The 66236-nt window shown below is 65.9% G+C and overlaps 1 protein-coding gene across 1 annotated transcript; it reads left to right on the plus strand.

Annotated features, from left to right (window-relative positions):
- Positions 1-19278: 19278 nt before the first annotated feature.
- Positions 19279-59137, plus strand: LOC104302079 (USP6 N-terminal-like protein). Its single transcript, XM_054171982.1, has 14 exons — positions 19279-19357; positions 29433-29508; positions 30436-30521; positions 33097-33136; positions 34087-34167; positions 38049-38156; positions 44216-44325; positions 46524-46572; positions 47688-47808; positions 49500-49594; positions 53492-53557; positions 54772-54871; positions 56635-56787; positions 58015-59137. The coding sequence occupies exons 2-14, from the start codon at positions 29443-29445 to the stop codon at positions 59121-59123; spliced, it is 2184 nt and encodes a 727-aa protein (XP_054027957.1). The 5' UTR covers positions 19279-19357; positions 29433-29442; the 3' UTR covers positions 59124-59137.
- The last annotated feature ends 7099 nt before the right edge of the window (positions 59138-66236 follow it).

The raw sequence follows: 66236 nt of genomic DNA on the forward strand, positions 1-66236 counted from the left end.
CCCATGCATGCTGCCCATGGAGCAGGTTGTTGGCAGTGCTGGCTGGGATGGGGGTCAGCCCAGGGGGGGTTCCAGCTCTGGTGGTTGTTGTCCTGACCTCCTTCCCACCTTCTCCACCTCCATACTCTGCAGGCAGCATCCAGACACAAAACCAAACCCACCCTGCACAAACACTGCAGCTCCCCAGGGGCTGCCAGCAGCTTTGCTTGTCTTCTGAAGGTCCTCTTGCAGCCTCAGGTGGTGCTGGAAGCAGACAGAGCTTTGCAGGAGCCAGCTTCAGGCAGGATCTAACCATCAGGTGGCAGCCAGAAGTGGGAGCTTTGAGGCAGCAAGCAAGGTCTTGGCCCCAGAAGCTGCTCCCCACATGATGCAAAGAACCACAGAGTGGCTCAGGGTGCAAGGGACCTCAGAGGTCACAGGATCACAGAGGGTTAGAGGGTGGAAGGGACCTTGAAAGCTCATCCAGTCCTACCCCCTGCCAGAGCAGGGCACCCAGAACACATCCAAGGGGATTTGAATATCTCCAGAGAGGAAGACTCCACAGCCCCCCTGGGCAGCCTGCTCCAACCTGCTGCATCTGCTCCAACCCCCTGCCTACACCTCTCAGCTAGACACAGCTGCCCAAGGCCTGGCCTTGAGCACCCCCAGGCAGGAGGCAGCCACAGCCTCCCTGGGCAGCCTGTGCCAGAGTCTCCCCAGCCTCACACTGAACAACTTCCTCAGCTCCACTCTGCCCCTGCTCTGCCTCAGCTCCAAACCATTCCCCCTGGGCCTGGCTCCAGACCCCCTCAGCCAAAGTCTCTCTGCAGCCTTCCTGCAGGATCCCTTCAGCTCCTGGCAGCAGCTCTGAGGTGCCCCTGGAGCCTTCTCTGCAGGCTGCACAGCCCCAGCTCCCTCAGCCTGTGCTCCCAGCTGAGGCCTTCTCTCCATGGCTCCTGCTGTGTTGTGGGCAGTGTTCAGAGCAGCATCTGAGAACCCAGAGGGCCTTGGTGTTCCCACTGGGAAGTGACATTGCTGGTGGCTGCTCTCAGCAGGGCTGTGGAGCTCAGGCAGGTTTAGCTGCAGCTGCTCTCCAGGTGTGGTTCTTTGGTGACCTTCTCTTAGGGGCAGGCTCCTCTAAGGCTTTGCTGACAGGTTTGGAGTGGCAAAAGCTGCTTCAGCCAAAGGCACATTGCTGGCAGGGAGGGGAGAGGGGAGAGCAGCCCAGAGGCAGGAGCAGCATTGAACCCTGTGTGCTGGTGGGCTTTGGGGCCTCAGGGGGCATGGGGTTGGGGACATCTTGGGGGCTGGCTTGGTCTTCCAAACCCACCTGGACCTGTTCCTGTGCAGCCTGCTCAAGCTGCCCCTGCTCTGGCAGGGGGCTGGGAGAGGATGAGCCCCAGAGGTGCCTTCCAACCCCTGCCCCACTGGGATTCCTCAGCCCCTGGCCCTGCTGCAGCAGCTCTGAGGTTGCCACTGCCTGCTTCGGGAAAGAGCTGAGAATGGGATCAAAAAGTGGAGAGTGGACAGGAGTTTGAAAGGCTGGGAGAGGAGAGGGTGGGCAGGGGGCAGGGACTGCTGGTGGAGGTGCAGGGATCCCAGGGGAGGGGGAGCACGAGGAGTGGAAATCCAGCTCTGTGCTGGGGGTTTGGGCTGGCTCTGGCTGGAGACTCTTGGGGTTTGCCTGCAAATGTGGTTGTCCCTGAACCCCAGCCTGGAGGGGTTGGAAGGGACCCCTGGAGCTCACCCAGCCCACCCCTGCCCCAGCAGGGCACCCCCAGCAGGGCACCCCCAGCACCCTGCCCAGCAGCACAGTGCCCAGGGGGGGTTGGAAGCTCTCCACCCCAGGAGACTCCACAACCTCTCTGGGCAGCCTGCTCCAGGCCTCCAGCAGCCTCACACCAAACAACTTTCTCCTCCTGCTCAGCTCCAACCTCCTGGCTGCCACTCTGTGCCCCTTGCTGTCCCTTGGTCTGTCCCTGGGCACCACTGAGCAGAGCCTGGCCCCAGCCTCTTGCCCCCCACAGCTCCTTCAGCTCTTGCTGAGCATTGCTCAGCTGCCCTCTGGGGCTGCTCTTCTGTAGGCTCCCAGCCCCAGGGCTCTCAGCCTTTGCTCCCCTGCAACCATGGCACTTTGGGACAGGATTTAAGGCCATGGTGGTGTCAGGTCATGGCTGGAGAGGATCTTGAAAGGCTTTTCCAACCTAAACAATTCCCTGCTCCAGTTCCCCCTTTGTTCTCCTAGCCTGCAGGGGCCTCTGCAGCAGCTCCCTGCCTCTCTCAGACAATACCTGGAGGGTTCCCAGTCCCCTTTAGGTACTGATAAGCTTTTTGAAATCTCTGAGCTGATAAGAGAACAACCAAACTCCCATCTGAGACCTGAAGCTCATCTTCCTCAGCCTCAGGCTGCTGGGCTTCTCCTCACTTGCTGCCTGTGGCCTGGGAAGCCAGCACGGATCCCAGGGGTCAGAGCAGCTGCTCCTGGGCTGTGGCAGGCACCAAAGTGACCATGGGAAGCTTCTCCAAGGGCAGAAGTGTAGAAGGCAGCAGAGGAGAAGTGTTTTCAGGTCAGGTTGCCAATGTTGTGTCCCTTGTTAGTTACCAGCTGGGGTGGTCTGGGTGCCCTCAGTGCAGGCAGCTGCTCCTCCATGCCTGCCTCCAGTGAGGCTGGGGGAGGAAAGCCCTGAGCTGAGTGCAAGGAGCAAGTAGCTGCCAGATGAACACAGGCAGGAGGGAGGATGGAATGGCTCAGGTTGGAGGGGAGCTCAGAGATCCTCTGCTCCAAGCCCTGCCAGGGGCAGGGACACCTCCCAGCCAGGCTCAGCTGCTCAGGGCCTCATCCAGCCTGGCCTTCAGCACCCCCAGGTAGGAGGCAGCCACAGCCTCCCTGGGCAGCCTGGGCCAGACTCTCCCCAGCCTCACACTGAACAACTTCTTCCTCAGCTCCACTCTAACCCTGCCCTGCCTCAGCTCCAAACTATTGCCCCTGGGCCTGGCTCCAGACCCCCTCAGCCAAAGTCTCTCTGCAGCCTTCCTGCAGGATCCCTTCAGCTCCTGGCAGCAGCTCTGAGGTGCCCCTGGAGCCTTCTCCTCTGCAGGCTGCACAGCCCCAGCTCCCTCAGCCTGTGCTCCCAGCAGAGCTGCTCCAGCCCTGGCAGCATCTCTGTGGCCTCCTCTGGCCTCCCTGCAGCAGCTCTGAGTCCTTCTGCTGCTGGGGACAGCAGAGCTGGGGGCAGGCCTGGAGGGAGGGCAGCCTGTGCCTGGCCTGCATCCACAGCACAGCACTGCTCCTTGGTGGACACAGAGGAGGCTGTGGCCATAGTGGGGCTGGGGAGGTGTCTGGCTGAGGGCTGAGCATGGGGAAGGGCCAGGGAAGGTGTTTCAGGGGCTGCTGACTTGCTCATAGCTGTAATCATCCTCTGAATCCCAGTCAGTGCTGAGGGCTTTCTGCTGATGGCAACAACTGAAGTGGCAGAAGCCTTGCCCCAGCTGGGACTGCCTTGCTTGGTGCTGTGGTGCTTTGGCCACCAGCACCCTCAGCAGTGACAGCCCAGCCCCAGCAAGGTGCTGACACCACAGGCAGGCCTCAGCCTCAGCCCAAAGCACTGAGCCCACATCCTGCAGCTGCTGGCAGGGCAGAGCAGGGCTGCAGCTGCAGCTGGGGAGAGGCTGTGGGGCTCCTCACACCAGAGACCTCCTGGCACCAGGCAGGCTGCAGAAGGTCATGGAGTCAACCTCCACCCAGCTCCCACCACCCTGGATCCTGGGGCACCACATCCACAGCTTCTGCAGCCCCTCCAGCCATGGGGATGCACCACCCCCTGGGCAGCCTCTGCCAGGCCCTGACCACTCTGCCACCAAAGACATTTTCCCTCCTCTCCAACCCAAGCCTCCCCTGGCACAACTGCAGCCCACTGCCACCTGGCCCCAGTGCCCTTTCCCCCCTGCCCTGTCTCTTGCAGCAAGGAGTTGCTGATTTATTTTGAACCTCATGAGGCTGAGGGAGACCTCATTGCTCTCTGCAGCTCCTGAGAGGAGGCTGCAGGGAGCTGGGCTTGGGCTCTGCTCCCCAGGCTCAGGGGATAAAAGGAGAGGAACTGGCCTGGAATTGTGCCAGGGGAGGCTTGGGTTGGAGAGGAGGGAAAATGTCTCTGCTGTGATTCTCTATTTTTTGTGGCCAAGAAGGCCAAGGGCAGCCTGGGCTGCAGCAGAAGGGCTGTGGGGAGGAGGTCAGGGAGCTTCTGCTGCCCCTCTGCTCTGCCCTGCTGAGGCCACATCTGCAGTGCTGTGTCCAGCTCTGGGCCCCTCAGTTCCAGAAGGACCTCAGGGAACTGCTTGAGAGAGTCCAGCCCAGAGGCACAGAGCTGCTGCAGGCAGTGGAACCTCTCCTGTGAGGCCAGGCTGAGGCAGCTGGGGCTGGGAGCTGGGAGCAGAGCAGCCTGAGGGCTGCCCTCAGTGCTGGGGATCAAGATGTGCAGGGCTGGAGCCAGGCTCTGCTCAGGGCTGGCCAAGCACAGCACAAGGGGCACTGGGGGCAAGCTGGAGCAGAGGAGCTGCCAGGGGAACAGGAGGGAAACCTTTGTCCCTGGGAGGCTGCCAGAGCCTGGAGCAGGCTGCCCAGAGAGGTTGTGGAGTCTGCTCTGGAGCCTTTCCAACCCCCCTGGATGTGTCCTGGGGGCCCTGCCCTGGGTGCCCTGCCCTGGGGGCCCTGCCCTGGTGCCGTGCCCTGGGGGCCCTGCCCTGGGTGCCCTGCTCTGGTGCCCTGCCCTGGGGGCCCTGCCCTGGGTGCCCTGCCCTGGGGGCCCTGCCCTGGTGCCCTGCCCTGGCAGGGCTTGGATGGATGATCCCCAGAGGGCCCTTGCAGCACTCTGATGCTGTGGTCTGGTTCCAGTCACCAGGTGCTGGCCTGGGGTGTGGTGGCTGGGTGCTGTGTCCCCTGCAGGGCTCTGGGTGCTCTTCAGGAGGGAATAACCCAGAGTCAGAGGTGCCCTGGTGTGTGCACCCAGGCAGAGCTGTGCTGGGGGCTGGGCCTGGCATCCCCCTTGCCCCTGACACCTCGGTTGGATTCTGCAGGGCTCCTTGGCAGGAGCACCAGGGCACCCTTGGGCACCGAGTCCAGGAGCAGCAGCAGCAAGGGTGGAGGCTTCCTCTGGGTGCTTTGGGGGTGAGCCTCTGGCACAGGCTGCCCAGGGAGGCTGTGGGTCCATGTGCAAGGGACAAATGAGCCCCTGGGGGCTGTGGGGTGCATGAGGGGCTGCTGGAGCAGGAGCAAGACTCATCTGACCCCCCCAGGCCCACAGCACAGGGACCCAGGGAGGCTGTGGCTGCCTCCTGCCTGGAGGTGCTCAGGGCCAGGCTGGATGAGGCCCTGAGCAGCCTGTGCTGGGGGGAGGGGTCCCTGCCCAGGGCAGGGGGCTGCAGCAGATGATCTCTGAGGTCCCTGCTAAGCTGAGCCCTTGTGAGGTGCTGTGGTTCTCTGAAGGTGGAGCTGAGTGAGCCTGCAGGAAGGAAGTGCAGGGCTAGGTGAGAAGGAGCAGCCACAGACACTGAGTGGTGCAGCAGGTAAACAGAGGGGCAGAGACCTCCTGGAGAGACCTGCAGGGGGAACACAGGCAGCCACCTGAAGCCAGGTCAGGGGGGCAGAGCTGGGTGCAGGCCATGACACCTCCACAGGACCCATGAGGTGCTGCTGGATGTGCTCCCACCAGGGGTGGAAGGGCAGAACCAGGCTGGATCTGCTGGGTGGATGCTGAAGGGCCTCTGCCCAGAGTCACCCCTGCTGCTTTCACAGCTTCACAGATTGAATCCTGCTGGGAGGAGGCCTCCAAGGGCATCCTGTGCCACCCCTGCAGCCAGAGCAGGCTGCCCAGGGGCACAGCCAGGCTGAGCCTGAATGGCTCCAGGGATGGAGCCTCCAGCACCTCCCTGGGCAGCCTGTGCCAGAGTCTCCCCAGCCTCCCTGGGCACAACTCCCTCCTGGTGTCCAACCTGACTCTGCCCTGCTCCAGTGCCAAACCCTTGCCCCTTGGCCTATCCCCACAGCCCCTCCTGAGCAGTCCCTCCCCAGCTGCCTGCAGCTCCCCTGCAGATACTGAACTGCAGCTCTGAGCTCTCCCTGCAGCCTTCTCCTCTCCAGGCTGCACAGCCCCAGTCTCCCAGCCTGGCCCCACAGGGGAGGCTGCCCAGGGCCATGTGAAGGCTGATGTTGGATGTCTGGGGGAGCCCTGGCTCTGGTAAGGCTGAGCAGCAGCTGAGCAGCTGCCTGTCAGTGGGAGGAAGTGGGGCAGGCAGGGCAGGGCTGCAGGGCAGCTCAGGGCTTCTGCTGCTGAGGAGCTGCAGTGCTGCTGTGCTGCCTCCCAGCAGAGGCTCTGCTGGGCACATGGCTGAGGAGAGGAGAGGCTGCCTGGGGCAGGGGCAGAAGTGCTGCTGCTGTGGGGCTGCAGCAGGCTCTGCAGGGGCAGGGAGCTGAGGGGGGAGCCCAGGGCCAGGCTGATCTGGCAGCTGAGCTCCTGGGATTGTACCCAGCCAGAAGGCTCAGCTCAAGGTGGGCTCAGAGGCTCCTGGTGATTAGGGACTGAACCTGCTCTGACCTCTCCTGCCTGGAAAAACCCTTCCTGCTGAGGGAGGCTCAGCCCCAGCCTGGCCTGGGCTGAGCCAGCAGTGTGGGCAGCAGGGGCAGGAGGGGATTCTGCCCAGACCCCCCTGCAGTGCTGGGGCAGCTCTGGAGCCCTCAGCACAGCCAGGAGCTGCTGGAGCAGGGCCAGAGGAGGCCACAGCAGTGCTGGCAGGGCTGGAAGCCCTCTGCTGGGAGGCTCCAGGCTGAGAGAGTTGGCCTTGGGCAGCCTGCAGAGGAGAAGGCTGCAGGAGACCTCCTGGTGGCCTTGCAGTGCTCCAAGGGCTGAGCAGAGAGCTGGGGACAGAGTCTGGAGCAGGGCCTGTGGGGCCAGGCCAAGGGGGGAGGGTTGGAACTGCAAGAGGGAGATTGAGAGTGGAGAGAAGGAGAAATGTTTGGTGCTGAGGCTGGGGAGAGCCTGGCCCAGGCTGCCCAGAGAGGTGGAGCTGCCCCATGGCTGGCAGCAGTGCAGGGCAGGCTGTGTGGGGCTGGGAGCAGCCTACTGGGGTTGGGGATGCCCCTGGGGGCTGCAGGGGCTGGGCTGGGGGAGCCTGAGAGGTCCCTTCCAGCCCAAGGCAGCCTGGGGCTCCTGGGGCTGTGAAGGGTTTGACACTTGCCAGCAGCCAAGGGCCAGAGGAGCTCTGCAGCCTCTGCTCTCAGCTCCTCTCTGCAGGGCTGCATGCAGCCTCCTGCTCCAGCCAGCATCCTTCTGCTCTCCTTGGCCTCTCTTTCTAGGGGAGAGCAGTGATGGCTTTGTGCCTCCCTGTCCAGGCATCCTCCCCTGCCCTCAGCTGCTTCTGTGCTGGTAATTCCTCTTCTCCAAGGGCTCCTGCCCAGGACCAAGCTGCAGCAGGACACATCCAGCACTCCCAGGCTTGAATCTAGGGACAGGAAGGTTCCCCTTGTGTGGGACAGGTTCCCAGCAGGGCTGGGCTGGGAGGGAGCTCAGAGATCATCTGCTCCAGCCCCTGCCATGGGCAGGGACCCCTCCCCCCAGCACAGGCTGCTCAGGGCCTCATCCAGCCTGGTCCTGAACACCTCCAGGCAGGAAGCAGCCACAGCCTCCCTGGGCAGCCTGTGCCAGAGTCTATCCAGCCTCACTCAACAATTTCTTCCTCCTCTCCACCCTCAGTCTCCTCTTTCCCAGCCCAAAGCCATTGTCCCTCAGCCTGCAAGGCCTCTGAGGTCACCCAGTCCAACCCTGGCCATTAACCCCTGGCCCCAAGGGCCATGGCCACAGCCCCTGCCCCAGGCTGTGAGGAGATCCTCACCTGGCTCACAGGATGTGTCTGGCTGTGCCCTGCCTGAGCAGTCTGCTGCTGCCCCTAGCAGCAACCTCAGTCACAGAGTGGTAGGGCTTGGAAGGGAGCTCTGGAGATCATCCAGTCCCAGCCCCCTGCCAGGGCAGGGCACCCAGGGCAGGGCACCCAGGGCAGGGCACCCAGGGCGGGGCACCCAGGGCAGGGCACCCAGAGCAGGGCACCCAGGGCAGGGCACCCAGGGCAGGGCACCCAGAGCAGGGCAGGCAGGGCAGGGCACCCAGGGCAGGGCACCCAGAGCAGGGCAGCCAGGGCAGGGCAGCCAGGGCAGGGCACCCAGAGCAGGGCAGGCAGGGCAGGGCACCCAGGGCAGGGCACCCAGAGCAGGGCAGCCAGGGCAGGGCAGCCAGGGCAGGGCACCCAGGGCAGGGCAGCCAGGGCAGGGCACCCAGGGCAGGGCACCCAGAGCAGGGCAGCCAGGGCAGGGCACCCAGAGCAGGGCAGCCAGGGCAGGGCACCCAGGGCAGGGCAGCCAGAGCAGGGCACCCAGGGCAGGGCAGCCAGGGCAGGGCAGCCAGGGCAGGGCACCCAGGGCAGGGCAGCCAGGGCAGGGCACCCAGGGCAGGGCACCCAGAGCAGGGCAGCCAGGGCAGGGCACCCAGAGCAGGGCAGCCAGGGCAGGGCACCCAGGGCAGGGCAGCCAGAGCAGGGCACCCAAGGGCAGGGCAGCCAGAGCAGGGCAGGCAGGGCAGGGCACCCAGAGCAGGGCACCCAGGGCAGGGCACCCAGAGCAGGGCAGCCAGGGCAGGGCACCCAGGGGTGCCCAGCAGTGTGCCCTGTGGCCAAGGAGCCAGTGGTGTCCTGGGCTGCATCAGAGTGTGGCCAGCAGGGAGGCTCTGCTGCCCCTCTGCTCTGCCCTGCTGAGGCCACAGCTGGAGCACTGTGCCCAGCTCTGGGCTCCCCAGCTCAGGAGGGACAGGGAACTGCTGGAGAGAGTCCAGGGCAGGCTGTGAGGATGCTGCAGGGCCTGGAGCAGCTGTGTGAGGAGGGAAGGCTGAGAGCCCTGGGGCTGAGAGCCTGCAGAGGAGAAGGCTGAGAGGGAGCTGAGCAATGTCTGTAAATACCTGAGGGGTGGGGGGCAGGAAGGGGCCAGGCTCTGCTCAGTGGGGCCCAGGGACAGGACAGGAGGCAGTGGACACAAAGTGGAGCCCAGGAGGTTCCATCTGAACAGAAGATTCTTTGGTGTGAGGCTGCTGGAGCCTGGAGCAGGCTGCCCAGAGAGGCTGTGGAGGCTCCTCTGGAGACTTTCCAGCCCTGCCTGGCTGTGTGCTGGGTGCCCTGCTCTGGTGCCCTGGCCTGGTGCCCTGGCCTGGTGCCCTGCCCTGGCAGGGATCTGTGTGGATGATCTCCAGAGCTCCCTTCCAGCCCCTCCCTGTGCTGGGGCAGTGTTCCTCCCCCAGGCTCCAGGCTGCCTCCCTGCCTCCTGCTGCTGGGATCCTCACAGGTGGTTTCTACACCTAGGGTGGGGAAGGTGTGGAGCTGGCAAACCTGAGCTGCTGGTTGAGGCTGGTTGGAGGTGCCCAGGAGCCTGGGGGTGTCCTGGCACGAGGGGACCTGCCGTGAGGTGCGGCAGTGCTCAGCCGGCTCCTGCCAGGGCCGCGGGCTGCTGAGGGCTGTGGTGGGGTCAGCAGGCCTGGAGGAGCCCCTGGCTGCTCAGGACCTGCCCCAGGTGCTGAGGGTCCATGAGCAAGGGACAGATGTGTCATGGGGGCTGTGGGGTGCCTGAGGGGCTGCTGGAGCAGGGGCAAGGCTCCTCTGACCCCCCAGGCCCATAGCACGGGGACCCAGGGAGGCTGTGGCTGCCTCCTGCATGGAGGTGTTCAGGACCAGGCTGGATGAGGCCCTGAGCAGCCTGTGCTGGTGGGAGGGGTCCCTGCCCATGGCAGGGGCTTGGAGCTGGCTGAGCTTGGGGCTCCCTTCCAGCCCAACCCTGCTGCCAAGGCCATGTCCTGTCCTGCTGGCAGGCTGCCCCTGTGCCCTGCAGCCAGTCTGAGTTGTCCATTGCCAGCTGCAGTGTTGGGGTGGCCTGGCTCCACTGTGGAGTGCCAGATGTGTCCTGGAGCCCTGACCAAATGGCAGCAGATGGAGAGAGGATCCTGCCCCTCTGCTCTGCTCTGCTGAGACCTCTCCTGTGTCCAGCTCTGGAGCCCTCAGCACAGGAAGGACCTGGAGCTGCTGGAGAGGCTCCAGAGGAGGCCAGGAGAATGCTCAGGGGCTTGGAGCAGCTCTGCTCTGGGCACAGGCTGAGGCAGCTGGGGCTGTGCAGCCTGCAGAGGAGAAGGCTCCAGGCAGAGCTCAGAGCAGCTGCCAGGACCTGAAGGGGCTCCAAGAAGGCTGCAGAGAGACTGTGCCCAAAGGGCTGCAGGGCCAGGCCCAGGGGCAATGGCTTCAGAGCAGAGCAGAGCAGATGGAGATTGGATGTGAGGAACAAGTTCTGCCCCAGGAGGCTGCTGGAACCCTGCAGCAGGCTGCCCAGGGAGGTGGCTGAGGCTCCATCCCTGGAGCTGTTCCAGGGGAGGCTGGAGAGGGCTCTGGGCAGCCTGCTCCAGGGGAGGATGTCCCTGCTGGGGGCAGGGCTGGGACTGGAGGAGCTCTGGAGCTCCCTTCCAGCCCAGAGCTCTCTGTGGTTCTGTGATCCCTTCAGGCACTGGGAGGCTGCTCTGAGGTCTCCCTGCAGCCTTCTCCTCTGCAGGCTGCACAGCCCCAACCCTCCCAGCCTGGCCCCACAGCAGAGCTGCTCCAACCCTCTGAGCATCCCTGGGGCCTCCTCTGGTCTCTCTTCTATATTGAGGGTCCCACAGCTGGCCCCAGCCCTGCAGGTGAGGTCTCCCCAGAGCAGAGCAGAGGGGCAGGATCCTCTCTCCAGCCCTGGCCACACTGCTTTGGCTGCAGCCCAGGCTGCCCTTGGCCTCCTGTGCTGCCAGTGCCCATTGCTGCCTCCTCTCCAGCTTCTGCCCCCCAGCTTCACCCCCAAGGCCTTCTCTGCCAGTGGAGGATGTCCCTGCTGGGGGCAGGGCTGGGACTGGAGGAGCTCTGGAGCTCCCCTCCAGCCCATTCCATGACTCTGTGTCCCAGATGCTGATTCCAACACCAATACAGAACCCCCAGACCCAGGACCCCTCAGGTTATTTCAGTCCTGACCCCTGAGCAGCTGAGCTGCTCGTGCCAGGGGTCTGTCCCCCCCCACGGCTGGGTCCACCTCTGCCTTTTGCATCTCCTGCTCCTGAAGATGTTTTCAGGGGGGGGCAGAGGGCAGGGCAGAGGGGAAGGCTCCTGCTGGGAGCAATCCCTTGCTGCTTTTGCACACACAGGCCAACAGCAGAAGCAAAGAGGCATTGCTGGAGCTGCTCAGTTGGGGTCACTGCAGGAGGTAGCCATGGGGTCACTGCAGGAGGTAGCCACCAGCACCTGGACTTGATCCCAGAGGTCTCTTCCAGCCTCACCACTTGAGTGACTCTCAGGGAAGGGAGAGGTTATGTGGCAATGCAGAACAGAAAGCAGGGAGATTGCTTTCATCCTCCTGAAACATGTCCTGGCTCCAGCTGCTGTGCTGAGCAGGGCTCAAGACTGGCAAAGAATCCCAAAGGCACAGAGCTGGCAGGGCTGGCAGGGACCCCAAGGATCCCAGAGCTGGCAGGGCTGGCAGGGACCCCAAGGATCACAGAGCTGGCAGGGCTGGCAGGGACCCCAAGGATCACAGAGCTGCCAGGGCTGGCAGGGACCCCAAGGATCCCAGAGCTGCCAGGGCTGGGAGGGACCCCAAGGATCACAGAGCTGCCAGGGCTGGCAGGGACCCCAAGGATCCCAGAGCTGGCAGGGCTGGCAGGGACCCCAAGGATCACAGAGCTGCCAGGGCTGGCAGGGACCCCAAGGATCCCAGAGCTGGCAGGGCTGGCAGGGACCCCAAGGATCACAGAGCTGGCAGGGCTGGCAGGGACCCCAAGGATCACAGAGCTGGCAGGGACCCCAAGGATCCCAGAGCTGGCAGGGCTGGAAGGGACCCCAAGGATCCCAGAGCTGGCAGGGACCCCAAGGATCCCAGAGCTGCCAGGGCTGGCAGGGACCCCAAGGATCCCAGAGCTGGCAGGGACCCCAAGGATCCCAGAGCTGGCAGGGCTGGAAGGGACCCCAAGGATCCCAGAGCTGGCAGGGCTGGCAGGGACCCCAAGGATCCCAGAGCTGGCAGGGCTGGCAGGGACCCCAAGGATCACAGAGCTGGCAGGGACCCCAAGGATCACAGAACTGGCAGGGCTGGCAGGGACCCCAAGGATCCCAGAGCTGCCAGGGCTGGCAGGGACCCCAAGGATCCCAGAGCTGGCAGGGCTGGAAGGGACCCCAAGGATCCCAGAGCTGGCAGGGCTGGCAGGGACCCCAAGGATCCCAGAGCTGGCAGGGCTGGAAGGGACCCCAAGGATCCCAGAGCTGGCAGGGCTGGCAGGGACCCCAAGGATCCCAGAGCTGGCAGGGCTGGAAGGGACCCCAAGGCTCAGCCAGTTCCAACCCCCCTGCCATGGGCAGGGACACCTCACACCACAGCAGGTTGCTCACAGCCACCTCCAGCCTGGCTGCAAACACCTCCAGGCAGGAGGCTTCCACCACCTCCCTGGGCAGCCTGTGCCAGGCTCTCACCACCCTCCTGGGCAACAACTTCTTCCTCACAGCCAATCTCAGTCTCCCCACTGCTGGTTCTGCTCCATCCCCCCCAGGCCTGTCCCTCCCTGACCCCCTTCACAGGGGAGATCTGCACCTCAAACATTGGGGTCCTGGAGCTGTGCCAGGAGGCCTTTGCTGGGGGTCTGCCTGCAGCCCCAGGCAGGGCAGCAGCAGAAGGGCTTAGCTGGGGCTGAATGAAGTTTAGGAGGAGAGCTGTTGAGGCTCCTGTGATGCAGGATGGGGACTCCACCACACCCTGGGCAGCCTCTGCCAGGCCCTGACCACTCTGCCACTAAAGACATTTTCCCTCCTCTCCAACCTCAGCCTCCCCTGGCACAACTGCAGCCCACTGCCACCTGGCCCCAGTGCCCTTTCCCCCCTGCCCTGTTTCTTGCAGCAAGAAGTTGCTGATTTATTTTGAACCTCATGAGGCTGAGGGAGACCTCCTTGCTCTCTGCAGCTCCCTGAGAGGAGGCTGCAGGGAGCTGGGCTTGGGCTCTGCTCCCCAGGCTCAGGGGACAGGAGGAGAGGAACTGGCCTGGAATTGTGCCAGGGGAGGCTTGGGTTGGAGAGGAGGAAAAATGTCTTTGGTGGCAGAGTGGTCAGGGCCTGGCAGAGGCTGCCCAGGGGGGTGGTGGAGTCCCCATGGCTGGAGGGGTTCCTGTGGCCATGGCCCCTGGGGCCAGGGCTTGGTGGCTGTGGTGGGGCTGGGCTGGTGTTGGCCTGGCTGATCCTGGAGGTCTCTTCCAACCCAGCCCATTCCATGAGTGCAGCTTTGCTCAGGGCTGGGTCAAATGCTGCTTCTTTCCCTGAGCTTTCCTGCTCCTGGGCAGACTTGCAGGGAGCTTTGGTAGGAGAAGTGGAGAGCAGCTCTCCCCTGGGTGTGCAGGAGGCTGGGGGGAGGGAGTGCAGGGGCAGGGTGCAGCAGAGGGCTCAGGGAGTGTGCTCTGCAGAGCCTGCCAGAGGCACATGTCTGCCTGGGGCTCAGCAGCTGGCAGGGGCCCCAGCCTGATTCATCTGCTGGAGGAGGCTGCAGGAATGAGGGTGGTACTGGGAGAGCCTGGGCTGAGGGGGATATTCTCCTAGGGGCAGGGCATCTGGCTCAGGGGGAGGGCTGACTGCTGCAGTGCCTCCCCTCCTAACAGCGGGGAGCTGCCAGGGCTGCCAGGCCCCCATGGCCACAGGAGCCTCACAGGGACCCAGGCTCTGAGACTCACAAATCCCTCACCCCAGGCATGGCTTGGGTGAGCTCTCCACAAGCCATCACTTCTTGGGTGGAGGATTCTGAGTTGCCTACCCCTTGGTCTCACTGCCTGCCCCTTGCCTTTATCACAGAGCCCCAGGCTGCCTTGGGCTGGAAGGGACCTCTCAGGCTCCCCCAGCCCAGCCCCCTGCAGCCCCCAGGGACAGCCCCAACCCCAGCAGGCTGCTCCCAGCCCCACACAGCCTGCCCTGCACTGCTGCCAGCCATGGGGCAGCTCCACCTCTCTGGGCAGCCTGGGCCAGGCTCTCCCCAGCCTCAGCACCAAACATTTCTCCTTCTCTCCACTCTCAATCTCCCTCTTGCAGTTCCAACCATCCCCCCTTGGCCTGGCCCCACAGGCCCTGCTCCAGACTCTGTGCCCAGCTCTCTGCTCAGCCCTTGGAGCACTGCAAGGCCACCAGGAGGTCTCCTGCAGCCTTCTCCTCTGCAGGCTGCCCAAGGCCAACTCTCTCAGCCTGGAGCCTCCCAGCAGAGGGCTTCCAGCCCTGCCAGCACTGCTGTGGCCTCCTCTGGCCCTGCTCCAGAGCTGCCCCAGCACTGCTTGGGGGTCTGAGCAGAGCAGAGGGCAGAATCCCCTCCTGCCCCTGCTGCCCACACTGCTGGCTCAGCCCAGGCCAGGCTGGGGCTGGGCTGGCAGTGCTCAGTGCCAGCTCCTGGCCAGCTCTGCACCCCCAGCACTCCCAAGCCCTTCTCCCCAGGGCTGCTCTCCAGCCCTTCACTCCCAGCCTGTGTGGACTCCATTCTGTACTGGTGCATCCCTGACTTCCTTCTTCCTGTATCCAGAAGGATGCCATCTCTGTGCCCAGGAGAGCAGGAGCTGCCAGCAGCCCCACAGCCTCTGCTGCCACCCTCCTTGCTGTGCCCCAGAGAGCCTCCGGCGCTGCCTCCGCCTGGGGCGGCAGCCCAGGCAGCCCCCAGGCCCTGTCCCCCCCTGCTGTGGGATGCTGAGGGCCCTCAGTGCTGCTGGCCCAGCCAACAATCAGACAGTTTGAAACTGCAAAAGGAGATTCAGGAGAGGCTTTCAGGTGACCCAAAGTGGCCATTGCTAGCTGGAAGCAGGGATGGCCATGGGGATGGTCAGAGGGACCAGCAGCATGGCCCCTGGTGTGGCTGCATGGAGCAGCATAGCCAGAGGGATCAGGTGTCCTGGTGGAGATCGACCATCCCTTAGCTTCCCTCAGGCTTGTGGCCTCCTCTGGAGCCTCTCCAGCAGCTCCTGTGCTGGGGGCCCCAGAGCTGGAGGCAGTGCTGCAGGTGGGGGCTGAGCAGAGCAGAGCAGAGGGGCAGAATCCCCTCCCTGTGCTGCTCTCTCCCTGCTCTGGCTGCAGCTCAGCACTCCGCTGGCTCTGGGCTGCATGTGCAGGGAGCTGCTGGGAAGAACTTGGCAGTGAGGGTGCTGAGAGCCTGGCACAGGCTGCCCAGGGAGGCTGTGGTTGCCTCCTGCCTGGAGGTGCTTAGGGTCAGGCTGGATGAGGCCCTGAGCAGCCTGTGCTGGGGGGAGGGGTCCCTGCCCAGGGCAGGGGGCTGGAGCTGGCTGAGCTCTGAGCTCCCTTCCAGCCCAACTCCATTCTATGAGAGGAGGAGGAAGAGGAGGAGGAGGAGGAGGAGGATGGTGATGATGATGATGATGATGATGATGATGATGATGATGATGATGATGATGATGATGGTGGTGATGGTGATGATGATGATGATGATGATACCTCAGGCAGGGTTGGAGGCAGGTCTCAGCAGAGCTGAGCCAAAGGGCAGAATCCCCTCCCCTGCCCTGCTGCCCACACTCCATGTGCCTCCAGCTGCCCCATCTCAAAGGCCTCCAGGCACTTCTCATGGTGTAACCAGCCACCAGCTCTCCTGAGAGCTCCTCAGCTGACCTCCAGCTGCCCCTGGCCTGGGGGGGGGTTCCTAGGGGAGCCAAGGGCGAGCAGCCCTCCTGTCCTGTGTCAGGTGTCCTGGGTGACCCTCTGTGGGGAGGCAGTGTGGAGCTCCTGGAGCACAGGAGGGTGCTGCAGAGGGCCCTGGCCAGGCTGGGGCCATGGCTGAGGCCAATGGGAAGGGATTCAACAGGGCCAAGGGCAGGGTCCTGCACTTTGGCCACAACAACCCCCTGCAGGCTGCAGCTGGGGGAGAGTGGCTGGAGAGCAGCTGCAGAGAGGGACCTGGCAGTGCTGGGGGACAGCAGCTGGGCACAGGAGCCAGCAGTGTGCCCAGGGGGCAGGGGAGGCCAAGGGCATCCTGGCCTGGAGCAGGAGCAGCGTGGGCAGCAGGAGCAGGGATGGAACTGTGCCCTGTGCTGGGCACTGCTGAGGCCTCCCCTGCAGCACTGCAGGCAGCTCTGCACCCTCACTGCAGGAGAGCTCCTGAGGGGCTGGACAGGGCCGGAAGCACTTCCTGATGGAAGGGGCTGGGGCTGGGGGCAGGAAGCACTTCCTGATGGAAAGGGCTGGGGGCAGGAAGCACTTCCTGATGGAAAGGGCTGGGGCTGGGGGCAGGAAGCACTTCCTGATGGAAGGGGCTGGGGCTGGGGGCAGGAAGCACTTCCTGATGGAAAGGGCTGGGGCTGGGGGCAGGAAGCACTTCCTGATGGAAGGGGCTGGGGCTGGGGGCAGGAAGCACTTCCTGATGGAAAGGGCTGGGGCTGGGGGTTAGGAAGCACTTCCTGATGGAAAGGGCTGGGGCTGGGGGCAGGAAGCACTTCAAGATGGAAAGGACTGGGGCTGGGGCTAGGAAGCACTTCCTGATGGAAAGGGCTGGGGCTGGGGGTTAGGAAGCACTTCCTGATGGAAAGGACTGGGGCTGGGGGCAGGAAGCACTTCCTGATGGAAAGGGCTGGGGCTGGGGGCAGGAAGCACTTCCTGATGGAAAGGGCTGGGGCTGGGGCTAGGAAGCACTTCCTGATGGAAGGGGCTGGGGCTGGGGGCAGGAAGCACTTCCTGATGGAAAGGGCTGGGGCTGGGGGTAGGAAGCACTTCCTGATGGAAAGGGCTGGGGCTGGGGGTTAGGAAGCACTTCCTGATGGAAAGGGCTGGGGCTGGGGGCAGGAAGCACTTCCTGATGGAAAGGGCTGGGGCTAGGAAGCACTTCCTGATGGAAAGGGCTGGGGCTGGGGGCAGGAAGCACTTCCTGATGGAGAGGGCTGGGGCTAGGAAGCACTTCCTGATGGAAGGGGCTGGGGCTGGGGGCAGGAAGCACTTCCTGATGGAAGGGGCTGGGGCTGGGGGCAGGAAGCACTTCCTGATGGAAAGGGCTGGGGCTGGGGGCAGGAAGCACTTCCTGATGGAAAGGGCTGGGGCTAGGAAGCACTTCCTGATGGAAAGGGCTGGGGCTGGGGGTAGGAAGCAATTCCTGATGGAAAGGGCTGGGGCTGGGGGTAGGAAGCACTTCCTGATGGAAAGGGCTGGGGCTGGGGGTAGGAAGCACTTCCTGATGGAAGGGGCTGGGGCTGGGGGCAGGAAGCACTTCCTGATGGAAGGGGCTGGGGGCAGGAAGCACTTCCTGATGGAAAGGGCTGGGGCTGGGGGTAGGAAGCACTTCCTGATGGAAGGGGCTGGGGCTGGGGGCAGGAAGCACTTCCTGATGGAAAGGACTGGGGCTGGGGGCAGGAAGCACTTCCTGATGGAAAGGGCTGGGGCTGGGGGCAGGAAGCACTTCCTGATGGAAGGGGCTGGGGGCAGGAAGCACTTCCTGATGGAAAGGGCTGGGGCTGGGGGCAGGAAGCACTTCCTGATGGAAGGGGCTGGGGCTGGGGGTTAGGAAGCACTTCCTGATGGAAGGGGCTGGGGCTGGGGGCAGGAAGCACTTCCTCCCAGCAGGGCTGGGTGGGCACTGGGATGCAGTGCCCAGGGGGCGCTGGAGTTGCCCTCCCTGGGGGTCCTGAGGGGAAGCTTGGATGTGGCAGCTGGGGCAGGGCTGTGCTGCTGTGCTGCTGCTGCCTCAGGGCCCTCGGAGCTCTCTTCCAGCCTCGGTGACTCTGGGGGGCTGTGATCCAGGGGGGTTGGAACTGGCTGATCTTCAAGGCCCCTTCCAGCCCAACCCCTCCTGTGCCCCTGTGCCATGGGAAGTGTTCTGCCAGCCCTAAGCCAGCAGCAGAGGCTGCTTCCTAAAGCTGCATGTGCACAGGGGTCCCTTGCAGGTGGGTGCATCACCCCAGGCAGAGGCTCTTGCAGGACCTTTTTCCCCTCCCTCTGGCCCCTGGGGTGGGGGAAGCCAATCCCCCTTCCAGTGCCAGCCCCCTGTGGGCATTCCCTGGGCTCCTCCTCTCTGCTCTTGGCTTGTGCCAGCTGGGTATGGTTGCAGCAGTGGTGCCTCAGTGCAGTGACAGCTGACTGAGGAGGCCTGGGTGCAGCCTGGTGGCTGTGCACAGCTGCTGAGTGAAGATGAGTGCCTGTCAAAAGCAAAGGAGCTGTTCAGATGCTGCTTACCTCCTGGGGAGGGCTGTGAGCAGCAGCTGCAGCAGAGGCCTCCACACTGCTCCCAGGCTTTGCCTTGGCCTCCTCTGATGCTGCTCCAGCTCAGCTCAGCTGCAAGGCTGAGCCTGCCCAGCACCAGCAGGGAGGGGAACAAACACAGCTCCCCTCCTGTCCCCAGCCTTGGGCAGAAGACCCTAAGCTGGGGGGCAGAAGCTGGCCAGGAGGCAGCAATGGGCACTGGCAGCACAGGAGGCCAAGGGCAGCCTGGGCTGCAGCCAAAGCAGTGTGGCCAGGGCTGGAGAGAGGATCCTGCCCCTCTGCTCTGCTCTGGGGAGACCTCCCCTGCAGATCTCAGCACTAACAGAAGGACCTGGAGCTGCTGGAGTGGATCCAGAGGAGGCCACCAAGATGAGCAGAGGCTGCAGAGCCTCCCCTGTGGGGCCAGGCTGGGAGGGTTGGGGCTGTGCAGCCTGGAGAGGAGAAGGCTGCAGGGAGAGCTCAGGCAGGGTTGGAGGTGAGGTCTGAGCAGAGCCCAGGGGCAGGATCCCCTCTGCTGCCCTCTGCCCACCCTGCCCTGGCTGCAGCCCAGCACCCAGCTGCCTGAGGGCTGCAGGAGGCACTGCTGGCTCCTGGGGAGCTGCTCAGCACCCAGCACCCCCAAGGCCTTTCCTCAGGGCTGCTCCAGGCCTGGATTGGTGCCTGTGTATCTGTGTCCTGCCACTGCAGCTGGTTCCTTCCCCAGCAGGCTGGGACACTGCCTGCTGCCCTGGGGTCTGCTCCTGCCTGCAGGGAGCTCTGGGGCTGGTGAAGGCTGGGCCAGACCTGTGGCCTCACCAGCTTCTGCTTTGCTTTGCAGTGAGGGCAGAGGAGGAGAGCAGCTGCCTGTGGCCTGCCCCCCGGCTCCCCTGGCCTCGCAGCCGGCTGTGCCACGCCAGGGGAGCGGCGGGCACCGAGCCGCGCCGGCGGGAGGGAGGCCCGGCCGCGGCTGCCCCGGGGCCGTGCTGCCTGCTGGCCCTTGCCGCCCCCAGAGGACACCCCAGCTGCTGCCAGGCAGATGCCTGCAGGGCAGAGGCCAGCTCCAGCTGAACTGATGCATCTGGGCACCTGATACCAGGCTCAGGTAAGGCCACCTTGCTCAGAGCCGCGAGCTGCTTCGAGCCAGGGAACTGCTGTGCTGGGGAGAGACCTCTGAGATGATCCAGGCCAGCCCTGAGCCCAGCACTGAGCCTGAGCCCAGCACTGAGCCCAGCACTGAGCCTGAGCCCAGCGCTGAGCCCAGCACTGAGCCTGAGCCCAGCGCTGAGCCCAGCACTGAGCCTGAGCCCAGCACTGAGCCTGGGCCCAGCGCTGAGCCTGAGCCCAGCACTGAGCCTGAGCCCAGCACTGAGCCTGAGCCCAGCGCTGAGCCTGAGCCCAGCACTGAGCCTGGGCCCAGCGCTGAGCCTGAGCCCAGCACTGAGCCTGAGCCCAGCACTGAGCCTGAGCCCAGCATTGAGCCTGGGCCCAGCACTGAGCCTGAGCCCAGCACTGAGCCCAGCACTGAGCCTGAGCCCAGCACTGAGCCTGGGCCCAGCGCTGAGCCTGAGCCCAGCGCTGAGCCTGAGCCCAGCACTGAGCCCAGCACTGAGCCTGAGCCCAGCACTGAGCCTGAGCCCAGCGCTGAGCCTGAGCCCAGCACTGAGCCCAGCACTGAGCCTGAGCCCAGCACTGAGCCTGAGCCCAGCGCTGAGCCTGAGCCCAGCACTGAGCCTGAGCCCAGCGCTGAGCCTGAGCCCAGCACTGAGCCCAGCACTGAGCCTGAGCCCAGCGCTGAGCCTGAGCCCAGCACTGAGCCTGAGCCCAGCACTGAGCCTGGGCCCAGCGCTGAGCCTGAGCCCAGCACTGAGCCCAGCACTGAGCCTGAGCCCAGCACTGAGCCTGAGCCCAGCGCTGAGCCTGGGCCCAGCACTGAGCCTGGGCCCAGCACTGAGCCTGGGCCCAGCGCTGAGCCTGAGCCCAGCACTGAGCCTGAGCCCAGCGCTGAGCCTGGGCCCAGCACTGAGCCCAGCACTGAGCCTGAGCCCAGCGCTGAGCCTGGGCCCAGCACTGAGCCTGGGCCCAGCACTGAGCCTGGGCCCAGCGCTGAGCCTGAGCCCAGCACTGAGCCTGAGCCCAGCACTGAGCCTGGGCCCAGCGCTGAGCCTGGGCCCAGCACTGAGCCCAGCACTGAGCCTGGGCCCAGCACTGAGCCTGAACCCAGCACTGAGCCTGAGCCCAGCACTGAGCCTGAGCCCAGCGCTGAGCCTGAGCCCAGCACTGAGCCTGAGCCCAGCACTGAGCCCAGCACTGAGCCTGAACCCAGCACTGAGCCTGAGCCCAGCACTGGGCCTGAGCCCAGCACTGCCAGGCTGACACTCAGCCATGGCCCTCAGCACCACAGCCCCACACCTCAGCAATGGAGACTCCAGTGTTGCCCTGGGCAGCCTGGGCCAGGCCTTGGCAACCCTCTGGGGAAGAAATTGTTTTTCATGTCCAAGCTCAATCTCCCCTGGGGCAACTTGAGCCTCTTTCCACTTATTTTCTCACTTGGCACTTGGGAGCAGAGCCCAACCCCCACCTGGCTCCAACCTCCCTTCAGGGAGCTGGAGAGAGCAAGGAGGTCTCCCTCAGCCTCCTCTCCAGCCTGAACATCCTCAGCTCCCTCAGCTGCTCTGCACAAGCCTTGGCGTCTGTGCCCCAGTGCTTGCACCTGGGTTGTATTTCCACACCCCCTTCTCAAACTCACAGATCACAGCTCCACAGCCTGCACTGGGCTGGGAGGGAGCCTGCAAGGGCATCCTCTGCATCCCTGCAGCCAGAGCAGGCTGCCCAGGGACACAGCCAGGCTGAGCCTCAATGGCTCCAGGGATGGAGCCTCCAGCACCTCCCTGGGCAGCCTGTGCCAGAGTCTCCCCAGCCTCCCTGGGCACAACTCCCTCCTGGTGTCCAACCTGACTCTGCCCTGCTCCAGTGCCAAACCCTTGCCCCTTGGCCTATCCCCACAGCCCCTCCTGAGCAGTCCCTCCCCAGCTGCCTGCAGCTGCCCTGCAGATGCTGGGAGGTGCTCAGTGCAAGGTGCTCTCAGGGCAGTCACTGCCCCCCAGGACAGCTGGGAGAGGCCTCTGGCTGGCTCTGTGCTCCTGCTGCTCTGGGACAAACCAAACCTTGCTCCTCTGCGCTCAGCTCTGCGTTGTGGTCAAGGAAATAAAGGTGCAGGGAGGATCTCCTGTGCCTTGCTTCATCCTGCTGCAGGGGGGCTGACGCTGCCCAGCCTGCGGGGGGCACTGCCCGGCCTGCGGGGGGCACTGCGGGGGACACTGCCCAGCCTGCGGGGGGCACTGCGGGGGGCACTGCCCAGCCTGCGGGGGGCACTGCGGGGGGCACTGCGGGGGACACTGCCCAGCCTGCGGGGGGCACTGCGGGGGGCACTGCCCAGCCTGCGGGGGGCACTGCCCAGCCTGCGGGGGGCACTGCGGGGGGCACTGCCCAGCCTGCAGGGGGCACTGCGGGGGGCACTGCGGGGGACACTGCCCAGCCTGCGGGGGGCACTGCGGGGGGCACTGCCCAGCCTGCGGGGGGCACTGCGGGGGGCACTGCGGGCGGCACTGCAGGGGGCACTGCCCAGCCTGCGGGGGGCACTGCAGGGGGCACTGCAGGGGGCACTGCGGGGGGCACTGCGGGGGGCACTGCGGGGGGCACTGCCCAGCCTGCGGGGGGCACTGCGGGGGGCACTGCGGGGGGCACTGCGGGGGGCACTGCCCGGCCTGCGGGGGGCACTGCGGGGGGCACTGCGGGGGGCACTGCAGGGGGCACTGCGGGGGGCACTGCCCGGCCTGCGGGGGGCACTGCCTGGCGCCGTGCAGCCCCTGCTGGGCCTCGCTCAGCCCTGCTCCCCCCGCTGCAAGCAGAGCCGTGGGGGCTGGGCTGGCTGCAGGCTGTGCAGGCTGCTCTCCTGCCCCAGGAGCAGAGCTGCTCTGGGCAGTGCAGCAGGCTGCAGCTCCTTCGGCCAGGCCCCAGCCCTGAGCAGCTGTGCCGTGAGCATGGGCACAGCAACCCCGGGAGGCTGCGGCCTGGGGGCAGAGCAGGCCCTGGGGGTGCTGGGTGCCAGCAGCTGGAGATGAGCCAGCAGTGCCCAGGGGGCAAGAAAGGCAGCAGCAGCCTGGCCTGGAGCAGCAATGCTGTGGGCAGCAGGGGCAGGGCAGGGATGGTGCCCCTGGGCTGGGCGCAGCTTGAGGGCTGGGCTCAGCTCTGGGCTCCTCACTCCCAGAAGGACTTTGAGGGCTGGAGCAGGGCCAGGGAAGGGCAATGGAGCTGGGGAAGGGTCTGGAGAGCAGGGCTGGGGAGGAGCAGCTGAGGGAGCTGGGGGAGTTCAGCCTGGAACAGAGGAGGCTGAGGGAGACCTCATTGCTCTCTGCAGCTCCCTGAGAGGAGGCTGCAGGGAGCTGGGCTTGGGCTCTGCTCCCCAGGCTCAGGGGACAGAAGGAGAGGAACTGGCCTGGAATTGTGCCAGGGGAGGCTTGGGTTGGAGAGGAGGAAAAATGTCTTTGGTGGCAGAGTGGTCAGGGCCTGGCAGAGGCTGCCCAGGGGGGTGGTGGAGTCCCCATGGCTGGAGGGGTTCCTGTGGCCATGTCCCCTGGGGCCAGGGCTTGGTGGCCGTGGTGGGGCTGGGTGGAAGGTTGTGCTGGATGCTCTCAGGGCTCTTCCCTCACCCTGATGGCTCTGGCAGTGTCTCCTTCCAGGCTGTTGCTCTCAAGTCAAACCTGCAGGCTCCTGCAGGGCCAGCTGAGGATGCAAACCACGGTGTCAAGAGGGCTTTGAAAATAGCAGCTGAAAGAGGAACAGCGACCTGCTGAGCCTCAGCCCTGCTGGATGTGGTTGCAGCAGCCAAGCACCTTCTTGGCCTCTCCCCCCAGCCCTGGTTTCAGTCTGAGCCAGCCCAGGCTGCTGGGTCAGAGCTGCCTCCTTGCTTCGCTCCCCAGCCACCAGTGAGCTGAATGTGTTCAGGACCCCAGCACAGCTCCACCTGACTCAGCCTCCAGTGACAGGCAGGAAGAACCCCACAGTTCCAGGGGGCTCCATGGGCTGGGGGCAGCTGGGCAGCAGGAGGTGGTGGTGCTGGGAGAGGAGGCTGGGGCAGGACTGCAGATGGGGGAGGTTGTGCCCTGGAGCTGGCTGGGGTTGGAAGGGAGCTCAGAGCCCAGCCAGCCCCAGCCCCTCCCCCCAGCACAGGCTGCTCAGGGCCTCATCCAGCCTGGCCCTGAACACCTCCAGGCAGGAGGCAGCCACAGCCTCCCTGGGCAGCCTGTGCCAGAGTCTCCCCAGCCTCACTCTCAACCATTTCTTCCTCCTCTCCACTCTCAATCTCCTCTCTCCCAGCTCCAAGCCATTGTTCCTCAGCCTGGCACTCCCAGCCCTTGGCCAGAGTCCCTCCCCAGCTCTCCTGGAGCCCTTCAGGCACTGCAAGGCTGCTCTGAGGTCTCCCTGCAGCCTTCTCTTCTCCAGGCTGCACAGCCCCAGCTCTCCCAGCCTGGCCCCACAGGGGAGGCTCTGCAGCCTCTGCTCCTCTTGGTGGCCTCCTCTGGAGCCTCTCCAGCAGCTCCAGGTCCTCTTTGTGCTGGGGGCCCAGAGCTGGAGGCAGTGCTGCAGGTGGGGGCTGAGCAGAGCAGAGCAGAGGGGCAGAATCACTCAGCCAGGGAGAGCTCAGAGCTGCAGTTCAGTATCTGCAGGGGAGCTGCAGGCAGCTGGGGAGGGACTGCTCAGGAGGGGCTGTGGGGATAGGCCAAGGGGCAAGGGTTTGGCACTGGAGCAGGGCAGAGTCAGGTTGGACACCAGGAGGGAGTTGTGCCCAGGGAGGCTGGGGAGACTCTGGCACAGGCTGCCCAGGGAGGTGCTGGAGGCTCCATCCCTGGAGCCATTCAGGCTCAGCCTGGCTGTGTCCCTGGGCAGCCTGCCCTGGCTGCAGGGATGCAGAGGATGCCCTTGCAGGCTCCCTCCCAGCCCAGTGAAGCTGTGGAGCTGTGAGTCTGACTCCTGGCCAAGCTCCCAGCAGAAGGGCTCTGTGTGAGGGGGGCTGAGAGGAGCCAGCTCTGGGAGCAGAGCTGCAGTGCATTTGTGGGAGCCCAGCTCAGGGCCCTCTGAGCTGCAGCCCTCTGCATGCTCCTCAGGGTTGCTGCTGGTGCCTCAGCTCCATCCTTACACCACAGCCATTTGCCTTCTGCTGGCTTAAACTCTGTCAGATCCTGAGTCCTGGGGAGTTCCACAGAACCACAGAGGGTTAGGGCTGGAAGTGGTCTCTGGGAGTCATCCAGCAGCCCCCTGCCCCAGCAGGGCACAAGGGCAGGGCCCCCAGGGCAGGGCCCCCAGGGCAGGGCACCAGAGCAGGGCACAAGGGCAGGGCACCAGAGCAGGGCACAAGGGCAGGGCACCCAGGGCAGGGCACCAGAGCAGGGCACCCAGAGCAGGGCACCTGGGCAGGGCACCCAGGGCAGGGCACCCAGGGCAGGGCACCAGGGCAGGGCACAAGGGCAGGGCACCCAGGGCAGGGCACTCAGGGCAGGGCACAAGGGCAGGGCACCCAGGGCAGGGCACCCAGGGCAGGGCACCAGGGCAGGGCACCCAGGGCAGGGCACCCAGAGCAGGGCACTCAGGGCAGGGCACCAGAGCAGGGCACCAGGGCAGGGCACCCAGGGCAGGGCACCCAGGAACACAACCGGGGGGGTTGGAAGCTCTCCACCCCAGGAGCCTCCACAGCCTCTCTGGGCAGCCTGCTCCAGGCTCCAGCAGCCTCACACCAAAGAATCTGCTCCTGCTCAGCTCCAACCTCCTGGGTTCCACTTTGTGTCCCTTGCCTCCTGTCCTGTCCCTGGGCCCCACTGAGCAGAGCCTGGCCCCTTCCTGCAGCCCCCCTCTCAGCCCCTCCCTCCCAGCCTTCTCCTCTGCAGGCTCTCAGCCCCAGGGCTCTCAGCCTTCCCTCCTCACACAGCTGCTCCAGGCCCTGCAGCATCCTCACAGCCTGCCCTGGATCCTCTCCAGCAGTTCCCTGTCCCTCCTGAGCTGGGGAGCCCAGAGCTGGGCACAGTGCTCCAGGTGTGGCCTGGGCAGGGCAGGGCAGAGGGGCAGCAGAGCCTCCCTTCCCTGCAGGCCACTCTCATGCAGCCCATGGCTGGGTGGGAGCTTGAGCAGTGGGGCAGGAGGAGCTGTGCAAGTGAGCTGCCTGGGGCAGGGGCAGTGTCTGTGCCTCCAGCAGTGGCCCAGAGGGAGCAGTGAGGGCAGGGAGTCCTGAGGAGCAGCCTGTGCCATGCTGCAGGGGGGCAGGGCACATGGGGCTGTGCCCCCAGGGCCCTGGGAAGCTCTCAGTTCCTCCTCTGGGCAGGGGGCAAGGCTGTACCCCCCAGCTGGCTGCCTGCTGGCCAGGGCTCCCCAGCCTGCTGCCCTGCCCAGGGCAGAGGGAGCTGAGCAGATCCTGCTGGCCAGGCCAGGCCTTTGGGAGCAGCTTTAAGGGGTTCTGTGAGTGGGGATGGCAGTTTGTGCCCCAAAGCAGAGAAGCCCTGAGTGGGCTGGAGGGGAGCTGCAGAGGGCATCTTCCCCAAGCCCTGCCCCCAGCAGGGACATCCTCCCCTGCAGCAGGCTGCCCAGAGCCCTCTCCAGCCTCCCCTGGAACAGCTCCAGGGATGGAGCCTCAGCCACCTCCCTGGGCAGCCTGCTGCAGGGTTCCAGCAGCCTCCTGGGGCAGAACTTGTTCCTCACATCCAATCTCCATCTGCTCTGCTCTGCTCTGAAGCCATTGCCCCTGGGCCTGGCCCTGCAGCCCTTTGGGCACAGTCTCTCTGCAGCCTTCTTGCAGCCCCTTCAGGTCCTGGCAGCTGCTCTGAGCTCTGCCTGGAGCCTTCTCCTCTGCAGGCTGCACAGCCCCAGCTGCCTCAGCCTGTGCCCAGGGCAGAGCTGCTCCAAGCCCCTGAGCATTCTCCTGGCCTCCTCTGGAGCCTCTCCATCAGCTCCAGGCCCTTCCTGTGCTGAGGGCTCCAGCCCTGGCCCCAGCCCTGCAGGTGAGGTCTCCCCAGAGCAGAGCAGAGGGGCAGGATCCTCTCTCCAGCCCTGGCCACACTGCTTTGGCTGCAGCCCAGGCTGCCCTTGGCCTCCTGTGCTGCCAGTGCCCATTGCTGCCTCCTCTCCAGCTTCTGCCCCCCAGCTTCACCCCCAAGGCCTTCTCTGCAGGGCTGCTCTCAGCCTCCTCCCCCCCAGCCTGGATGGGTGCTGAGGGTTGCCCTGAGCTAGGTGCAGGACCTTGCACTTTGCCTTCCTGAGCCTCCTGAGGCTCTCCTCAGCCACCTCTGGAGCCTGTGCAGGTCCCTCTGGAAGGCTCCATCCTGTCCTTACCAGCCCCAGCCCCCAGCCTGCACTGTGGTGCAGAGCCCTGCCTGGCACTGCCAGCACCTCCCCAGCTGCTGGGAGGCCTTCAGCAGTGTTGGCAGCCCAGGTGTGGGTGTTGGAGCTGGCTGCTGGCTGCTGCTCAGTGTCTGCAGGCATCTTCCAGGAGCCTCTTTGGGCTTCCAGCTGCTTCCTGAAGTGTGCCCTGGCAGCTGAGGCTGGGAGGGGGAGCTGGCAGCCTGGGGCTGTGCCCAGCTCCTTCCCTGCAGCAGGAGCTGGCTGGGGGCTTGCCTTGCCCCTTGGATTGGGCCTTTGGTGCTCACATCCTGGCACCTTTCTGCCCCTCCTGGGTGTTTCTGACCGTTGCTGTGTGTGGTTTGCTGTGTCCCTGTCTGCAGTGCTCCCAGGAGCCAGCTGGCTGGCAGTCACCTAACACCCTCAGGCTCAGGCAGTGTCAGCTGGGACCTGGCTGATGGCAGAGCCCAGAGGGTTCTGATCAGCTGAGTCTGGAACCTGGAGCCCAGGGAGCTCCCCTGGGCTTAGGGCTGGCTCCAGCCTTGTTCAGCTTCATCACTGACCTGGCTGAGGGCACAGGGCAGCCTCTGCCAGCTGGGCACCAGACTGGGAGCAGAGGCTGGGACCCCATCCAGACAGAGCTGGGCAGGCTGAGAGCTGGGGGAGAGGAACCTCCTGAGGCTCAGCAAGGGCAGTGTAGAGTCCTGCTCCTGGGCAGGAACAGCCTCCTGCAGCAGGGCAGGGGAGGGGAACCTGCTGGGGAGCAGCTCTGAGGAGCAGGAGCTGGGGGTGCTGGGGGACAACAGCTCCCCAGGGGCCAGCAGTGTGCTTTGGGGGCAAGAAGGCCAAGGGGGACCTGGGGTGCAGGAGGAAGAGTGTGGCCAGCAGGGCAAGGGAGGTTCTCCTGCACCTCTGCTCTGCCCTGGTCAGAATACACCTCTGGAGTCCTGGGTCCAGGTCTGGGCTCCCCAGTTCAAGAGGGACAGGGAAACACTAGAGAGTGTCCAAGGGAGGCTGTGAGGATGATGAAGGGACTGGAACATGGCTGTGAGGAGCAGAGGCTGAGAGCCCTGGGGCTGGGAGCCTGCAGAAGAGCAGCCCCAGAGGGCAGCTGAGCAATGCTCAGCAAGAGCTAAAGGAGCTGTGGGGGGCAAGAGGCTGGGGCCAGGCTCTGCTCAGTGGTGCCCAGGGACAGCACAAGGGACAGCAAGGGGCACAGAGTGGCAGCCAGGAGGTTGGAGCTGAGCAGGAGGAGAAAGTGGTTTGGTGTGAGGCTGCTGGAGGCCTGGAGCAGGCTGCCCAGAGAGGTTGTGGAGGCTCCTGGGGTGGAGAGCTTCCAACCCCCCCTGGGCACTGTGCTGCTGGGCAGGGTGCTGGGGGTGCCCTGCTGGGGGGGCCCTGCTGGGGGGGCCCTGCTGGGGCAGGGGCTGGGCTGGGTGGGCTCCAGGGGTCCCTTCCTGCCCCTCCTGGGCACTGTGCTGCTGGGGGAGCCCTGCTGGGGGAGCCCTGGTGGGGGGGCCCTGGTGGGGGTGCCCTGCTGGGGAGGCCCTGCTGGGGGTGCCCTGCTGGGCGGGCCCTGCTGGGGGGGCCCTGCTGGAGCAGGGGATGGGCTGGGTGGGCTCCAGGGGTCCCTTCCTGCCCCCCATGCTGGCTGCTGTGTGCCCAGAGCACAGCAGTGCAGGCTTCGAGCTGCTGCTGCTTCTCTTCCAGAGGCCTCTCAGGATGCTCTGGGTCCTGGGGGATCTCCTCAGGCTGTGCTGTGCCAGGGGAGCCCAGGGGCCGCAGAGAGCTCCTTGCAGCCCTGCAGGGAGCCTTTGGAGCCCTGCAGGAGGCCTTTGGGCTGCATTATTGGAGCTGTTTAGCTTCCAGAAGCAAACCACAGGGTGGAAGGGGTTGGAAGGGACCTCTGGAGCCCATGGAGTCCAAGCCCTCTGTCCCAGGGGAGGGAACACATCCAGGCAGGCCAGGGAAGGACTCCCCTGCCTCTCTGGGCAGCCTGCCCCAGGCTGGGGTCTGCAGAGCTGGGAAGGATGCTGAGGCTGTGGAGGTTCTCAGCAGGCCTCCTGCCAGCCCAGCTGTGCCCAGCTGCAGAGGCCAGGGAGCTGCAAGCCCTCCATGGGCAGCTCAGGTCCCTGCCTGCCTCCTGCTGGGGCCTGGCCACACCTGGAGTGCTGTGCCCAGCCCTGGGCTCCTCAGTGCCAGGGAGCTGTGGAGGGGCTGGAGCCAGGGCAGAGCAGGGCAAGGAAGCTGGGAAGGGCCTGGGGAAGGAATCTGGTGAGGAGAGACTGAAGGAGCTGGGGATGGTTAGAGTGGAACAGAGGAGGCTGAGGGAGACCTCATTGGTGTCTGCAGCTACCTGAGAGGAGGCTGTGGAGAGGCTGCTGCTGGTCTCTGCTCCCAGGTCATTAGGCACAGGACAGGAGGCAATGGCCTCAAGCTGCCCCTGGGGAGGTTCAGACTGGAGAGTGGGAAGAAATTTTCCCCATCCAGAGTGGTCAGGGCCTGGAATGTGCTGCCCAGGGGGGTGGTGGAGTCCCCAGGCCTGGAGGTGTTTCAGGGAGGCTTGGATGTGGTGCTTGGGGCTGTGGTTTAGGGCTGAGCCTTGCAGAGCAGGGTCCTGGGGTGGCCTTGGTGCTGCTGAGGCTCTGTTCCCAGCTGGCTGTTTCTGTGGCTCTGTGACCCCTGCCTCAGCCTGGGCTGGGGCTGGGGCCAGCAGCACAGGGCTGTGTTGGCCCTGCTCAGGCAGCCCTGTGCTGCCCACAGCTCCTCACTGCTCTGCCTCCTCCCTTGTGCAGAGCTTCTGCCATGAGGAAAGACATCGAGGCCCTGAGAGCCCAGGAGAAGGAGGAGATCGTGGCCAAGTATGAGAAGGTAGCAAGGCCCTGCCTGCCCCCTGCCCCTGCCTGCCTGCCCCCTGCCTCCCCTGCCTGCCCCCTGCCCCTGCCTGCCTGCCCCCTGCCTCCCCTGCCTGCCCCCTGCCTGCCCCTGCCTCCCCTGCCTGCCCCCTGCCCCTGCCTGCCTGCCCCCTGCCTCCCCTGCCTGCCCCCTGCCTGCCCCTGCCTGCCCCCTGCCTGCCCCCTGCCTCCCCTGCCTGCCCCCTGCCTGCCCCTGCCTGCCCCCTGCCTGCCCCCTGCCTGCCCCTGCCTGCCCCTGCCTGCCCCCTGCCTGCCTGCCCCTGCTTGCCCCTGCCTGCCCCCTGCCTGCCCCTGCCTGCCCCTGCCTGCCCCCTGCCTGCCTGCCCCCTGCCTGCCCCTGCCTGCCCCCTGCCTGCCCCCTGCCTACCCCTGCCTGCCTGCCCCCTGCCTGCCTGCCGCCTGCCTGCCCCTGCCTGCCCCCTGCCTGCCTGCCCCCTGCCTGCCCCCTGCCTGCCCCCTGCCTGCCCCAGGGCTGCCTGCCTGCCCCCAAGCTCTCCCTCCTTCCCCTGGCACCTGCAGGGCTTCCCTGCACCTTCCCCCAGCAGGGCTGCAGCCCCCCCAGCACTGCTGTGTGTGGCAGGGGCAGGGCTCAGCTGCTGCCTGCTTCCTCTGCCTGCCCGGGGGGCTCCTGCCAGCCAGAGAGGGGCTGCTGCCTCTGGGCCTGGGGGGGGATGCAGGCACAGGGGGGGATGGGGGACTGGGGGGGTGGGCCCGGGGGGGGCTGTGGGCCCAGGGGGGGCTGTGTGGGGGCTGTGTGGGGGCTGTGGGGCTGGCTGTGGCCCGGGGGGGGGCTGTGTGTGGGCAGGCCCCGGGGCAGCAGCAGTGGGGCAGCAGCAGTGGGGCAGCAGCAGTGGGGCAGCTGGTGCTGCGCTGTGTGCTGCAGGGCAGGCAGCAGGGAGCTCACATCGACCCTTGGGAAGATGCTGACTTCACCCTCTACAAAGTCACAGACCGCCTGGGCTTCCTCCAGTGAGTCCTCTGCCCCCTGCCCCCTGCCCTGCCCTGCCCTGCCCTGCCCTGCCCCACCCTGCCCTGCCCTGCCCTGCCCTGCCCCCCCTGCCCTGCCCTGCCCTGTCCTGCCCTGCCCTGTCCTGCCCTGCCCTGCCCTGTCCTGCCCTGCCCCCCCTGCCCTGCCCTGCCCTGCCCTGCCCTGCCCCCCCTGCCCTGCCCTGCCCTGTCCTGCCCTGCCCCGCCCTGCCCTGCCCTGCCCCCCCTGCCCTGCCCTGTCCTGCCCTGCCCTGCCCTGCCCTGCCCCGCCCTGCCCTGCCCTGCCCTGTCCTGCCCTGCCCTGTCCTGCCCTGCCCTGCCCTGTCCTGCCCTGCCCCCCCTGCCCTGCCCTGCCCTGCCCTGCCCTGCCCCCCCTGCCCTGCCCTGCCCTGTCCTGCCCTGCCCCGCCCTGCCCTGCCCTGCCCCCCCTGCCCTGCCCTGTCCTGCCCTGCCCTGCCCTGTCCTGCCCTGCCCCCCCTGCCCTGCCCTGCCCTGCCCTGCCCTGCCCCACCCTGCCCTGCCCTGCCCCCCCTGCCCTGCCCTGTCCTGCCCTGCCCTGCCCTGCCCTGCCCCGCCCTGCCCTGCCCTGCCCTGCCCTGCCCCACCCTGCCCTGCCCTGCCCCACCCTGCCCCGCCCTGCCCCGCCCTGCCCCACCCTGCCCTGCCCTGTCCTGCCCTGCCCTGCCCTGCCCTGCCCCGCCCTGCCCCCCCCGCCCTGCCCCCCCCCTCCTGCCCCCTGCCCCTGCTGTGGCCTCCTCAGCCTCCTGCCGCAGGGAGCTGCAGGGCAGCCTGGAGCTGCTCAGCAGAGGCTGCTCAGGGGCCTGAGGCTGCCCCAGCCCCAGAGTCACCGAGGCTGGAAGAGAGCTCCGAGGGCCCTGAGGCAGCAGCAGCACAGCAGCACAGCCCTGCCCCAGCTGCCACATCCAAGCTTCCCCTCAGGACCCCCAGGGAGGGCAACTCCAGCACCCCCTGGGCACTGCATCCCACTGCCCACCCAGCCCTGCTGGGAGGAAGTGCTTCCTGCCCCCAGCCCCAGCCCCTTCCATCAGGAAGTGCTTCCTGCCCCCAGCCCCAGCCCCTTCCATCAGGAAGTGCTTCCTGCCCCCAGCCCCAGCCCCTTCCATCAGGAAGTGCTTCCTAGCCCCAGCCCCAGCCCTTTCCATCAGGAAGTGCTTCCTAGCCCCAGCCCCAGCCCCTTCCATCAGGAAGTGCTTCCTGCCCCCAGCCCCAGCCCCTTCCATCAGGAAGTGCTTCCTGCCCCCAGCCCCAGCCCCTTCCATCAGGAAGTGCTTCCTACCCCCAGCCCCAGCCCTTTCCATCAGGAAGTGCTTCCTAGCCCCAGCCCCAGCCCCTTCCATCAGGAAGTGCTTCCTGCCCCCAGCCCCAGCCCCTTCCATCAGGAAGTGCTTCCTGCCCCCAGCCCCAGCCCCTTCCATCAGGAAGTGCTTCCTAACCCCCAGCCCCAGCCCCTTCCATCAGGAAGTGCTTCCTGCCCCCAGCCCTTTCCATCAGGAAATGCTTCCTGCCCCCAGCCCTTTCCATCAGGAAGTGCTTCCCAGCCCCAGCCCCAGCCCTTTCCATCAGGAAGTGCTTCCTGCCCCCAGCCCCAGCCCCTTCCATCAGGAAGTGCTTCCTGCCCCCAGCCCCAGCCCCTTCCCTCAGGAAGTGCTTCCTGCCCCCAGCCCTTTCCATCAGGAAGTGCTTCCTGCCCCCAGCCCCAGCCCTTTCCATCAGGAAGTGCTTCCTGCCCCCAGCCCCAGCCCCTTCCATCAGGAAGTGCTTCCTGCCCCCAGCCCCAGCCCCTTCCATCAGGAAGTGCTTCCTGCCCCCAGCCCTTTCCATCAGGAAGTGCTTCCTGCCCCCAGCCCCAGCCCCTTCCATCAGGAAGTGCTTCCTGCCCCCAGCCCCAGCCCCTTCCCTCAGGAAGTGCTTCCTGCCCCCAGCCCTTTCCATCAGGAAGTGCTTCCTAACCCCCAGCCCCAGCCCTTTCCATCAGGAAGTGCTTCCTGCCCCCAGCCCCAGCCCCTTCCATCAGGAAGTGCTTCCTGCCCCCAGCCCCAGCCCCTTCCATCAGGAAGTGCTTCCTGCCCCCAGCCCCAGCCCCTTCCCTCAGGAAGTGCTTCCTGCCCCCAGCCCTTTCCATCAGGAAGTGCTTCCTGCCCCCAGCCCCAGCCCTTTCCATCAGGAAGTGCTTCCTGCCCCCAGCCCCAGCCCCTTCCATCAGGAAGTGCTTCCTGCCCCCAGCCCCAGCCCCTTCCATCAGGAAGTGCTTCCTAACCCCCAGCCCCAGCCCTTTCCATCAGGAAGTGCTTCCTGCCCCCAGCCCTTTCCATCAGGAAGTGCTTCCTGCCCCCAGCCCTCCCCTTCCCTGGCACAGCTTCAGGCCCTGCCCTCTCCTGTCACAAGCTGCCTGGGAGCAGAGCCTGCCCCCTCCCCACCCTTCAGGTAGTTGTGGGGAGTGCTGAGGTCCCCCCTGAGCCTGCTGCTCTCCTCAGCCCCTTGCTGCAGCCCCCTGCTCCCCCAGCCCCTCTCTCACCACTGCCCCTTGCCCTTGCAGCGAGCAGGAGCTGCCCACCCGCACTGCCCTGGAGGAGAAGGTGAGTGCCCCCCAGCCCTGCTGGGCAGCAGCCTGCACTGAGCCTGCTGCCCACTGTGCCACCCAGAGAGCAGCTCTGCTTGCTGCCCAAGCTCCTGGGCCTTCTGTCTTGCTAGGCTGGAGCCCCAGGCTGCCTTGGGCTGGAAGGGACCTCTCAGGCTCCCCCAGCCCAGCCCCTGCAGCCCCCAGGGACAGCCCCAACCCCAGCAGGCTGCTCCCAGCCCCACACAGCCTGCCCTGCACTGCTGCCAGCCATGGGGCAGCTCCACCTCTCTGGGCAGCCTGGGCCAGGCTCTCCCCACCCTCAGCACCAAACATTTCTCCTTCTCTCCACTCTCAATCTCCCTCTTGCAGTTCCAACCATCCCCCCTTGGCCTGGCCCCACAGGCCCTGCTCCAGACTCTGTCCCCAGCTCTCTGCTCAGCCCTTGGAGCACTGCAAGGCCACCAGAAGGTCTCCTGCAGCCTTCTGCAGACTGAACATCCCCTGGGGCCATGGCCACAGGAACCCCTCCAGCCATGGGGACTCCACCACCTCCCTGGGCAGCCTCTGCCAGGCCCTGACCACTCTGCACAGAGCTCCTGCAGCTGCCTGTGCATCGTCCTCAGCCCTGCTGTGAGGTCCCATGGAGCCAGCCCTGCCAGGGCACCACTGCACCAGGGCCCTCAGCACCACATCTCCATGACTTTGGAACCCCTCCAGCCATGGGGACTCCACCACTGCTCTGGGCCAGGCCTTGGCAACCCTCCTGGGAGGGAAGTTGTTCCTCTTGTCCAAGCTAAACCTCCCCTGGGGCAGCTTGAGGCAGTTTCCCCTTGCCCTGCCACTTGCTCCTTGGGAGAAGAGCCCAACCCCCCCTTGCTGCAGCTACAGGGAGGGAAGTGTGGGCTCAGGACACATCTCCTGGGGCTTCTCCCTCACTGTGCCTCTGGGGCTCTCCCCCCTGCCCAGCACAAGCAGCAGGAGCTGGAGCGTGTGGACAAGTGGCTGAAGATGCTGAAGAAGTGGGGGAAGTACAGGAGCAGTGACAAGGTGAGGAGGAGGGGGAGGAAGGGCCAGGGCCAGAGGGAGGCAGCCTCCCAGGGAGGCTCTCAGAAGGTTGCTGGAGCAAGCAGGGACCCCTGGGCAGCACTGCCCTGCCCTGCCCTCTGAAACCTTGCCCTGGAGCTGCAGGGGCCCAGGGCAGGGGCAGGTCCTGCTCTGGCTGCAGCAGGGCTTGGTGCTGCACTGCCTGCACCCCTGCTGCCCTCTGCCTGCACCCCTGCTGCCCTCTGCCTGCACTCCTGCTGCCCTCTGCCTGCACCCCTGCTGCCCTCTGCCTGCACTCCTGCTGCCCTCTGCCTGCACCCCTGCTGCCCTCTGCCTGCACTCCTGCTGCCCTCTGCCTGCACTCCTGCTGCCCTCTGCCTGCACTCCTGCTGCCCTCTGCCTGCACTCCTGCTGCCCTCTGCCTGCACTCCTGCTGCCCTCTGCCTGCAGGGGCAGAGCTGTGTGAGCCCCCAGCAGGGCCTGCCCTGCCAGCAGGGCTGCTCCTGTGGCACCAGCACCTGGGAGTGCTGTGGGAGATGGGACTGGCATGGGGCAGCTGCTGGAGCCCTACCTCAGACCCCACTGCCTCAGCTCTGGGGCCCCAGCACAGGGACCTGGAGCTGCTGGAGAGGCTCCAGAGGAGGCCACAGAGATGAGCAGAGGCTGCAGAGCCTCCCCTGTGGGGCCAGGCTGGGAGAGCTGAGCCTGGAGAAGAGAAGGCTGCAGGGAGACCTCAGAGCAGCCTCCCAGTGCCTGAAGGGATCACAGAACCACAGAGTGCTCTGGGCTGGAAGGGAGCTCCAGAGCTCCTGCAGTCCCAGCCCTGCCCCCAGCAGGGACATCCTCCCCTGCAGCAGGCTGCCCAGAGCCCTCTCCAGCCTCCCCTGGAACAGCTCCAGGGATGGAGCCTCAGCCACCTCCCTGGGCAGCCTGCTGCAGGGTTCCAGCAGCCTCCTGGGGCAGAACTTGTTCCTCACATCCAATCTCCATCTGCTCTGCTCTGCTTTGAAGCCATTGCCCCTGGGCCTGGCCCTGCAGCCCTTTGGGCACAGTCTCTCTGCAGCCTTCCTGCAGCCCCTTCAGCTCCTGGCAGCAGCTCTGAGGTGCCCCTGGAGCCTTCTCCTCTGCAGGCTGCACAGCCCCAGCTCCCTCAGCCTGTGCCCAGAGCAGAGCTGCTCCCTGGGTGTGCTCAGCAGCAGCTGATGCCAGCAGCTCTGCTGGGTGGCCAGGGGCTGGGGTGGGTTGGGAGGCTCCTGGAGCCAGAATCTGTCAGGGCTGTTGCAGTGGCATAAATGCCAGCATTGAGAGCAGCCCAGGCTGCCACCAGCTCTGGGGCACAGAGAGGGCATTGTGCCCCTGCTGGGGCGCTGGATGTGGCTCTCCTGCCTCCCAGCAAGCAGTGCTGGGCCCCAGCAGGGAAGGAGCAGTCTGGTGACCCCAGGGAGGAGAAAGGAGCTTTGCTTCCAGTCCTGGCCAGCCTGACCCCCTGCTGCCCTGGGCCATGCAGGCAGGAAGGGCTGTGGCACGCAGCAGCTGGGCAGCAGTGAGGACAAGCAGCTGAGGGAGGCACCAAGGCCTCCAGGGGCACAGAACTGCTTAGAAACAATCACTCAAGTCAGGCTGTGCCACTCAGCTGGGGGTGCAGCTCCACAGCCTGGGCTCAGGAGCAGGGGCAGCTCAGAGGTGCCTGCTGCCAAGGCTGGGGCTGCCCACAGGTGGCATCTGAAGGGCCAGGGGTGGCATCTGAAGGGCCAGGGGTGGCATTTGAAGGGCCAGGGGTGGCATCTGAAGGGCCAGGGGTGGCATTTGAAGGGCCAGGGGTGGCATCTGAAGGCCCAGGGGTGGCATCTGAAGGCCCAGGGGTGGCATTTGAAGGGCCTGATAGGGGGCCCACAGTCATGGCCCTCAGCTGGCTGTGGGATTTTCTGGCTGGAGCAGAGGTGCTGAGCCCCTGCCATGGTGCTGCCTGAGGCCAGTGGGTTGCTTGGTCGCTCTCTCAGCCCTCAGGCTCTCAGAGCTGCCTGCAGGTTCCCAGCAGGTTGGGTTTGCCCTTGGCTGGCAGGCTGGCAGCTGAGTGGCAGCAGGCAGCAGCTCTCCCTGGGTCACAGCCTTGGCTGCCAGCTTTGGGCAGCAGCTCTCCCTGAGGCAGAGCCTTCCCTTTGCTCCTGGAGTCACAGTGGCTCAGGCTGGAAGGGACTCCTGAGATCCTCTGCTCCAGGCCCTGCCATGCCCAGGGACCCCTCCCAGCCAGGCTCAGCTGCTCAGGGCCTCATCCAGCCTGGCCCTCACCACCTCCAGGTTGTTCCACAGCCTCCCTGGGCAGCCTGTGCCAGAGTCTCCCCAGCCTCACACTGAACAACTTCTTCCTCAGCTCCACTCTAACCCTGCTCTGCCTCAGCTCCAAACCATTGCCCCTGGGCCTGGCTCCAGACCCCCTCAGCAGAAGTCTCTCTGCAGCCTTCCTGCAGGATCCCTTCAGGATCATCAGGAGGGAGTTGTGCCCAGGGAGGCTGGGGAGACTCTGGCACAGGCTGCCCAGGGAGGTGCTGGAGGCTCCATCCCTGGAGCCACTCAGGCTCAGCCTGGCTGTGTCCCTGGGCAGCCTGCTGGGGCTGCAGGGGTCCCTGCCCATGGCACAGGATGCCCCTGGAGGCTGCCTGCCAGCCCAGAGCAGTCTGGGATCTGCAGCACTTCAGACACCATCCACAATTCCCTCTGCCCAGCTGGCAGCTGCTGGGGGAGGAGAGGCAGCAGCAGTGGGCTGGCAGCAGTGTGCCTGGCAGCAGTGTGCCCTGGCAGCAGTGTGCCCTGCAGCCTGGCTCCCTGCAGCCTGGGCTGTGCCCTGCAGCGGTGCCCTGCAGCCCGGTGCCCTGCAGCCCAGTGCCCTGCAGCCCAGTGCCCTGCAGCGGTGCCCTGCAGCTGTGCCCTGCAGCCCGGGCTGTGCCCCGCAGCGGTGCCCTGCAGCGGTGCCCTGCAGCTGTGCCCTGCAGCCCGGGCTGTGCCCTGCAGCGGTGCCCTGCAGCTGTGCCCTGCAGCCCGGGCTGTGCCCCGCAGCGGTACCCTGCAGTGGTGCCCTGCAGCGGTGCCCTGCAGCTGTGCCCTGCAGCCCGCGCTGTGCCCCGCAGCGGTACCCTGCAGCTGTGCCCTGCAGCCCAGGCTGTGCCCCGCAGCGGTACCCTGCAGTGGTGCCCTGCAGCGGTGCCCTGCAGCCCGGGCTGTGCCCCGCAGCGGTGCCCTGCAGCCCGGGCTGTGCCCTGCAGCGGTGCCCTGCAGCGGTGCCCTGCAGCCCGGGCTGTGCCCTGCAGCGGTGCCCTGCAGCGGTGCCCTGCAGCCCGGTGCCCTGCAGCCCGGGCTGTGCCCCGCAGCGGTGCCCTGCAGCGGTGCCCTGCAGCCCGGGCTGTGCCCTGCAGCGGTGCCCTGCAGCCCGGGCTGTGCCCTGCAGCGGTGCCCTGCAGCGGTGCCCTGCAGCCCGGTGCCCTGCAGCCCGGGCTGTGCCCCGCAGCGGTGCCCTGCAGCGGTGCCCTGCAGCCCGGGCTGTGCCCTGCAGCGGTGCCCTGCAGCCCGGGCTGTGCCCTGCAGCGGTGCCCTGCAGCGGTGCCCTGCAGCGGTGCCCTGCAGCCCAGGCTGTGCCCCGCAGCGGTGCCCTGCAGCGGTGCCCTGCAGCCCAGGCTGTGCCCCGCAGCGGTGCCCTGCAGCCCGGGCTGTGCCCTGCAGCGGTGCCCTGCAGCCCGGGCTGTGCCCTGCAGCGGTGCCCTGCAGCCCGGGCTGTGCCCCGCAGCGGTGCCCTGCAGCCCGGGCTGTGCCCTGCAGCGGTGCCCTGCAGCGGTGCCCTGCAGCCCGGGCTGTGCCCCGCAGCGGTGCCCTGAGCCCGCCCTGTGCCGCAGATGTGCCGCCGCGTCTACAAGGGGATCCCGCTGCAGGTGCGGGGCCAGGTCTGGGCTCTGCTGCTGGATGTGGAGAGGATGAAGAAGGAGAACGAAGGGAAGTACGAGGTAGGCACTGCCTGGGCACGGGGGGCTGGGGCTGGGCTCTGTGCCCACCTGCAGGGGCGGGGGGCGGGGGGCAGAGGGTGGGCTGGGGGCTCCTGCACAGAGCCCTCACCGCCTGCCTGGGGAGGCCAGGGGCCTCTGACCACTCTGGGAGCTGGCACTGGCACTGCCCAGGAGATGCTGGGAAGGACTGGAAAGGTAAAGGCTGCCAGCTCCTCCAGCTGTGCCCTGGGCTGGGGGCTGCCAGCTCCTCCTCCAGCTGTGCCCTGGGCTGGGGGCTGCCAGCTCCTCCAGCTGTGCCCTGGGCTGGGGGCTGCCAGCTCCTCCAGCTGTGCCCTGGGCTGGGGGCTGCCAGCTCCTCCTCCAGCTGTGCCCTGGGCTGGGGGCTGCCAGCTCCTCCTCCAGCTGTGCCCTGGGCTGGGGGCTGCCAGCTCCTCCTCCAGCTGTGCCCTGGGCTGGGGGCTGCCAGCTCCTCCTCCAGCTGTGCCCTGGGCTGGGGGCTGCCAGCTCCTCCTCCAGCTGTGCCCTGGGCTGTTCCTGCTGCTGGAGGAGGATAACCTTGCTCAGGGGTGGCCTTGCTCAGGGATGGCCTTGTTCAGGGATGGCCTTGCTCAGGGATGGCCTTGCTCAGGGTTGGCCTTGCTCAGGGATGGCCTTGCTCAGGGTTGGCCTTGCTCAGGGATGGCCTTGCTCAGGGTTGGCCTTGCTCAGGGATGGCCTTGCTCAGGGATGGCCTTGCTCAGGGATGACCTTGCTCAGGGTTGGCCTTGCTCAGGGATGGCCTTGCTCAGGGATGACCTTGCTCAGGGTTGGCCTTGCTCAGGGATGACCTTGCTCAGGGTTGGCCTTGCTCAGGGATGGCCTTGCTCAGGGATGACCTTGCTCAGGGTTGGCCTTGCTCAGGGATGGCCTTGCTCAGGGATGACCTTGCTCAGGGTTGGCCTTGCTCAGGGGTGGCCTTGCTCAGGGGTGGCCTTGCTCAGGGATGACCTTGCTCAGGGATGGCCTTGCTCAGGGATGGCCTTGCTCAGGGTTGGCCTTGCTCAGGGGTCGCCTTGCTCAGGGATGACCTTGCTCAGGGATGGCCTTGCTCAGGGGTGGACTTGCTCAGGGATGACCTTGCTCAGGGTTGGCCTTGCTCAGGGTTGGCCTTGCTCAGGGATGGCCTTGCTCAGGGTTGGCCTTGCTCAGGGGTCGCCTTGCTCAGGGATGACCTTGCTCAGGGTTGGCCTTGCTCAGGGGTGGACTTGCTCAGGGTTGGCCTTGCTCAGGGTTGGCCTTGCTCAGGGTTGGCCTTGCTCAGGGATGGCCTTGCTCAGGGATGACCTTGCTCAGGGATGGCCTTGCTCAGGGATGGCCTTGCTCAGGGTTGGCCTTGCTCAGGGATGGCCTTGCTCAGGGATGACCTTGCTCAGGGGTGGCCTTGCTCAGGGTTGGCCTTGCTCAGGGATGGCCTTGCTCAGGGATGACCTTGCTCAGGGTTGGCCTTGCTCAGGGATGGCCTTGCTCAGGGATGACCTTGCTCAGGGTTGGCCTTGCTCAGGGATGGCCTTGCTCAGGGATGGCCTTGCTCAGGGTTGGACTTGCTCAGGGTTGGACTTGCTCAGGGATGACCTTGCTCAGGGATGGCCTTGCTCAGGGGTGGCCTTGCTCAGGGTTGGACTTGCTCAGGGTTGGCCTTGCTCAGGGGTGGCCTTGCTCAGGGGTGGCGTTGCTCTCCCAGCCTGGGTGCTGTTGTAGCCTGCATCCCATAGTTGGGTGAGGATCAGGCTGTGGTGGGGTCATAGAAGCACAGAACCAGGGGGTTGGAAAGGACCTTTTGAAGCCATCTTCTCCAACTGCCCCTGCAGGGACAGCTCCAACTGAGGTTGCTCAGAGCCACATCGACTTTGACCTTGAATGGCTCCAGGCAGGAGGCAGCCACAGCCTCCCTGGGCAGCCTGTGCCAGAGTCTCCCCAGCCTCACTCCCAACCATTTCTTCCTCCTCTCCACTCTCAGTCTCCTCTCTCCCAGCTCAAAGCCATTGTCCCTCAGCCTGGCACTCCCAGCCCTTGGCCAGAGTCCCTCCCCAGCTCTCCTGGAGCCCTTCAGGCACTGCAAGGCTGCTCTGAGGTCTGCCTGCAGCCTTCTCTTCTCCAGGCTGCACAGCCCCAGCTCTCCCAGCCTGGCCCCAAGGGGAGGTTCTGCAGCCTCTGAGCATCTTTGTGGCCTCCTCTGGAGCCTCCCCCTCAGGTCCAGGTCCCCCTTGGGTTGGGGTCCCACAGCTGGCCCCAGGCCTGCAGGTGAGGTCTCCCCAGAGCAGGGCAGAGGGGCAGGATCCTCTCTCCAGCTCTGGCCACACTGCCCTGGCTGCAGCCCAGGCTGGCACTGGGGAGGCAGTTCTGGCTTGGGGCAGGGGGTGCAGTGCTGCTGCCAGCAGGAGTTTGTGTAATCCCTGCCTGCTAAGCAGGATGATGCTAACCCTCATCATCCTCACTCCAGTGGAGCTGCCAGGGGCTTGGGCAATCAGCAGAGGTCAGAAGCAATCCCAGCAAGCAGATCCTTGCTCAGCTCCCTCCCTCCAAGCAGGGTGCTGGAAGCAATCCAAGCAGAGGAAAGTCCCCAGGAGTTTGCTGTGTGCTGCAGAGGGTCTGCACTAAGCAGCAGCTTTAGGGCTAAGAGGCTTTGCTGGCTGCAAACCCCCTGCAAGCTCTTCTTAAGCTGCCTCTTCTCTGGGGCAGCTGCTGCCAGTAATTAGCTGTCCCCTAATGGCCTCCAGGAGAGGCTCCCTGCAGGCCTTGCATGAGGGCTTCTGCTTTGCCCTGGGGCACTACATCTGGGGCACTGGGTCCAGGTCTGGGCTCCCCAGTTGCAGAGGGCCAGGGAACTGCTGGAGAGAGCCCAGGGCAGGCTGCAGAGCTGCTGAGGGGCCTGGAGCAGCTCTGGGAGCAGCCAAGGCTGAGAGCCCTGGGGCTGAGAGCCTGCAGGAGAGCAGCCCCAGAGGGCAGCTGAGCAATGCTCAGCAAGAGCTAAAGGAGCTGTGGGGGGCAAGAGGCTGGGGCCAGGCTCTGCTCAGTGGTGCCCAGGGACAGCACAAGGGACAGCAAGGGGCACAGAGTGGCAGCCAGGAGGTTGGAGCTGAGCAGGAGGAGAAAGTTGTTTGGTGTGAGGCTGCTGGAGGCCTGGAGCAGGCTGCCCAGAGAGGTTGTGGAGTCTGCTGGGGTGGAGAGCTTCCAACCCCCCCTGGCTGTGTTCCTGTGTGCCCTGCCCTGGGTGATGCTGCCCTGGCAGGGGCTTGGACTGGGTGATCTCCAAGGTCCCTTGCAGCCCCTAATGCTCTGTGTCTCAGTGTCCCAGTGGAGAGCCAGCAGGGGGGGAGCTGAGGATCTTGGCTTTGAGTTGAGCTTCTGTGTCACCAGCCCAAGGGAATGGCCCAGGGCTGCTCTTGGGGTGGGAACTGCTTCAGCCTGGGATGGTTCTGCAAGGGCAGGAGTTGGAGGTCACTGCAGAGTCTGCCTCAGCAGTTTGGGCTTCACTGTGACTGAGCCTTTGGGGCTGTGGGGGCTGGGGGTGTGCTGGTTAGTGGTGTTCACAGATCCACAGAAGGGCTCAGGGTGGAGAGGAGCTCAGAGATCCTCTGCTCCAAACCCCTGCCATGGGCAGGGACTCCTCTGAGCTAGACTCAGCTGTCAGGGCCTCATCCAGCCTGGCCTTCAGCACCTCCAGGAAGGAGGCACCACAGCCTCCCTGGGCAGCCTGGGCCAGAGTCTCCCCAGCCTCACACTGAAGCCAGCACCGATCCCAGGGGTCAGAGCAGCTGCTTCTGGGCTGTGGCAGACACCAAAGTGACCATGGGAAGCTTCTCCAAGGGCAGAAGTGTAGAAGGCAGCAGAGGAGAAGTGTTTTCAGGTCAGGTTGCCAATGTTGTGTCCCTTGTTAGTTACCAGCTGGGGTGGTCTGGGTGCCCTCAGTGCAGGCAGCTGCTCCTCCATGCCTGCCTCCAGTGAGGCTGGGGGAGGAAAGCCCTGAGCTGAGTGCAAGGAGCAAGTAGCTGCCAGATGAACACAGGCAGGAGGGAGGATGGAATGGCTCAGGTTGGAGGGGAGCTCAGAGATCCTCTGCTCCAAGCCCTGCCAGGGGCAGGGACACCTCCCAGCCAGGCTCAGCTGCTCAGGGCCTCATCCAGCCTGGCCTTCAGCACCCCCAGGCAGGAGGCAGCCACAGCCTCCCTGGGCAGCCTGTGCCAGAGTCTCCCCAGCCTCACACTGAACAACTTCTTCCTCAGCTCCACTCTGCCCCTGCTCTGCCTCAGCTCCAAACCATTGCCCCTGTGCTGGCTCCAGCCCCCCTCAGCCAAAGTCTCTCTGCAGCCTCCCTGCAGGATCCCTCCAGCTCCTGGCAGGCAGCTCCAGCTGAGCAGCTGCTGCATTTCTGCAGGCTCAGAGTGCTGCTCTGGTGGCCTCTGGCCAGATCCCCATGGGGAAGGTCTCTGTAAGCCTCCTCTGCAGTTTGGGCTTGGTTGTGTCTGAGCCTGTGGCGTGGTGAAGGCCTGGGGCTGTGCCTCAGTGTGGGGCTTAGAAAAGTGTCCCTTGAGTGCCAGCTGAGGTCTCCACACTCAGAGCAGGCAGATGGCTCCCACAGAGACACCAGAAGAAGCCAGAGTGGAGTTGAACTGGAAGGCTTTAGATTCTGAGTTGTGTTGGGGCAGAACAACCCCAAGCAAGGCTGCAGGCTTGGGGCAGTGTGGCTGGAAAGCTGCTGGCAGGAAGGGACCTGGGGCTGCTGATGGCCAAGCAGCTGAACAGGAGCCAGCAGTGTGCCCAGGGGCCCAAGAAAGCCAAAGGCCTCCTGGCTGGGATCAGCAATGCTGTGTCCAGAGCAGCAGGGAGGGGATGGTCCCCTGGGACTCAGCTCTGGGGAGGCCACACCTGGAGTGCTGTGCCCAGCCCTGGGCTCCTCAGTGCCAGGGAGCTGTGGAGGGGCTGGAGCCAGGGCAGAGCAGGGCAAGGAAGCTGGGAAGGGCCTGGGGAAGGAATGTGGTGAGGAGAGACTGAAGGAGCTGGGGATGGTTAGAGTGGAACAGAGGAGGCTGAGGGAGACCTCATTGGTGTCTGCAGCTACCTGAGAGGAGGCTGTGGAGAGGCTGCTGCTGGTCTCTGCTCCCAGGTCATTAGGCACAGGACAAGAGGCAATGGCCTCAAGCTGCCCCTGGGGAGGTTCAGACTGGAGAGTGGGAAGAAATTTTCCCCATCCAGAGTGGTCAGGGCCTGGAATGTGCTGCCCAGGGGGGTGGTGGAGTCCCCAAGCCTGGAGGTGTTTCAGGGAGGTTTGGCTGTGGTGCTTGGGGCTGTGGTTTAGGGCTGAGCCTTGCAGAGCAGGGTCCTGGGGTGGCCTTGGTGCTGCTGAGGCTCTGTTCCCAGCTGCCTGTTTCTGTGGCTCTGTGATCCTGTGCTGGAGGGAGGCTGGGGGGAGGCTGGAGACTGGCTGGGGGCTGGTTGGGGACTGGCTGGGGGCTGGCTGGGGGCTGGCTGGGGGCTGGCTGGGGGCTGGTTGGGGTCTGGCTGGGAACTGGCTGGGGGCTGGCTGGGGGCTGGCTGGGGGCTGGTTGGGTCTGGCTGGGAACTGGCTGGGGGCTGGCTGGGGGCTGGCTGGGGACTGGCTGGGGACTGGCTGGGGGCTGGCTGGGGACTGGCTGGGGGCTGGCTGGGGACTGGCTGGGGACTGGCTGGGGGCTGGCTGGGGGCTGGCTGGGGACTGGCTGGGGGCTGGCTGGGGGCTGGCTGGGGGCTATCAGGGCAGTGTCCCTTCCCCTTAGAATCACAGAACTGTCAGGGTTGGAAGGGACCTCAAGGCTCATCCAGCTCCAACCCCCTGCAGGGGGGGGCAGGGACACCTCCCTCCGGAGCAGGTTGCTCACAGCCACATCCAGCCTGGCCTGGAACACCTCCAGGGCTGAGGCTTCCAGCACCCCCCTGGGGCTGCGATGACCTCCAGCCAGCCCCTGCGGCCAGCGGCTGCTGGAGAGCTCCTGGCTGAGGGCTGGCTCTGACTCCTGCCCCTCTCTGCTCCTCCTCCCCGGCAGCAAATGAAGGAGCAGGCCAAGAGCCTCTCCTCGGAGATCAAACAGATCGACCTGGACGTGAACAGAACCTTCCGCAACCACATCATGTTCCGGGAGCGCTACGGCCTCAAGTGAGCCGGCAGGGGGCGCTGCGGGCAGGGGTGCTGCGGGCAGGGGGAGTGCAGGCAGGGGGCGCTGCGGGCAGGGGCGCTGCGGGCAGGGGTGCTGCGGGCAGGGGGAGTGCAGGCAGGGGGCGCTGCGGGCAGGGGCGCTGCGGGCAGGGGGAGTGCAGGCAGGGGGAGATGCGGGCAGGGGCACTGCGGGCAGGGGCGCTGCGGGCAGGGGCGATGCGGGCAGGGGGCATGTGGGCAGGGGCGCTGCGGGCAGAGGGCATGCGGGCAGGGGTGCTGCGGGCAGGGGGCACTGTGGGCAGAGGGCATGCGGGCAGGGGCGCTGTGGGCAGGGGCGCTGCGGGCAGAGGGCATGCGGGCAGGGGCGCTGTGGGCAGGGGGCGCTGCGGGCAGAGGGAGATGCGGGCAGGGGCTCTGCGGGCAGGGGGCACTGCGGGCAGGGGCGCTGCAGGCAGGGGGATTGCAGGCAGGGGGAGATGCGGGCAGGGGCACTGTGGGCAGGGGGCGCTGCGGGCAGAGGGCATGCGGGCAGGGGGCGCTGCGGGCAGGGGGCTCTGCGGGAAGGGGCGCTGCGGGCAGGGCGCGCTGCGGGCAGAGGGCATGCGGGCAGGGGCACTGCGGGCAGGGGGCGCTGCGGGCAGGGGCACTGCAGGCAGAGGGCATGCGGGCAGGGGCGCTGTGGGCAGAGGGCATGCGGGCAGGGGCGATGCGGGCAGAGGGCATGCGGGCAGCGGTGCTGCGGGCAGGGGGAGATACGGGCAGGGGCACTGCGGGCAGGGGGCGCTGCGGGCAGGGGATGCTGCAGGGAGGGGGAGATGCGGGTGGGGCACTGCGGGCAGGGGCGCTGCGGGCAGGGGGAGATGCGAGCAGGGGGTGCTGCGGGCAGGGGGAGATGCAGGCAGAGGGTGCTGCGGGGAGAGGGTGCTGCTGGCAGGGGGAGATGTGGGCAGGGGGTGCTGCGGGCAGGGGGTGCTGCGGGCAGGGTGAGATGCAGGCAGGGGGCGCTGCGGGGAGAGGGTGCTGCGGGCAGGGGGTGCTGTGGGCAGGGGGTGCTGTGGGCAGGGGGTGCTGTGGGCAGGGGTGCTGCAGGGACGGGTGCTGCTGGCAGGGGTGCTGCGGGGAGAGGGTGCTGCAGGCAGGGGGTGCTGTGGGGAGAGGGTGCTGCAGGCAGGGGGTGCTGCGGGCAGGGGCGCTGTGGGCACGGGGTGCTGCAGGCAGGGGGTGCTGCGGGCAGGGGGTGCTGCGGGCAGGGGCGCTGTGGGCACGGGGTGCTGCAGGCAGGGGGTGCTGCGGGCAGGGGGTGCTGTGGGCAGGGGCGCTGTGGGCAGGGGCGCTGTGGGCAGGGGGTGCTGCAGGCAGGGGGTGCTGCGGGCAGGGGGTGCTGTGGGCAGGGGCGCTGTGGGCAGGGGGTGCTGCAGGCAGGGGGTGCTGCGGGCAGGGGGTGCTGTGGGCAGGGGCGCTGTGGGCACGGGGTGCTGCAGGCAGGGGGTGCTGCGGGCAGGGGGTGCTGCAGGCAGGGGGTGCTGCGGGCAGGGGCGCTGTGGGCACGGGGTGCTGCAGGCAGGGGGTGCTGCGGGCAGGGGGTGCTGTGGGCAGGGGCGCTGTGGGCACGGGGTGCTGCAGGTAGGGGCGCTGTGGGCAGGGGCACTGCAGGTATGGGGTGCTGCAGCACAGGGACTGGCAGAGGAGCCGCGGGAGGGACTGGCAGAGGTGCCATGGCTGGGACTGGCAGAGGAGCCATGGCTGGGACTGGCAGAGGAGCCATGGCTGGCACTGGCAGAGGTGCCATGGGAGGGACTGGCAGAGGAGCCATGGCTGGCGCTGGCAGAGGTGCCATAGTGGCACTGGCAGAGGAGCCATGGCTGGCACTGGCAGAGGTGCCATAGTGGCACTGGCAGAGGAGCCATGGCTGGCACTGGCAGAGGTGCCATAGTGGCACTGGCAGAGGAGCCATGGCTGGCACTGGCAGAGGTGCCATAGTGGCACCGGCAGAGGAGCCATGGCTGGCACTGGCAGAGGTGCCATAGTGGCACCGGCAGAGGAGCCATGGCTGGCACTGGCAGAGGTGCCATAGTGGCACCGGCAGAGGAGCCCTGCCAGGCGCTGCCAGGTGTCTGGGGGCTGTGAGGCCCCGGGGCAGGCGCTGGGGGTGGGCCCCGGGCTCAGCCCCCGCTCAGGGCTCTCTGCTTCCCCCGCAGGCAGCAGGCTCTCTTCCACGTCCTGACAGCTTACTCCGTGTACAACACTGTGAGTAGCGGGCACAGCCCCTGCCTCGGGCTGGCACACAGCAGAGGCTGCCCCCAGCCCCCTGCCCGCCCCTGCCGCGCTCTGTGTGCCATGCTGGCACTGCCCCCGGCGGCTCCCAGCGCAGCTCAGCCCTGGGGGGCAGCAGAAGGCTCTGCACAGCTGCTGCCTCCCCCTGGGCCCTTTGTCTCCCGGCTGATGTAGCCTGGGCACAGCGAGGAGCAGAGGGTGGCACAGCAGCTCCTGGGGCAGGGCAGCAAGAGGCTGGGGCAGGGCAGGGAAGGGCAATGGAGCTGGGGAAGGGTCTGGAGAGCAGGGCTGGGGAGCAGCAGCTGAGGGAGCTGGGGGGGTTCAGCCTGGAGCAGAGGAGGCTGAGGGAGACCTCATTGCTCTCTGCAGCTCCCTGAGAGGAGGCTGCAGGGAGCTGGGCTTGGGCTCTGCTCCCCAGGCTCAGGGCACAGAAGGAGAGGAACTGGCCTGGAATTGTGCCAGGGGAGGCTTGGGTTGGAGAGGAGGAAAAATGTCTTTGGTGGCAGAGTGGTCAGGGCCTGGCAGAGGCTGCCCAGGGGGGTGGTGGAGTCCCCATGGCTGGAGGGGTTCAGTCTGCAGAAGGCTGCAGGAGACCTCCTGGTGGCCTTGCAGTGCTCCAAGGGCTGAGCAGAGAGCTGGGGACAGAGTCTGGAGCAGGGCCTGTGGGGCCAGGCCAAGGGGGGATGGTTGGAACTGCAAGAGGGAGATTGAGAGTGGAGAGAAGGAGAAATGTTTGGTGCTGAGGCTGGGGAGAGCCTGGCCCAGGCTGCCCAGAGAGGTGAAGCTGCCCCATGGCTGGCAGCAGTGCAGGGCAGGCTGTGTGGGGCTGGGAGCAGCCTGCTGGGGTTGGGGCTGTCCCTGGGGGCTGCAGGGGGCTGGGCTGGGGGAGCCTGAGAGGTCCCTTCCCCCTCCAACCCCTCTGAGTCAGTGCTGGGCAGCTGCTGCAGACCCCCTGGCTGTCAGCAGTGCAGCCCTGGGGGTGGCACAGCTCTGGGAGCAGCAGAGGGCAGCCCTGGCAGCCTGCCCAGCTCCTGCTGCAGGCTGGGGCCTGCTGGGGTGACAGCAGGGGGGACCTCTTGTTCCTGCAGGAGGTGAGCTACTGCCAAGGCATGAGCCAGATTGCAGCCATCCTGCTGATGTACCTCAACGAGGAGGATGCCTTCTGGGCCCTGGCACAGCTCCTCACCAACCAGCGGCACGCCATGCACGGTACCCGCACGGCAGGGCAGGGGAAGGGCAGGGGCTGGGCAGGGGAGGGCAGGGGCTGGGCAGGGGAAGGGCAGGGGAGGGCAGGGGATAGGCAGGGGCTGGGCAGGGGAAGGGCAGGGGAAGGGCAGGGGATGGGCAAGGGAAGGGCAGGGGAGGGCAGGGGATGGGCAGGGGAAGGGCAGGGGATGGGCAGGGGAGGGCAGGGGATGGGCAGGGGAGGGCAGGGGATGGGCAGGGGAAGGGCAGGGGATGGGCAAGGGAAGGGCAGGGGCTGGGCAAGGGAAGGGCAGGGGAGGGCAGGGGATGGGCAGTGGAAGGGCAGGGGAAGGGCAGGGGATGGGCAGGGGAAGGGCAGGGGAAGGGCAGGGGATGGGCAAGGGAAGGGCAGGGGCTGGGCAGGGGGCAGCAGGGGCTGGGCAGGGATTGAGCAGGAGTTGGGCAGGGGGCAGCAGGGGCTGGGCAGTGAGCTCTGCAGGGGCCAGGGGAGGTTCTGCAGCCTGGGCACTGCAGCACTGCGGCTCTCAGAGTTCTTTGAGGGGGGTAAGGTGTAGTCAGTGAGCAGAGGGCTGGAGAACCTCTGCTGTGGGCACAGTTGGGGCTGTGCAGCCTGGAGAGGAGAAGGCTGCAGGGAGAGCTCAGAGCTGCAGTTCAGTATCTGCAGGGGAGCTGCAGGCAGCTGGGGAGGGACTGCTCAGGAGGGGCTGTGGGGATAGGCCAAGGGGCAAGGGTTTGGCACTGGAGCAGGGCAGAGTCAGGTTGGACACCAGGAGGGAGTTGTGCCCAGGGAGGCTGGGGAGACTCTGGCACAGGCTGCCCAGGGAGGTGCTGGAGGCTCCATCCCTGGAGCCATTCAGGCTCAGCCTGGCTGTGTCCCTGGGCAGCCTGCTCTGGCTGGAGCTGTCCCTGCTGCCCATGGCAGGGGTGGCACAGGATGCCCCTGGAGGCTTCCTTCCCCCCAGCTGCAGTCTGTGAGGCTGTGGTCACAGCCAGCACCACCTGACCATGTGGCTGAGGTCAGCCTTGGAGGCAGGCAGAGCCCAGCAGAGGAGATTGTGGTTTGCCAGCCCTGGGCTGTGGTGCTCAGTGAGGAGCAGCTCCAGGGAGGTGCTGCCTTCCCTCTGCATCCCCTGGGCAAGGCAGTACCTCAAGGTTCCAGGTGATTGAGAAGCCTCCCAGAAGCAGGTCCCGAGGCATCCTGTAATGCTGTGCCCTGGGCATGCCACCAGCTGCCTGCCCTTGCCCCTTCCTGCAGCTGGAGTTCCCACACACAGCTGCTGCAGGCACACTGCAGATCCCTGCCCCTTGCCCCTGCTCAGCAGTGCCTGGTGCACAGAGGACTCTTCTGAGCAGAGCACCAAGCCCTGGGGCTTGGTGACTGCAGGCAGTCCTGTGCCTGGCAGCTTGTGCTCTGCCAGCTCCTGGGCAAGCACTGATGTGTGGCCTGAGAGGTCCTGGGCAGGTGGTGGGCACAGGAGAAGTTGTGCTCTGTGGAGCCAGAGGCAGTGCTGAGGGGGCTGCCACCCGGGCAGGGGGTGGGCTCTGAAGGGTGGGCAGTGGCAGGAGCTGGCTGAGCTGAGGTCCAGCCAACAGCAGCAGGCCAGGCAGGGAGGGCTGTCTGGAAGCCAGGCTGCCTGGGGCTGCTCCACAGCTCTGCTGCTTGGTTCTCATGGCTCTCATTTTCTCTCACCCAGGATTTTTCATCCCTGGCTTCCCAAAGCTGCAGAGATTCCAGGCCCACCATGAGCAGATCCTCAGCAAGCTGTTCCCCAAGCTGAAGAAGCACCTGGTACCTCTTGGCCAGCTCTGCCCATGCTGAGCTCCCCTTTCCCTGCCAGGGCAGCCAGAAGGATGTTCTGCCAGGAGATGCAGCCCTGGTGTCTGTCTGAGCATGCAGGACTGCTTCAGCCACAGGAGCCATGCCCTGGGCTGAACCAGCAGTGTGGGCAGCAGGGGCAGGAGGGGATTCTGCTCCAGACCCCCCTGCAGTGCTGGGGCAGCTCTGGAGCCATCAGCACAGGCAGGGAGCTGCTGGAGCAGGGCCAGAGGAGGCCACAGCAGTGCTGGCAGGGCTGGAAGCCCTCTGCTGGGAGGCCAGGCTGAGAGAGTTGGCCTTGGGCAGCCTGAAGAGGAGAAGGCTGCAGGAGACCTTCTGGTGGCCTTGCAGTGCTCCAAGGGCTGAGCAGAGAGCTGGGGACAGAGTCTGGAGCAGGGCCTGTGGGGCCAGGCCAAGGGGGGATGGTTGGAACTGCAAGAGGGAGATTGAGAGTGGAGAGAAGGAGAAATGTTTGGTGCTGAGGCTGGGGAGAGCCTGGCCCAGGCTGCCCAGAGAGGTGGAGCTGCCCCATGGCTGGCAGCAGTGCAGGGCAGGCTGTGTGGGGCTGGGAGCAGCCTGCTGGGGTTGGGGATGCCCCTGGGGGCTGCAGGGGGCTGGGCTGGGGGAGCCTGAGAGGTCCCTTCCAGCCCAAGGCAGCCTGGGGCTCCAGCCTAGCAAGACAGAAGGCCCAGGAGCTTGGGCAGCAAGCAGAGCTGCTCTCTGGGTGGCACAGTGGGCAGCAGGCTCAGTGCAGGCTGCTGCCCAGCAGGGCTGGGGGGCACTCACCTTCTCCTCCAGGGCAGTGCGGGTGGGCAGCTCCTGCTCGCTGCAAGGGCAAGGGGCAGTGGTGAGAGAGGGGCTGGGGGAGCAGGGGGCTGCAGCAAGGGGCTGAGGAGAGCAGCAGGCTCAGGGGGGACCTCAGCACTCCCCACAACTACCTGAAGGGTGGGGAGGGGGCAGGCTCTGCTCCCAGGCAGCTTGTGACAGGAGAGGGCAGGGCCTGAAGCTGTGCCAGGGGAGGGGAGGGCTGGGGGTTAGGGAGCACTGGGTGAGCCTGAAAGGTTCCTGTCCCTCCCAAGCCATTGTAGGGCCAGCAGTGTCAGGACTGCTGCAAGCTAAAGGCCTCCCCAGGACAGCTGTGCTGGAAGGCTGCCAGGGCCTGCAGCAGCTGGAGCTGGGCTGTGCTCTGACCCCAGCTGAGGGGCCCAAAGGCTGCCCCTGCCCTGCCTGCAGTCTGAGCTCAGCCATTGCTAGCCCCAGGTGAGGCACTGCAGAGCTCTGCTGCCTGCCCTGCTGCTTGGGCACCTCCAGCTGGCAGGTGGCACAAAGCTGCTGGGTGGCTGCAGGAGCATCTGCAGGACACAGCAGCTGCAGCCTACCATCCAGGGGAGCATTCCCCAGCAGCTGCTCCCTCTTCTCTTGCCCGTGCATCTGCTGGGCTGTTCAGTGGCCCTGCTCCTGCACTTCCCTTCTGCTGCACAGGTTCTTGGTGGCCCAGCTCCAGGCCAGGCTGCTCTTAACTGCAGCACTGCAGCAGCTGCAGCCCAGCCAGCCCTGGCCAGAGAAGCAGAGTCAGGGCAGGTTTTCACTTCCTCTGAGCCACCAAGAGTGTGGGATGTACTCTGGGAAGGCTGCCTGAGCCCCCTGGCTCCTGAAGCCCCCCCATGCTTGCAGGAGCAAAGCAAAGGCCAGGGCTGGGCTTTCACCCCATGGGACTTTCTTTGGCCATGCCCTGGGCACCAGGCAGGGATGGAGAAGTGAGAGGCCAGGGGGATGCAGTCAGCTGTGGAAGAGCTCTCCTCAGCCTCTCAGGACATCCTGCTCCAGCTGCAGCCAGGCCATGGACAGGAGTTGGTGCTGGCAAAGGTGTCCTGGCTGGGCAGGTCTGGAGGTGCCTGTAGGGTACATGGCAACAAGTGGCAGGACAAGAAGAAGCAGCCTCAGGCTGTGCCAGGGGAGGGTCAGGGTGGATGTTAGCAACCATTTCCTCCCAGCAAGGGTCCTGAGGCTCTGGCCCAGGCTGCCCAGGGAGGTGCTGCAGTCCCCACCCCTGGAGGGGTTTCAGAGCCTGTGGTGCTGAGGGCTGTGGCTCAGGGGCTGAGCAGCAGGGGTGGCAGTGTGAGCTGGGGGGCAGTGGCTGGGCTGGAGGAGCTCAAAGGTCTCTTCCAGCCTCAACACTTCTGTGGTTCTCTGATTCTGTTGAGAGTTTGTGTGGGGCCCCAGGAGGCTCACAAGGGAAGGAGATGATAAGAACAAAGCCAGCCTGTGAGGAGTGCAGGCCTGGGCTTCCAGGGGGCTTTGATTATGGATATAAACTGCAGCACAGGAGGCTCCACCTCAGCACTGGGAGGCTCCCAGAGCCCTGGAGCAGGCTGCCCAGAGAGGTTGTGGAGTCTCTTTCCCTGGAGCCTTCCCAGCCCTGTCTGGATGTGTTCTATGTGACCTGGGCTGGGTTCTGTGCTCCTGCTCTGGCAGGGCTTAGACTGGAAGCTCTCCAGAGCTCCCTTCCCACCCCTGGCATCATTTCCCACTGGATTCTCGTGGCCACCTGGCTGCTGATGGCTTTGGATGAGCACAAACTCCACTGGATACAGCACTGCCTGGGTGAAGGGACCCAAAGAGTGGTGGCCAAAGGAGTTAAATGCAGCTGGTTGCTGGTCACAAGTGGTGTTCCCTGTGACCAGCTCACTGTGCCTTCCAGCTCACTGTTGGGACCACTTCTGTTTCACATCTGTCTGCAGATGACACCAAGTTAGGTGCTGAGTGTTGATCTGCACCAGGGCAGGGAGGCTCTGCAGAGGCACTTGGATGGATTGGATCCATGGCCAAGGTTCCCAGGAGCAGCTTCAGCAAGGCCAAGTGCCAGGTCCTGCCCTTGGGGCACAGCAACCCCAAGCAAGGCTGCAGGCTTGGGGCAGTGTGGCTGGAAAGCTGCTGGCAGGAAGGGACCTGGGGCTGCTGATGGCCAAGCAGCTGAACAGGAGCCAGCAGTGTGCCCAGGGGCCCAAGAAAGCCAAAGGCCTCCTGGCTGGGATCAGCAATGCTGTGTCCAGAGCAGCAGGGAGGGGATGGTCCCCTGGGACTCAGCTCTGGGGAGGCCACACCTGGAGTGCTGTGCCCAGCTCTGGGCTCCTCAGTGCCAGGGAGCTGTGGAGGGGCTGGAGCCAGGGCAGAGCAGGGCAAGGAAGCTGGGAAGGGCCTGGGGAAGGAATCTGGTGAGGAGAGACTGAAGGAGCTGGGGATGGTTAGAGTGGAACAGAGGAGGCTGAGGGAGACCTCATTGGTGTCTGCAGCTACCTGAGAGGAGGCTGTGGAGAGGCTGCTGCTGGTCTCTGCTCCCAGGTCATTAGGCACAGGACAAGAGGCAATGGCCTCAAGCTGCCCCTGGGGAGGTTCAGAATGCAGAGTGGGAAGAAATTTTCCCCATCCAGAGTGGTCAGGGCCTGGAATGTGCTGCCCAGGGGGGTGGTGGAGTCCCCAGGCCTGGAGGTGTTTCAGGGAGGTTTGGCTGTGGTGCTTGGGGCTGTGGTTTAGGGCTGAGCCTTGCAGAGCAGGGTCCTGGGGTGGCCTTGGTGCTGCTGAGGCTCTGTTCCCAGCTGGCTGTTTCTGTGGCTGTGTGACCCCTGCCTCAGCCTGGGCTGGGGCTGGGGCCAGAAAATCTTCTCCTAGCAGTCCCTCTCCAGAGCTGTGGCTGGGGTCTGGCCACACCAAGGCTTGTGGGCCCAAGGCCTTGGGCCAAGGCCTTCAAGCTTGGTATTCATAGAGGGGTTTTGTGGGGAGACAGATCCTGCACCCCAGCTGCAACCAACCAACCTCCCCTGAAGCCCTGGGAGCTGCTGACCCTCCTGTCTCTCCTCTGCTGTCTCCTAGGACAAGGAGCAGATGACCACAGGGATTTACACCACCAAGTGGTTCCTGCAGTGCTTCATCGACAGGGTGAGGATGCTCTGGGCCTGTGCTGCTCTGCCTCACCTGCTGCCTTCCTTCTGTGCACAGCTCCCAGGGTGGTAGGGTGGCAGGAGGGGGGACCTGGGGCCTGTGCTCACCCAGCAGTCCAGTTAAGGAGGGAGAAGCCAAAGCTGCCAACGTGCCACAGCTGCTTCTGGAGAGGTGGCTCAGTGGCAGCAGTCTGAGCTTGCAAGCCAGCAGAGATCCTCCTCCTGCCCACTGGCACTGCTGCAAAGGCAACTCACCTGCCCCTGGCTCTGGGAAAGAGCTGCAGGCACAGACCTGAGCAGACAGCACTGCAGCAGCTGCAGGGATGGGCACTGGAGACACAGCTAAGCAGGGCACAAGTCCTTGGCCAGTCCTGAGCCAAGACTTTCACAACAGCTTACCCAGAGCCTCCCTGGGCAGCCTGTGCCAGAGCCTCCCCAGCCTCACTCATCTCCACTCTCAGTCTCCTCTCTCCCAGCTCAAAGCCATTGTCCCTCAGCCTGGCACTCCCAGCCCTTGGCCAGAGTCCCTCCCCAGCTCTCCTGGAGCCCTTCAGGCACTGCAAGGCTGCTCTGAGGTCTCCCTGGAGCCTTCTCTTCTCCAGGCTGCACAGCCCCAGCTCTCCCAGCCTGGCCCCAAGGGGAGGCTCTGCAGCCTCTGCTCACCTTGGCTGCTTGTGCAGAAGGCTGCTGGGAAGAAATAGTTGAGAGTGAGGCTGGGGAGACTCTGGCACAGGCTGCCCAGGGAGGCTGTGGCTGCCTCCTGCCTGGAGGTGCTCAGGGCCAGGCTGGATGAGGCCCTGAGCTGTGCTGCTGAGCTTTGAGCTCCCTTCCAGCCCAGCCCCCTCTGATCCTAGACACCAAGGGAAGGGATTCTAATGCTCACTGAAGCACTGTTGGACCTTCAGCCCTCCCCTGCAGAGCCCTTCCCCTCTGTGAGCAGTTTGCTTGGAATGGGTTTGTGTGTTCACAGGGTGATGATGCTCCCTCCAGGGTCAGGGAATCCATCTGCCTCTGGGGGAGCTTTCTCCTTCCCTTCATCCACACCCAGGCCCCAGGTCCTGCCCTGGCCACCCAAAGCTCTTAGCAGCACAAAGGATCAGATGAATGGCTGAGTCCTGCACAGGCAGTGCCTGCCCTGCTGTGCCTGGGGCCAGTGGTGGTGCCACCCCCTGTGTCTGCCCCTGCTAACCAGCTGGTGTTTGTTTGGAGCAGACTCCCTTCACCCTCACCCTGCGCCTCTGGGACATCTACATCCTGGAAGGGGAGCGAGTGCTGACTGCCATGGCCTACACCATCCTCAAACTGCACAAGAGTAAGCTGCTGGGGGCCTGCTGGGCTGCCCACCCACCACCAGCCTGCTGGCAGCCCTGTGCTGCAGCCCTGTGCTGGAGCCCTGTGCTGGCCCCAAGCCCCAGACTCGTGCTAGTGCCCCTAGGGCCGTGGCTTGCCAGCTTGGAAGGGGCTCCAGGAGTCCTCCAGTCCAACAGAGCAGCCTGGGAGGGCTGCCCAGCACCACCTCCAGCTGCCCCTTGGAGCAGCCCCAGCACTGGGGAGTCCACCCCTGCCCTGAGCAGGGGAGGGAAGGAGCAGGGGAGACCTCCTCACCCTCCAATGGCTGCCTGAAAGAGGCTGGAGCACGGTGGGGGTTGGGCTCTGCTCCCAGGTAGCAACAGGATGAGAGGAGCTGGCCTCAGGTTGCTCCAGGGGAGGGTTGGCTGCCAAGGGCTGTGCTGGAGGCCTCAGCCCTGGGGGGTTGCAGAGATGTGGTGCTGAGGGCCATGGGTTAGTGGTGGTGACCAGGTGCTGCTGGGTTGAAGGTTGGACTGGATGGCCTTGGAGGTCTCTCCCAAGCCAAAACAACTCTCTGATCCCTGGGGGGAAAAGATTCCTCTTGTGCCCAATCAGAACCTCCCCATAAGAAATTTGTCCCCATAAGGTGCAAGGGGGGGAGGTGTGAAGGTGGAGATGAGATGCTGCAGGGGCTGCAGGGCGCTCAGCACCCAGCAGAGCCACCTGCATCCCTCCCAGCTGCCCCTTCCTGCATGCTGCACCCCACAGCCTCTGCCAGCAGGCTACAGGGGCAGGGCAGGCAGCACCCAGCTGCCTGGGCAAGGCTCTGGAGCTCAACAGGCTGCAGAGGGAGAAATAAACCCAGGGCCAGACTTCCAGACTGCCCCAGCCCTGCTTTCCTCGCAGGAGCTTGGGGCAGGCATGGATCTGCTTTGAGATCTTTGGGACTTTAAGCCCCTCCAGTGCCCTGAGCCAGCAGCCTTGCTTTGCCACCCCTCCCCCTCAGAAGAAGCAGGAGGGATGCTGCTCCTGCATGCTGGGGACAGCGATGGGCTGCATCTGCTGGCTTCTGCAGGAGCTTCCCTGCTCCTCCAGCTGCCCAGAAATGCACCTCCTGGGGTCCTGCTGATGGCAGGGATGGGGAACGAAATGTCTGCTAGGGATGTGCAGCCCTGCCTGCATCCCTGGCATGGATCAGTGTCCTTGCCTTCATCCCACCCCTGCCTGCATCCCAGCCCTGCCTGCCCTGGCTCAGCCTTCCTTCCCTGCCTGCCGTGGCTGAGCTGTGCCGGTCTGCAGCCGCGGCCGCTCGGCGGCTGCCGGCGGTGCTGCCGTCTGCCGCTCGGGGTCTGCCTCACGGAGCTTTTCCCCCTCCTAGAGGCTGTGGGGAGAACTTCCAGCTGCAGCCCAAGAGCTGCATCCTGCTCAGCAGGAGTTCGGCGGCCGCCGGCGCTCGGCTGCAGCCCGGAGCTTCGTCTCCTGCTGTAGTGAGGGCTGCACGGCGATCGGTGCCATGAAGCACCTTCCCTGCACCCCGTGCCCTCTCTGCCTGGCGCTGCCATCTTCACCTGGCATGCTGGGTGGGTTCAGAGGGGATTGCTCAGGCAGCACAGGAGGCAGCTGGGGGAGGGGCAGCAGGGTTCAGGCTGTGCCGCCCCGGAGCGCCCAGGCTGGATGGGGCCTTGAGCCACCTGGGCACCGAGCGATGGGCGGGGGGGGGGTGTGGAACCGGGTGATCCTGAGGGGCCCAGCCCAGCCCCCTGTGTGTGTGGCTGCTGTGCCCAGAGCGCCTGCTGAGGATGAGCCTGGAGGAGCTGCGGGAGTTCCTGCAGGAGCGCATCGCCGGCTCGCTGCACTACGAGGACGACGCAGTCATCGAGCAGCTGCAGCTCTCCATGGCCGAGCTGCGCCGCATCAAGTGCGACCTGCCCCCCCCAGGTGCGTGCAGGGCCAGCTGCAGCCCACAGCGGCCCCCTGGCACGGCAGGCAGCCAGGGCAGCCCCGGCAAGGTGCAGCAGCTGCCCCAGGTGTGGCGGGTGGGGAGCAGAGAGGATCACAGCCTGGGCTGCAGCAGCAGAAGTGTGGCCAGCAGGGCCAGGGAGGGGATTCTGCCCCTCTGCTCCACTCTGCTGAGACCACAGCTGCAGCTCTGGGGCCAGCTCTGCAGCCTCTGTGCCAGGAAGGCTCTGGAGGGGCTGGAAGGTGTCCAGAGCAGGGCCAGGAGGAGGAGCAGAGGGCTGGAGCTGCTCTGCTCTGGAGACAGCCTGAGAGAGTTGGGGTTGTGCAGGCTGGAGAGGAGAAGGCTCCCAGGAGACCTTCTGGTGGCCTTCCAGGAGCTGCAGGGGGCTGCAAGCAAGCTGGGGAGGGACTTTGGAGGGGGTCAGGGAGGGATAGGGGTCTGGGACACCTCTGAGGGGGGCAGGAATCAGGCCTGGGACAGAAAGGCAGCAATGGGCACTGGCAGCCCAGAAGGCCAAGGGCTGAGCTGCCCTTGGCCTTCTGGGCTGCCAGTGCCCATTGCCAGAGGTGGAGGGAGAGGATCCTGCCCCTCTGCTCTGGGGTGTCAGGGAGGGATAGGACTGGGGGGGATGGAGCAGAACCAGAAGTGGGGAGATTGAGATTGGCTGTGAGGAAGAAGTTGTTGCCCAGGAGGGTGGTGAGAGCCTGGCACAGGCTGCCCAGGGAGGTGGTGGAAGCCTCCTGCCTGGAGGTGGCTGTGAGCCCATGGCAGAGAGTAGGAACTGGCTGAGCCTTGAGGTCCCTTCCAGCCCTGCCAGCTCTGTGACACTTGGGGTGTGTTTGGTCTCAGGCTTCAGCAAGGATCTGGGCAAGGGAACTGAGGCAGCCTCAGGCAGCTGGCAGGCAACACCAAGCTGGGTGGCAGTGATGGGCTGCTGGAGGGTCAGGAGGTTGTACAGAGGCACCTGACCGGGCTGGGTCAATGTGCTGAGGCCAGTGGGATGAGGTTCAGCAAGGCCAAGGGCCGGGTCCTGCCCTGGGGTCACAACAAGCCCAGGAAGGCTGCAGGCGGGGGGCAGAGTGCCCGGAAGGTGCCCAGGAGAGCAGGCGCCGGGGTGGTGGTTGGCAGGAGCCGAAGCTGAGGCAGCAGCGTGCAGGCAAGGGTTGGGTCTGGTGACCTCAAGCACTTCTCTGTTTCCAATGCAGCAAAGCCTGAGGAGTTCCCACGCAAGCCTCTGGGGCTGGAGCTCTCCCTCAGCCCCGTGGCCAGGAAGGGCACCGCGGCGGCCAACGGCCAGAACGGCCTCCTGGGCGAGCAGCCGGAGCACAGAGGCCCCGGGGCGGCGGCGGGAGCCCCTCGGCGGGACAGCGAGGCAGCCGGAGCCGTGGACGCGGCCGCCCCGCTGCGGCCCGCGGCCGGGGCAGCGGCGGGGCGGGAGGGGCAGCCGCAGCCCGGCGAGGCCCAGACCCATCCCCACCTCCTGCCCGCCGCCCTGCCGCCGCAGCGGCCTCTGCTCCCCGCCAGCCCCGCCGGGGGGCGCCCTGCCCCGGGGTCCCTCCCCGCGCCGGCCGGAGACTCGGACTCCTCTCTCCAGAGCGCCTCCAGCCCTCCCGACCGGAGCCCTGCGGAGCCTCCTGCCGCGGAGCCCGGCCCTGCTGCCCTGCCGGCCCCCCGGCCGGCCCCTTCCCCCTGCCCGGGGCAAGGCCTTCGTGCGCCCCAGGGGCACCCTCGCCCTCTGCCGGGCTGCCAGCCGTGCCCCTCCGCTCCCCCGCGGCAGGGCGGCGAGGAGGCAGCGGTGCCCCACAGAAGGGACTGGCAGCACTTGGCATCCAAAGCTGCATCCACGGGGGAGCTCAGCAGCCTGCAGCGGAGCCCCCTGCTGCCGCAAGGCTTGGGGGGCAGTGTGCCCCTGCTGGCGGGCAGCCAGGCGGGGGCGGCGGGGCCGGCGCCGGGCAGCCCCGACCGGCGGGCGGCGTCCCCTGGCAGGCAGGGGAGCAGCCCCTACGCCCTCATCACGACCACCACCCCCCTCCACCTGGCACACGCCACGGAGCAGGACTTCTCCAACAGAAAGCAGGTGGCGCTGCCTCTGCCAGAGACTGGGCAGCCCCTGCCTGCCGCCTCCATGCCACCAGCCCTGGCACCGGATGCCCCTGGGAGCCTCCAGAAAGCCTTCCCTGCACTGAGAGCCCCACGGCCGCCCCTGAGCCCCAAGCCCAAGCTGCCGCCGACGGTGCCCAAGTCCCAGTCCGAGAACAGCTTCCCACCAGCCTCCCCTGCCCTGCCCAAGCTGCCCAAGTCGGTCACCTTCTAGCGGGGCCGCGGGCAGGCAGGCAGAGGCGGAGTGCCAGGGCAGCACCCTCAGCCCGTGGGCAGGACCCCTCTGAGCGGGGCTGCGCTGGGTACGAGCACGGCGAGGAGCGGCGCCGGGGGACACCGGCGAGCTGCGGCTGCTCCTCCGCCAGGGACCGCCGGGAGGGGCTGCCTCTGCTTTCCCGCAGCCTGGGCACTCGGCAGGGCACACCCAGGCCTGCCCAGGATGCCCCTGCCAGCCAGGGGCCGTGAGATGCCTTCGGTGGGTGCCTCCGGAGGCCTCCACAGAGCCAGGCCCGTGGCTGTGGGCAGCAGCACTGCGGGGCAGGGCCCCGGGGGCCTCTGTGCCACTCCACAGCCTGGCCGGAGCCACCCGCTGCTGCCGCGCTGGATGCCGGCCTGGTGGTGGCTGCGGCCCCAAGGTGGGGGCTGAGCAGCTGTGCGCTCCCTGGGCATCTTCCTTGGCGTGAGCCCAGCGGAGGGCAGCCAGCAGTGTGGGTCTCTGCCAAGTTCCCCAGGTGACAAGGACAGCAGGGAGGCTTGAGGCTGGGCACTGGGCACTGTGCTGGCCTTGCCCTGGCAGCTGCAGGGCAGCGAGCAGGCACTGCCACTCCCTTGGCCCAACAGGAACAGGAGCTGCTGCTCTAGGAGCATCCTGCCCTCAGGGACAGGCTGCTGCAGCTGGCATGGTGTCCAGGCAGTGGTGTCCTGCTGTGGAGGGGGCACCATGGCCCCTGTGGAGGGCACACCGTGGCCGTTGTGGAGGGGGCACCATGGCCGCTGTGGAGGGCACACCATGGCCGCTGTGGAGGGCACACCATGGCCGCTGTGGAGGGCACACCATGGCCCCTGTGGAGGGCACACCATGGCCCCTGTGGAGGGCACACCATGGCCCCTGTGGAGGGCACACCATGACCCCTGTGGAGGGCACACCATGGCCGCTGTGGAGGGCACCAGTGGTGGAGCTGGTTTGGAGGCCTGGTAACCCTGCAGGGTTGGTGTGCCAGGCCTGGGCAGTGGTTCAGGGCTGGCAGCAGTCCCCTGGCCTCCAGAGCTGCCCAGGAACCATGGAAGAGCCCCTCAGGGCTGGGGTCACCTCTTGGCCTGGCTCCTGCAACTGGGCAGGGCTGGATCTTGTCTCTGGAAGGCTTCCTGCAGCTGAGCTGCAGGGTGCAGGAGCTGCAGGGTGCAGGAGCTGTAGTATGCAGGAACTGCAGGGTGCAGGAGCTGCAGGGTACAGGAGCTGCAGTATGCAGGAGCTGCAGGGTGCCGGAGCTGCAGGTGCAGGAACTGCAGGGTGCAGGAGCTGCAGGGTACAGGAGCTGCAGTATACAGGAGCTGCAGGGTGCAGGGGCTGCAGTATGCAGGAGTTGCAGTATACAGGAGCTGCAGGGTACAGGACCTGCAGTATACAGGAGCTGCAGGGTGCAGGAGCTGCAGTATGCAGGAGCTGCAGGGTACAGGACCTGCAGTATGCAGGAGCTGCAGGGTGCAGGAGCTGCAGTATACAGGAGCTGCAGGGTGCAGGGGCTGCAGTATGCAGGAGTTGCAGTATACAGGAGCTGCAGGGTACAGGACCTGCAGTATACAGGAGCTGCAGGGTGCAGGAGCTGCAGTATGCAGGAGCTGCAGGGTACAGGACCTGCAGTATGCAGGAGCTGCAGGGTGCAGGAGCTGCAGGGTACAGGACCTGCAGTATGCAGGAGCTGCAGGGTGCAGGAGCTGCAGGTGCAGGAACTGCAGGGTGCAGGAGCTGCAGGGTGCAGGAGCTGCAGGGTACAGGACCTGCAGTATGCAGGAGCTGCAGGGTGCTGGAGCTGCAGGGTACAGGACCTGCAGTATGCAGGAGCTGCAGGGTGCAGGACCTGCAGTATACAGGAGCAGCAGTATGCAGGACCTGCAGTATGCAGGAGCTGCAGGGTGCAGGACCTGCAGTATACAGGAGCAGCAGTATGCAGGACCTGCAGTATGCAGGAGCTGCAGGGTGCAGGAGCTGCAGGTGCAGGAACTGCAGGGTGCAGGAGCTGTAGGGTGCAGGAGCTGCAGTATGCAGGAGCTGTAGGGTGCAGGAGCTGCAGTATGCAGGAGCTGCAGGGTACAGGACCTGCAGTATGCAGGAGCTGCAGGGTGCAGGACCTGCAGTATACAGGAGCAGCAGTATGCAGGAGCAGCAGGGTGCAGGAGCTGCAGGGTGCAGGACCTGCAGTATACAGGAGCTGCAGGGTGCAGGAGCTGCAGGTGCAGGAGCTGCAGGTGCAGGAACTGCAGGGTGCAGGAGCTGCAGGTGCAGGAGCTGCAGTGGCTTTGTCTCCTTTTGCCCAGGCTGGTTGCTTGCCTCCTGCTGCAGGTAAACCTGGGGCTGTGCCAGGGTGGGCAGCACATGGCCCAGGCTCAGCTCCTGCTGGGGTTGGGAGGGGCAGGAGAGGCTGAAGGCTGGCAGCTCGGCAGGAGCGGTACCTGGCCCGAGCCCCCAGCCCCTCAGCAGGCTCAGCACCCCAGCCTCGCCTCAGCACCTGGCGCAGCTCCCGCGTGGCTGCCCTCTGCAGCAGCCTGGGGCTTGGGCTGGGCCCGGGTGAGCACTTTGGGTGGCTGCAGCGGGTGGGCAGGGGGCTGGCACCGGGCAGCAGCCCCAGCCTGGGGTGGGGGTGCAGCTGGGGGCCATCTGCTTTTGTGAGCTGCTGCTGTCGTTTACAGCTGGAACAAAGCTTCCTCCTGGCTCTTTCTAATCCGTGAGCATCCTTACTCCGACAGCAGCCCCGGCAGCTGGGGGCTGCTCCTGCGCTTGGGGTGTCCTGGTGGGGGGTAAGAATCGGGGGGGGGAGGGGAGGAAGACCCAGCCCAGTGGGCAGGGGGGGAGGGGAGGAAGGCCCAGCCGAGTGTGCAGGAGCTGGGAGCTGGCTGGTGTGGGTGGGATGGCAAAGGCTGACTCAGCCTCCCCGAGGTTTCTTACTGCCACACCACAACCCCCTCGGGCAGGCTGCAGAGCACACCGGCCTGGGTGCCTGTGGGGAGCTGCTGCAGGGCAGGGAGGCTCTGCAGAGGGCCCTGGCCAGGCTGGAGCCATGGCTGAGGCCAATGGGATGAGGTTCAACGAGGCCAAGGGCTGGGTCCTGCACCTCAGTCACAGCAACCCCAGGAAGGCTTCAGGCTGGGGGCAGAGTGGCTGCAAACTGCCCAGCAGGGAAAGCCCTTGGGGGTGCTGGGTGCCAGCAGCTGGAGATGAGCCAGCAGTGCCCAGGGGGCAAGAAGGGCAGCAGCAGCCTGGCCTGGAGCAGCAGTGCTGTGGGCAGCAGGAGCAGGACAGAGATGGTGCCCCTGGGCTGGGCACTGGGGAGGGCACAGCTTGAGGGCTGGGTTCAGCTCTGGGCACCTCACTCCCAGAAGGACTTTGAGGGCTGGAGCAGGGCCAGAGAAGGGCAATGGAGCTGGGGAAGGGTCTGGAGAGCAGGGCTGGGGAGCAGCAGCTGAGGGAGCTGGGGGGGTTCAGCCTGGAGCAGAGGAGGCTGAGGGAGACCTCATTGCTCTCTGCAGCTCCCTGAGAGGAGGCTGCAGGGAGCTGGGCTTGGGCTCTGCTCCCCAGGCTCAGGGGACAGAAGGAGAGGAACTGGCCTGGAATTGTGCCAGGGGAGGCTTGGGTTGGAGAGGAGGAAAAATGTCTTTGGTGGCAGAGTGGTCAGGGCCTGGCAGAGGCTGCCCAGGGGGGTGGTGCAGTCCCCATGGCTGGGGGTGTTCCATGGCATCCTGCTCCTGGCCCCTGCATGTCCCTTTGCACAGGGCCAGGGGCCTGCAGCCAAGCTGTTGGTCTTGGGGTTTGTTTTCCTGCCCCTGGGCAGGGCTGGGAGGGTTGGAGAAGGTGGGGAGCAGAGGGACAGAGCTCCTGGCATGCTGGGGGAGTGTGTGGCTGCAGCTCAGGGTGGTGCTGCCTGGGTGAGGGCTGAGTCATGCCAGGCCCTGAGCAGGTGCCAGCCACAGCTGGGCATGGATCTTGCAGAGCTGTGTGTGAGCAGCACCTCTGAGTCACATCTGGCACCAGGGCTTCCTCTGCTGGGGTGGCCAAGCCACTGCTGGCCTGGGGCTCCTATGGGGACCTTGGGTGCGTCAGGGGGCAAGAGGATGGTGCCCAGGGACAGGACAAGGGGCACTGGGCACTAACTGGAACCCAGGAGGTTCCACCTGAGCAGGGTGCTGGGTCTGAGGGATGTGGCAGGGAGAGTCCTGTTCCCTCTGGTCCCTGCCAGCATCCTGCCAGCTAATGCAGGAGCACAGCGGTGCCCAGCTGGGATGGGTGCTGGATGGGAGTCTCTGGCAGGGCTGTGGGGCTTGGCCAAGTACCCACTGCAGAGCCCTCCCCAGGAGGACACCACCCCTGGGCTTTGCCTACCTCTCCAGCCTAGGATCTCCATCCCAGGATCCCCAACAGGATCTCCACCCCCTATGAGTTCCCAGAGTGAGTGTGCACAGGGCCATGGGGCCTGGTGAGATGCACCCAAGGGTGCTGAGCAAGCTGCCTGAGGTTGCTGCTCTGCCACCCTGCAGCATCTTTGCCAAATCCTGGCAGACAGGAGAGGTGCTGAGGACTGGAGGGAAGCCAAAGTCACTCCAGGCTTCAGCAAGGGCAAGACAGAGGTTCCAGAACACCCCAGAGCAGTGAGCCTCACCTCCATCCCCGGGCAAATGATGGAGCAGCTCCTTCTGGAGGTCACCTCTAGGCACTGGGAAGAGAAGATGATGACCAGGAGCAGGCAGCATGGATTCACCCAGGGGAGATCCTGCTTGGCTAAGCTGATAGCCTTCTGTGATGGCCTAACTGAATGGGGAGCTGCAGGAGAGCAGTGGATGTGCTCTGCCTTGAACTTAGTAAGGCTTTGGACACTGCCTCCCATAACATCCTTGTGAGCAAGCTCAGGAGGTGTGGGATGGAAGAGCAGACAGTGAGAGGGAGCAGGAGCTGGTGACACAATGGAGGCCAAAGAGTGGTGGTCAGTGGTGCCAGGTGCAGCTGGAGAGCTGTGACCAGTGGAGTCTCCCAGGGGTCAGAGCTGGCTCCAGTCCTGCTCAGCATCTTCATCAAGGCCATTGAGGAGGGGACAGACAGACAGAGCCTGCTCAGCAGGTTTGCTGAGGATACCAAACTGGAGGCTTGGCTGAGACCCCTGAAGGCTGTGAGGCCATTCAGAGACTTGGGCAGGCTGAGAGCTGGCAGAGAGGAACCTGCTGAGGCTCAGCCAGGAGGAGAGCAGAGTCCTGCCCCTGGGAGGGAAGAATCAACTGCAGCAGCACAGCTGGGAGGGGATCTGCTGCAGAGCAGCCCTGGGGGGAAGGGCCTGGGAGTGCTGGGGGGCAGCAAGGTCTGCAGGGCACAGCAATGTGCCCTGGGGGGCAACAAGGCCAAGGGGGTCCTGGGGGGCATTCAGAGGAGTGTGGGCAGCAGAGCCAGGCAGCTTCTCCTCCACCTCTACTCTGCCCTGCTGAGACCTCACCTGGAATCTTGCATCCAGCTCTGGGCTCCCCAGCTCAGGAGGGACAGGGATCTGCTGCAGAGAGTCCAAGGGAGGCTGCAAGGATGCTGCAGGGACTGCAGCACTGCCTGGGGAGGAGAGGCTGAGAGCCCTGGGGCTGTTCAGTCTGGAGAGGAGAAGGCTGAGAGGGATCTGATCAATGTCTGTCAATAGCTGAGGGTCAGGAGGGAAGGGCCAGGGACAGGCTCTGCTCACTGTGCCCTGGGATAGGACAAGGAGCAGTGGATGGAAACTGCAGCCCAGGAGGTTCCACCTCAGCATGAGGAGGAACTTCTGCACTGGGAGGCTCCCAGAGGCCTGGAGCAGGCTGCCCAGAGAGGTTGTGGAGCCTCCTCCTCTGGAGCCTTCCCAGCCCTGTCTGGATGTGCTCTGTGTGACCTGGGCTGGGTTCTGTGCCCCTGCTCTGGCAGGGGTTGGACTGGAAGAGCTCCAGAGCTCCCTTCCCACCCCTGGCACTGTGCTGCTGTGCTCCTGTGAGAAGGCTCCAGGGCACAGGGGTCATGGTTGAGCCAAGCCATGCCTGGTGCCCAGCCTGGGCTGAATGCCTGGCCTGCAGCTGATGCCAAGAGCAGCAGGTCACCACCACACTGCTGCTGTGCCCAGGCCCCAGTGTGGGAGGTGCTCAGATCCCTCCAGACCCTGCTCCTGCCCCAGGCTCCAGGCACTGCTCCTGCCCCAGGCTCCAGACCCTGCTCTGCCCCAGGCTCCAGACCCTGCTCCTGCCCCAGGTTCCAGGCACTGCCCCTGCCCCAGGTTCCAGGCACTGTTCCTGCCCCAGGCTCCAGACCCTGCCCCTGCCCCAGGTTCCAGGCACTGCTCCTGCCCCAGGCTCCAGACCCTGCCCCTGCCCCAGGCTCCAGACCCTGCCCCTGCCCCAGGTTCCAGGCACTGCTCCTGCCCCAGGCTCCAGACCCTGCTCCTGCCCCAGGTTCCAGGCACTGCTCCTGCCCCAGGCTCCAGACCCTGCCCCTGCCCCAGGCTCCAGACCCTGCCCCTGCCCCAGGTTCCAGGCACTGCTCCTGCCCCAGGCTCCAGACCCTGCTCCTGCCCCAGGTTCCAGGCACTGCTCCTGCCCCAGGCTCCAGACCCTGCTCTGCCCCAGGTTCAAGGCACTGCTCCTGCCCCAGGCTCCAGACCCTGCCCCTGCCCCAGGCTCCAGACCCTGCCCCAGGCTCCAGACCCTGCCCCTGCCCCAGGTTCCAGGCACTGCTCCTGCCCCAGGCTCCAGACCCTGCTCTGCCCCAGGTTCAAGGCACTGCTCCTGCCCCAGGCTCCAGACCCTGCACCTGCCCCAGGCTCCAGACCCTGCCCCAGGCTCCAGACCCTGCCCCTGCCCCAGGTTCCAGGCACTGCTCCTGCCCCAGGCTCCAGACCCTGCTCTGCCCCAGGTTCCAGACCCTGCTCCTGCCCCAGGTTCCAGACCCTGCTCCTGCCCCAGGCTCCAGACCCTGCTCCTGCCCCAGGTTCCAGGCACTGCTCTGCCCCAGGTTCCAGACCCTGTTCCTGCCCCAGGCTCCAGATCCTGCTCTGCCCCAGGCTCCAGACTATTCCTCAGGGTCCAGACCCTGCTCCTGCCCCAGGTTCCAGACCCTGCT

This window comes from Dryobates pubescens, chromosome 22, assembly GCF_014839835.1.
Source record: "Dryobates pubescens isolate bDryPub1 chromosome 22, bDryPub1.pri, whole genome shotgun sequence".
In the NCBI taxonomy this organism is placed as follows: Eukaryota; Metazoa; Chordata; class Aves; order Piciformes; family Picidae; genus Dryobates; species Dryobates pubescens.

What these genes read in the sequence shown, in the direction of transcription:
- LOC104302079 (XM_054171982.1), top strand. Translation starts at nt 29,443, where the DNA reads ATGAGGAAAGACATCGAGGCCCTGAGAGCCCAGGAGAAGGAGGAGATC. An exon ending in CTTACTCCGTGTACAACACT is followed by an intron (nt 46,573 to 47,687) that starts GTGAGTAGCGGG and finishes TTGTTCCTGCAG; the next exon opens with GAGGTGAGCTACTGCCAAGG. An exon ending in CCAGCGGCACGCCATGCACG is followed by an intron (nt 47,809 to 49,499) that starts GTACCCGCACGG and finishes TCTCTCACCCAG; the next exon opens with GATTTTTCATCCCTGGCTTC.